This window comes from Chelonoidis abingdonii, chromosome 14 (assembly GCF_003597395.2).
Source record: "Chelonoidis abingdonii isolate Lonesome George chromosome 14, CheloAbing_2.0, whole genome shotgun sequence".
Lineage (NCBI taxonomy): Eukaryota > Metazoa > Chordata > Testudines > Testudinidae > Chelonoidis > Chelonoidis abingdonii.
In genome coordinates, this window is record NC_133782.1 from 7,992,747 (window position 1) to 8,064,835 (window position 72,089).

The 72,089-nt window shown below is 43.8% G+C and overlaps 1 protein-coding gene across 1 annotated transcript; it reads left to right on the forward strand.

The window, feature by feature from the left end:
* Positions 1-22,094: 22,094 nt before the first annotated feature.
* Positions 22,095-47,597, forward strand: GATA5 (GATA binding protein 5). Its single transcript, XM_032802276.2, has 7 exons — positions 22,095-22,179; positions 23,666-24,390; positions 28,203-28,378; positions 41,825-41,950; positions 43,644-43,731; positions 45,170-45,294; positions 46,672-47,597. The coding sequence occupies exons 2-7, from the start codon at positions 23,865-23,867 to the stop codon at positions 46,825-46,827; spliced, it is 1,197 nt and encodes a 398-aa protein (XP_032658167.1). The 5' UTR covers positions 22,095-22,179; positions 23,666-23,864; the 3' UTR covers positions 46,828-47,597.
* Positions 47,598-72,089: the final 24,492 nt, after the last annotated feature.

Here is a 72,089-nt window from a genome sequence, read left to right on the forward strand (position 1 = left end):
GAGATATATCCCAACAACTGTAACCAGGAGTGAGGAGAAAAGCCCAACTGTTGTTTCTTCGCCTGGATTTAAAGTGCTCACTTCAGACCAAATTCTGGCATCCAGTCACGCCCACAAACATCAGTGGAGTTCCATAGTTGTGACTGACAGGGGGATTTGGTCTTTATGGTGAAATTCACCCCACGCAAAGAGCTCAAACAACTGTAGGCACCACTTAAACCCTAAAGACGTGCTTTTAATGGGGCTTGAGTAGCAAATGCAAGGCCTTGTGTAGGCCGTGATCACGGGATTGAATGCCCCCTTTCCAATCCTGAGCAGCCAGTACCTGCTCAATGGGTATCTCTGGCTGTGTTGACTTCATGCAATGTTGTTTTGCATAGGCCCAGCACATAACTTTCAACTCTTTATAGATTTGTTTAATCAAAACCAGATTGTTTATTTCAAACCCAGCTGAGATGCTGCTCCTCACTGAGGACTATTGGCATATCAGCCTTCAGCTTTCAAATGTCAACTGTCTTTATTTAATCCAGGTTATATACATAAAAAAGAGAGATTAGTGGGTGGATTTTTTTTAAGGCAGATTTTTTTCTTCTTTCTCATTTTCCTATAGCTGAGAAACAGCTGAAGCAATTTTCCTCATGCTCTGCAGAAATATGGCATAGGATTTTGAAAAAGACTCAGTTTTTCCCTGGCTCTCCTCCCACTGAAATCAGTGGTAAAACTCCCTTTGACTTCAGTCAGAGCTGAGTTAAACCAATGGTGAGCACATTTGAAAATCCCACCCATTCACCTTTTGATAGAGAGACCAAGCATGGAATGTTTAATCTGAATTCTTTAGAAAGGTCTGATCAAGGCACTATGTATTTGGCAGCAAGCTGAACCCAAATTCTGCAACAAGGGCCCTAGAATCTATGGGACTCCATTAGAAATTGTAAAAATTCTGTGACAGCTGCAGATAAATGTTCAGAGTTGAAGGTTTTATTGAATTAAATTTAACAATTGTTTATTTTTATATTCTATTCTGTTTATTTCACATTCTTGTCGCATTTTCATATGTTGATTTCCATCTTTAGATTTCAGAGCTAACCAGCCAAAGATGAATGAGCCAGTTCATACCCTTTCAGGAGTATTGTATCAGACTCCTTGCAAAGTTGAGAAAATAAAGTTGTATTTATATTTCCACTCCAAGATTTTTAAAGTTATCTTCAAAACCATATTAGTTAGAAACTATTTTTTTAAATGAAAGCAGAAATTCTACAGTGATGTATGAATTCCACAACAAATTCTGAGGCTATGAATCACAGAATATATGGAGGCCTGTTTATGAGATGTGAAAACTGGGAATTATATCTAAAACTACCATTTCACCACCTTGAATTCTGTTGTTTGCATCCTTGCATATCTTACTATTAAGATGCTAGTGTTCCAAGCTCTTCCTAGCTGCTAAAATCTATGGTATCCAGATGAAATGATCATACTGGCCTCCAAAAGAAAATATTTAACCCAGAGATGTCAATGGAATATAGAAATAATGGTCAAAATCCCAGAAGCCTGCCTTGTTTTTGTCTTTCTCCTTTCATCTCGCACTTCAGGTCATGCCATCACTTACATGCTTCAGCCCAAACAGGCAATCGTTGAGTTAAGAACCTCCAGTTCAAAGTGAACTATAAACCTTAGACTATAAGATAAATCATACAAATTACTTTACAGAAATAAATAGAACGTTTGGGAAAGAGGTTATCTTATTGCCTTCGGTTTACATCTCTAATGACTGTAAGTTCACAAATGCATTCTGTCAAGAATATAAACTTTGCTTTTATTATACCAAGCACAGCTATTTATTACCAACATGTACTGTATGGCTTGTTGGTTTAGAGGAAAATATTAGACTTTGGGTGAGAATGTACATACTTTATTATTAAATTCTCTGGACACAATGTTTGTAACTATGCAGGCCAATATTTTGAAAGCTTGATCATCTTTGATAAGAACTGGTGAATTAATTTATGCAAAAGACTAAGGAAGAGAGGCTGAGCCCTGCTAACATTTACCCTTACTCCCATGAGTAGAGACATTGACTGCACATAGGAATAAGATTACTCACCTGTGTAAGCATTTTTCAAAGGCCGTGAATTCAATATCTCAGTTCCCACCCTCCCACAAATCAGCATGCTTAGATTTCTTTTATATAGCGTGCTTATGAGCTGTCTATTACTTAGGGTCGGATTCTGATATCCTTGCTGACAATGAGTAGTTCCGTTAAAATCAATGGACCGATCATTCCATTTGTCCATGTAAGTACTTATTTTTTGGTGGTACAAGCATATTGCTGGGGTACATGGGTTCTGTGATTGCAACAGTCATGAATATGTGAGAAATGGGACAACATGTTGCATTTCCTGCTCATGCATATGTTTGATAAGCTCTTTGGAGACTGTAGTTGCAGCCAGAGATTGTTTGCTTCCTTCCCATGCTAATCACAGTGACTGTGTTCTGTCAGTCTGTGTTATGTCTGGTAAAGCAATGACAAGGAAGGCACAGCATAGACAAAACCATTTAAACCTAGACATGTTTGTGAGCATATGTGTGACATGTTTACGGGCTTGTTTGTCAGAAGAAGGAATATGAACCCTCTACCCATGGCCGAGCTGGGCAAATCAAAGGGCAGAATATAGTAGAAATTCCAAAGCTCTAGTGTATCTGTAGATCTGCCAAAATGTTGCTCTTATTGAAGTCCAGAACCAGAGCAGCTATGAGGAAGTCTCTGATAGAGACCAGCCCAAGCTGCAGATTTCACCTCTTAAGATAATTTCAAACATCCCAAAGTTCAAGGGTATTCAGAGCAAGGGTTTTTTGTTTCAGGTCCATCTTTCTTTGTTTAGTAAGAGCCTGTGAGAACATGTATTCAGCTGGCCTACAATGTACCTCCATGGCTCAATTTAGGAGGGCCTATAGACTACCAATCCTGGGTTTAGGATCCAGCTCTGAGCACTGCTTGGATCTTGTTATCATCTTTCTCAAAAATGCTGCGAATGGAGAACTAACCAGCATCTGGACTATAAAAAGTATATTTAGGTTTTGTAGAATTTAATTTTTGTATATGATTTTGCTGGCTAATATCAATTTTTATTCTAAGCTTTTTTCCCCATTTCTGAATTTTCACAGTTGGGCAAAATTATGTGATTTAAATTTTTTCAGTTGCGGGAAATTATGGGAAGGTCGTAGAATAATTATTTAATGATTGTAGCTATTGAAATTCAAAAAGTTAAAGCTTTATAACCATTATAACACAAATTATCAACATCACATGTTAAAATATACAAAGGAACTATCCTTAAATCAAACTCTAAAAAGTTCTCAAGCAGCATTTTTCTTCCATTGCTGCTAAGAAATTTAGATGATCATCAATAAAAATATTTGTTTCAGTTTGTATGTGTATGGTAAAATCGACATTTACCGACATTTGCTGATAAAAATGTAATCTTTTCAAGCCTAAATATATGTATTTCTAGATTTTAGTTAATATTTTCAAAAGTGGCCTCTGACTTTGGGTGCCTCAGTTTCTGAGACCCAAGTCTGAAGGGCTCAAGTACCAAAGAGCTAAAAATGGAAACACAGGAGTTGTCTCAAACATACTGCAGTTCAAATTTCAATAACCCAGCTATTATTTGCCAGAGGTTGATGATGCAAACTATAAGAGAAGCAGGTTGTGCTGAAGCCTCCTTCACCTGACTATTCTTAATGAACTACATAATTTTCATTCTTGATAGGATAAGGTGTTCCCATATGTCTTAACTTTCAAAGCAATATTGCATTAAGGTAAAAATCTATACATTGCACTAGCAATTTTCAGAATTAAAAATTCATTATTGCCTGTGTTAAAACTGGCATATCTTAAAATACAGTTTGGGTCTATCCTAGATTAATAAAGTATGTGGATTTCTATATGGAGGATTACTCTTTATTTAAATCTACAATCTTTTGTAATGTGAAAAAGACACAAGTATGCCTGGATTATACCTGAAGAAGAGGTCTGTGTAAGATCAAAAGCTTGTCTCTTTCACCAACAGAAGTTGGTCCAGAAAAAGATATTACCTCATCCACCTAGTCTCTCTGGATTATACCAGTCATAATAAAGGGCTGGAACAATAATGCGTTAAGCACGAAATTTAACCAAGGTGAATGTTTTAATACAGTAGTTTATATAAGAACTAATACACAGACCATCTACAAAGCATGTTACCTGAATGATAAATTAAAATCAAGCATCCAGTAACAATAATAATGTAAAACAATTTGTGAAGCTGTTTCCTAAGAACACCTTGGTTAGTTTCCAAAGAAAATAGATGTCAAAAACATTCCAAAACTCACGTGGTTTCATTGACGTTGGCTGGCTCAGAGCTCAGTATACAGAGTTTTCCCCAAATCTCTCTAAGGAAAACAAGCCTAGTGAATTAGGGGCCAATCCTGCAAAGTGCTAAGTGCCTTCAATTCTTATTGACCTCTCTGGGGTTCATAGATTTCTGGTCAGATCTCCTGTGTAACTGAGGCCAAGGAATTTCATCCAACACTTTCTGCACCAATAAATGGAAGTTGGGGATACTTAGCAACCCCTCATGGGGACTCAGCAACTGGCAGAATCAGTCCCCTATTTTGAATATTGTTTTTTAAAATATAAATAATATCAAACAGAGATCCAGGTCTTGAAGTCCTTATTCAAGCAAAGCCCCTAGACTGGAGTCTATAGTGTAAGGACTGCAGAACTGGGCTGATGGTCTCAAGTTTAAGGCCAATTCCTCCTTGCTTTACTCATATGAGTATCCCCAGGGTTTGGGATGGGAAGTGCGCCTGCAAATGTTTCCTTACAGGAGTAATCATTACTTGCAAAAGAAAGACCAGTGAGAGTATGTCCGCTCAGATCATTAAGCCCACGTCCGTGAGAGGTGTTCAGGATTGGGCCCTTCGCCCTTAGTCTTCCCCGTTAGAACACTGCACACAAGATGTAGCAACAAGCCAGATTTAGTTCAAGGTTAGTCTCAGGAACCCTTATCTGATCACTGACAGTAATTTATCACCCAGAACCCATCATTAGTGTCAAGCTGTTTTATTACCCACTAACTTAACACTGTTTTACCAAGAGTCAAGTGTGATGTCACTCATGTTAAAGTAATTTACAGCTAATAGATCTGAGGACCCAGTCAATGTTAGCCTGCTGGGTTCTTTTCATACTGACTGTTAGGAGTTCTTTTAAATTTTACCCAGTAGGCAAATTAGATAACATCAAGGAAGGATTGATAACAAAGAAAAAATTAGCACAAAATCCCTAAATATTCTTGGAGTGGATCTTTTAACTTTAAATATAAAATCTCATCCACGGCATGTTTTGCAAAACTGAAGTATCTAGTAAGGCCTAGGAGATAGTAATAAATATTCTGCAATACTGTATGTGACAGGAAATTTGTTAATGCTCTGGTCATGTAGCAAGCTTCTGCACATCAGCAGAGATAAATATTGAATATTCAGAGTAAGGGTTCTTGCCATTCTGAATGTTAAGAAAAACTACAGGAGACTTTTAAGCCAGATTTTGTTACAATAAATGGAATCTGTTACATATGAACGGAGTTTTCATTTTCAGCTTTCTTTGTCTTTCCAGCCAATTCTGTGCAGTCTTAGGGTCAGCCTCAGTGCAGGCTGTGTTTATAATAGAATACATTTCCCATTTCCAAGCACTTGCTGTCTCTTCTAATGAAATCTCTTGCTGACGTCTCCAGGATCCATATTTTCAGCCTGCTAGATGTTCAGAGATAATCCTGATTAATGTGTATATATTCTAGGCAGTGCGTGATGGTGAATTATCCTTTTGGAATGAGAGTAAGGCCACTTCTGTCAATTCACCTTACAAGTTTCAGATCCATTAAAAACATTGTAAATGACTAAATCTGCTATTTTCCCCTGAAGGTTCTTAAAACTCAGGATCACTTATTTGATTATTTGCAAATGGGCCAGAAGTTGTGAACCTCAAGACATTGCAGAAAAACCCTAGTTAGGAAAGATTTTTAAAGATTAAAATGTAACTGTTCTTGGAATCTCGGGTAAATATCTTTCTCTGACAACACACACCTGGATTGTAAATCATTGCAACATCACGTTTGTCAGCCCTGTCAATAACTGTCCTGGTCTGTAAATTCTGTTTGATCAACAAGCTCTTAAAACATACTATTCATTGGTGACCTCAACTTCAACTCATAGTAATGATTGTATGCGGATTAGCGTAAGGTTCTGGCACAAGTGACCCCAACACCTTACTCTTAGAAATGATTGGCCAACCAAATGTTGAGCTGAAGATTTTTGAATACCTGGCCAAAGGTTTTGGCTGCTGAAAGCAAAGCCTGGTCCAGTTAAAGTGGGATGGAACAAAGAGGTGACTAACTTTCTTTCCCTTCATGAGAAACAGAATTAGGGTCCTACAGACACTTGTGCATGTCCATGGGTAGTTCCATTGGCCCTTAATGACACATGACTCTCTTCAGTTTGGCTCTGTGGAATTGCAGGAGTGAGTTATTGGATGTTAAAAACTCTCCATTACGTGCCAGTTCCTGGCCCTTCCTCCACAGCCACAGAATGCCCCTGGCCACTAAATTAGTGGCTCCACTACACATAGAGGAAGCAGGATTTAGGGACAGTCACCTAAGGTATGTGTCCACCTTATGCCCCATAAAACTCAGCTCCATGGTGGATCTGTGCATGTCGGCATACAGGGGTGGCGTGGGGATCTGCTGTTCAGGTTAATCTTTCCATCCTCTTCTCAACCACAGATGGCTGGATTATATCCACATGGGCTATTGCAGCTTCACAGCTGCAGTTGCAATCAGGGAGCATCTCTATGGCCTGGAAGAAGATTCTTTCCCCTGTGCACAGCCCGAGCTAGGGTCTGGATTTGGACCTATAAACAGAACTGTTTCTCTGTTGGAACCCCTGCCTCGTACATGCAAGGGTCACCGTTAAAACATTGGCATCTGCCCCAGCGAGTAGAGTTTGGCATTAGTGTGCTATTTACACCATTTGCTACTCTAAATGGGTGAGCACTGGACTAACTGGCTGTGAATGCCATAGCTCCATGGCTGTGGGGAAGCATAAGCAGTAGGAAAACATTTGTCAATGTTTTTAAAACAGAAGGCTGGGCTTCTCTTCAGGGAGGATCCTCATTCTGTCATGACAAATGTTTATTATTTAGCAGTTGTACTATGGTAGCCCCCAGCTGAGAACAGAGCCCCACTGTGCTAGGTGTTGCTGTACAAACACAATGAGAGACATCCCTTGCCTTGAAGAACTTACAACATCACAGATGAAGGGTGTGGAGAAATCGAGCCACAGAAAGGTGAGCTGACTTGCCCAAGATCGCACAGTAAATCAGTAGCAGAGCTGTGAATAGAACCCAGGCACTTTCAGTCCCAGTCCAATGCTCTATCCACTGCTTCTGGATATCAAATGTATTGGAGGATTAAAATGTCATTAGACTTAATCTCGTTCAGCTGGTTTATCTAAACAAGGTAAATTCAGCCTCCTGTCTGGCCCTGAAAGGACTCATCTGCAATAAGAGAAATTACTTTCAAAATGTATTTACCAACATGAAGGCCGTATGCATATTTACAGCCAGCCACCCAAATTCTCCTCTCACTTGCACTTATGCAGCTCCACTGAAGCCAACTGGCTGGCACCAGTGTAGCTGTGAGAAGAACGTGGATCTTCTACTTTACGCATTTGTTTTTAGGGTCTTTTGTGTCCCCAAGCCTCTCACAATTTTCCTGTCCTTTACGTTCACCTCTCCCTTGACACGCATACTAGTGCATCACCCTGTCACAGCAAGCTAGCATCCTTCTGAATGAAAAGGGTTGGGCAGGAATTCCCCTCAGAGCCAACCACCATGGCTTGTTCATTAGTTGGAGAGAGAGATGATTGCTAAGTAAGACAGGATATTCCCACTCAGTGTTCCCAGGCCTTTCAAATTGTGGAAGCAAATGGAGTAGGACTCAGAAGCAAACCAAGGTCTCCCATGTGACCATATGCAGCAGCTCGACCAGATCAGCCTTACTTGTTCCTATACACACCTAGGTCTGTATGTGGAACACACTTATGTTGAACCCAGATACTGCACTCAGGTAGTGAAACTCTACTTGTAGTGAAATAATGAAAATCCAGGATTGTGTCAATGCACAGTGTGCAAAGTGCAGTCCCATCCCCAGTGAACCTCCTGCTATGGGCTTCAGTTGCTCAAAGATATATGTTTACTTTTGTACACTCCTGACTTGTGTGCAGTCAGTGCCCAGAGCATGTGCACAAATTGGGAGAGTGTATGTGTGTGTATAACCCTCTGGCAGTGTGTTTTACAAGTCCTCCTCTCATCTGATCTGCATGGACTGTGAGTTGTTACAGGCCCCCAGTTACAGAGCCCTGGTTCTTTAGCATAAGCTGTAGCACCTCAAGCTTTTATGACTGGAGTTCCCCTTTTCAGTACCCCTGTGTGTCTCTCAACAGAGTGCCAGTCCCACAGGCATGAATCCTTGACATGCGTGAACATCGTTTAGTATGTGAACTCTTGAGAATTTGGGACAGAATGAAATTGTTTTCACTAAAACAATGGCGTGCCTAGAAGAGGATATGACAGCACATTGCATGATGAAATATTCCTCTGGTTAGCCAGAGAGACTTAGATCACTGGTATAGACAGAATAGCCATCCCAAACTGTTCTCACTCCATGGGAGTCTGTTCATACTCCTTGAAGCTAGGATTTTCTGCCAAAGGAAAAATGCTGTCAGTAAGGTTGAGATGTCAATGGTGAGGGACTGAAAAATGAGGTTAGGTCCGGTGAGAGATGCAGCCAAAGAGCTGTAGTGAGGCCATGAGAACAGTTTAGAGATGTGGTTGGAGGGTGTGCTGGACAAAGCCAGAGGAGCCAAGATGTGTTGGAGAAATAAAACCATTAGTCTGAGAATGTAGGTAAAGGACCGAAGGCAGAAAAACATGTCAGACATGGAGGTATAAAAATCATTTGTCCAAGTAATGCAAAGAATGTTCCATTTAGCTACAATGGATAGGGGTGGCTGCACTGCATATTTATTGGATCATTGTCTTCATAGAATATCAGGGTTGGAAGGGACCTCAAGAGGTCATTAGTCCAACCTGCTGCTCAAAGCAGGACCAATCCCTAAAGAGATTTTTGCTCTGATGCCTAAATGGCCCCCTTCCATAACTGAACTTACAACCCTGGATTTAGCAGGCTAATGCTCAAACCACTGAGCTATCCCCACTTCTGAGAGGTGTCATGCTGCCACTTCTCTCTCATGGAAAATTATTTCCATCTATGTAAAATAAATGAGGAGAGAGGTGCAGACTGAAAATTAGCCCACGGTAAAGTCATTGCTGAAATTCATCTCTGGGGTGTCTTCATTGACATCAGTGGCCTTGCATCATATTTGAACTCAGACCTGGATACATTTGTGTGGGGGTGTGTGTGTGTGTGCGCGCGCAATGTCAGTGCTTTAATTCAATGAGTTCTCTTAGGAATGGATTCTTAGATAATGAATTACTGTTACTATCACAGCTGACAGGTTTTATAATGTGAACATGTGTGTGTCAAGCTACACTGCAGTTAAAATGTGCTGAGGAAAGTGATGGTAAAAATGGGAGCAGACTTAATTTCCTTCTGTGTCTTCAGAGTCGTAGCTGCTTATTTGATGGCTGAATATATGTTTCTGCAACTCTCAGCAGTGCAGAGTCACCATAAATTTGGAAGAAGATTTAGCCCAAACTAGTAGCCCAGGTTTCTAGGTACTTTAAGCCCAGACTAGCTTACCCAGCTGGGCTGTTAGAACCCAGGCTCCAGCTTAATTAGGGCTGAAACCTGTCCATTTCACAGTGCACATGCAGGTTAAATCATCTGAGTGCTGACAGTCCTCCAGTGCCTTCCTATAATCCCCTTGCAGGACAGACAAGTTCTCTACAATTGACTGGGAAAGAATCCTAGAGCAGGGGTTCTCAAACTAGAGATCGGGACCCCTCAGGGGGTCATGAGGTTATTATATGGGGGTCATGAGCTGTCATCCTCCATGCCAAGCCTCGCATTGGGCCTCCAGCATTAATAATGGTGTTAAATATATTTAAAAGTGTTTTTAATTTATAAGGGAGGGTTGCACTCAAAGGCTTGCTATGTGAAAGGGGTCACCAGTACAAATGTTTTAGAATCACTGTCTTAGATTTGGCACAAAAAATTATAGGCTATGCCCTCAGACACACCTGGGGTGAATGCAGAACCAGTGAATACCCAGTAACATGGGTAGGGCTTTGCTGTGCATATATTCACACTGAGATAGGCCAAGCTGATTGTCAATCACCCATGTTAAGTGGTGAAGTCAGACCCTTCACATGGGCAACTGTGTTAAGAAGACACAAACCTTACATGGCTAGATATGATGTGAAAAGATGAGGAGTAGGGGAATGTAGCTCCATTTTCCAGACACCTGATTGAGTTTAGAATTAGAAGCGTCTTTTCACCTAAGAGGCTGGTAAACAGAAACAAGAGTAAGGGGTGAAAACACGAGGCAAATAGTCCAACACGAGACTCCCAAAATTTCCCCCATTAGCCTGGGGTCTATCCTAGCATTGCCAAGCCCAATTGTTGATAAATCATGAGTCAGGCTCCCCAGAATCATAAGACCTTTAAAAAATAATAACATATTATGCACTTCAGCAGGTCACAAAGTCCTTTACAGAGAGGTTTGTATCATTATCCCTATTTTACAGGTTGGGAAACTGAGGTACAGAGAGGTGAAGTAACTTGCCCAAGGTCACCCAGCAGGAGGGGAAGAGCTGAAAATACAACCCAGGTCTCCTGGTCCAATGATATAACCACTAGCCTTCCCTGCCTGTTGGGATCTTTAAATCTGCCTTCTAGTGTTTAAGCCTGTGTCACACCATCAAGCTGTTCTCTGTAACAATGCTGGCTAGAAACTTACCTTTTGTTTCCATGAAAGCTGGCAGTCTGGGGTAATCACATGACTCCAGTGACTGAGGCTTTAAGAAAGAAATCACAAGCCTCATGATAAAACTGGTGAGAATCGGCAACACTGAGTCCTGTCCCCAAGATGCCAGGCGAGGAGAAACTGATGACTTACAACAGAATTTTCCAAAGTGCCTAAGTGGCTTTGAAGCCTACATCCCATTTTTAGGAGCTGTGCAATGGTGACAGCTTCCCTGATGTGAGAAGGAGGAGAAAGACCCTTGGCACGTCTCCCCGGGGCCATGTAATAACCATGTTACATCATGACTTAGGTGGCTGAAGCCCTGCTCTCCCCCCCACCCCCGCCCCACTGAACAATGGCTAACTGTTCTTTTTCCATCTATAAATTTGTCTGAGTTAACAGTTCCCCAGATCTGGCAGCAAGCTGGAGCTGGGAGTGAGCTGAGAGATAGGAGAGTGACAGTCTGAAATGAAACACAGAACTGCTGGGCCTGCAGCCGTCAGACAGGAGCCTGGCTCTCTCCCTTAAAGATTACTCAGACTCCTTCACTGGAGCCCTCCGCATTCCCCAAAATCCTAGCAACAAAGTGCTGTCTCTCAGCCTCCAATGAATCATGTGAATTTAACCTTTCACCTGGCCACAAGGAGGCTAATATACCAAAATAGCCTCTTTTTTTTTCTTTTTTTTTCATTTCATTTATTGCCTTTGGGCTGGGGGAAGGGATTATGCAGGGTGGAAACCAAATGTGAGTGGGACAGCACGAAAAGTGAGCTTAGCATTCAACTGCAACTCCCTGCCTCGCTCGGCTGGCCTCGGCCGGGCAAAAGAGGCAGCTGGAGGATCCTGAGCATCAGCTGAAGGGTTCAACAGGTACAAGTCTGATATTTTCCATTTTGTTAGCAAGAAATATTCCCCTCTCCCACCACCCCACACACACATACAGGTGGAAGGTGCAGGGTGGGCAGGTGGAGAGGAGGGGGTTGAGCGCAGGACTCATGGATTCTATTTCTAGCTTTGTCAGTAACTTGCTCTGCGCTTAAGGCTCCAACCCTGCAAGCCCTTATACCTAGAGGTACCATTAGCCACCAGAGAAAGGTCCCATTGAGTTTTCACATGTCTAAGTGCTTGCACGGCCAAGGCCCAATCCTGCTCCCCTTGAAATTGTTGGCAGAACTCCTATTGACCTCAGTGGAGCAGGATCCATTCCTTTAGCTGCTGGGCCAAATTCTGCACCATGTTGTGTATCCACTGAGAAGAACTACATGCCCATGTCTCCCAATGACATTGCTCAAAATTGAAGGGCTCAACAGCTCTCAGGGTCAAATCCTCCTCCGTGTCCCTATCTGTAAAATGAGGGTGATAATTTTCACTTTTCTGTACCTCAGTTTTCCTGGCTGGAGCATGGGTACAATAGTTCTTACCTATCTCACCCGGGAGAGTGGAAAGTTACAATAATGTTTGCAAAGTTCTTTGAGATTACGAGATAAAAATCAGTAGGGACAAGCTCAGGATTATTACTATCACTTATTTTATTGTATTCCCTTAATAATGATAATAACGGACTCCCTCTCTGCTCAGACTCCAACCCATCTTCCATTAGATTTAGACATCTTGATTGCTGTAAAAGTCCCTATCTCATAGTCCTTCATGAGTGGGGCAAAAGTGCATTTGAAATCTTAAATAAATTCTCTATCAAGAAAATTGTTAAAGCAAAGGTTAGTGTGGAAAGGCTCTAATAACTTTGTGCCATGTGACCCATTTGAAATTCAAACCACAAATCCTTAGTCACTGCCAAGCAATTTGCTTCTCTACACATTAAAATAGTTGTTCCTTGGGAAAAATGCTTTACACGTTTATCTGTGACGAGGCGCCCGCTTGGTGGTGTACCATGTATCCAGGAGCTGAGGAGAAGCAGACGATATAAACTGCTGAGATCTTGAAACCCGTGGATGATCCCATTTTCCCCCTGCCATTGGAGTTCTGCTGAATTTGGAAAGAATATAGGTGAATTTATTCGAGGACAGAAAAGTCTTCTTAGAAAGGGGGAAAGGGCGTCTTTGAAGGACACTAAAATACTTGACATAAACACACACAAATACAAACTCCTTGAGACGTGGCTACATGCATTGAACATAAGATAAATATTTTTCCATTAAGCCTGATGTTTGTTTAACCCTTTCGAGCGGCTTTGCTTAAGTGTCATGCATCTCCTCCCCACCAAACCGTGATCTCCCCTTTCAGCTGATGGGGCTGCTTTAGCTCAGTCCTCACGCATACCTCGTCCATCCCACCAGGCTTCCTTCCCAGCAAGCCTTTGGTCTTGATGTTCTCTCCAGTGCTACCTGCGGAAATTAACCTCGCTTGTAGGTTGCATTACAAATCGACGCCCTGTGAAGAAGACAAAGAATTCACTCTAAACAGGTAGAAAGGTAACTATTTCTCTGGGGCTTTACCCTGTTGGAAAAATGTTGGTTTCCTTTTCTTTATCTGGCATTTGATCACTGCTGGGGGCTGGGGAAAAGGTACAATTGTTTAAATACTTTCCTGCGCAAAAGAAAGGAGAAATGAGATTATGTATGCTCCTTATCTCGTTGAAGGCCAACACAGCAAAAGAGAGGGCGCAGTTCGGAGTTTAGCAAGACTTGGCTAACGAATACTTGAAATGAAGTGTTTCCTGAAGGCATCTTTCCTGTTTGTTTCCCTTCCACTTAATGTAGACAGGAAGAGGAAAGCGAATCGAGGTACAGTGTGTCCCCTGGCTGTTGGTTTGGAAAGCCTGAGAAAGGTTTTAAAAGTGTGCAACCCTTTCCAGGAACCTGCGAAGTCTTTCAGTGTGGAGCGATAGCATACTCCATGGAGCTAGTGTAGATCTGGATTTGAATTTGGGGTGGTTTTTTTTGGTGGCATTAGGGAACCATTTGCGCTCTAGATAAGGCAGGCACAGATAGTCTTGAAATCTCGTCTCGTGGGAGACACTCCCATTAGGATTGTTGTGTGTATTTTCAGCTCGGGACTCTCTTCCTACTGCTCCATTTCTGGCTTGTTTAACAGACCAGCGGCTCGCTGTTCTGCACACAAGCCTTTCTGTTTAAAGTGAATTGTGATTCGGAGCGAATGCTGCGTTAGTCTCGCTCCGCCTTGAAGGATTTTCAGTTTCACCGGGGAGCTGCGTGGGATGAACCAGGATCGATCGGTAGGGCACATCACCTGATTTGCATAGTTTTCCGCTCTGCTCAGCAATGGCCGATGCTGGCTCTGTAACCTCACTCCCAGGGCATGTCTTAGATTCAGAAGAAAGATAGGGCTTGTATTCGTGACTTGGTCTATTGGGGGCAACTTGTCTTATGAAAGGAGAATCTCCTTTGCATTTGATCTTCTTTCGGCGCATGTTTCTCCAGCTTCACTTCCCACCCAGACTTGAAGCGAGATCAGAGAGTTTCACTCCTTAAAGTCTAAACACCAAGGGTGTTTCTACCCCCCGCTTCTCTCTCCTTTCGGTAAAAGGCTCCTGATGTCTTTCCCTTTCACCTTAATTGGAAGGTATGTCCCTTGACCCCCCATTTCCCACCAGCCTCCTCCTTCCAGTGACCTGCTCCTGTAGCGAATGCCTCACATGTCTAGGGTCAGAAAATACCCTACAAATCAAAAGGGAAGTGGGGGTGGGGGGGATTAGGACAACGGGGTCTGGGGGCGCCACTCAGTCTGTTCCAGAGCCATGAAAAAAACCTCACCTGGACAGTTTAGATCCTAAATCTCTCTTTCCGCTTCCCCAACACTAGCGGGGTTTGCCTCCAAGCTGCTGTGAATTTCACTTAATGCTGGCGGTGGTGGGTTTTTTACCGCAGCTAGACAATAATCCGCAGGAGTTACTGGATGCCCTGCTAGCAGGGCTGCACTTTAAGGCGCTTAGGTTTGGGCACCCCTCCCCCCTTTGGTGGCTATGATCGCTCTGCAAAAAGACCAGAGTCGATCCTCAGCTGGTGTGAATTGACATTGACTTCAGCTCTGACCCGTTCCCCACATCTCAGGAGCTGCCCCCAAAGGTATTTCTCAGCTACACCTAGCAAGTGTGACAGGGGTCCGGGACTATCTCCGCCACCCGAGGCCCCGATCCTGTTCTCAGGAGAGAGAAGTCAGCCCAGATCCTTGTCGATCCCTGCATGACACTATCGGACACTGGCTGGCCGGGGGAGTCCCCACAGGTATAAACAGCAGCCTGCCCCAGACTGAGACTGAGTTTTCTCTCCTTTAACATCCAATGAGCTTCCACACGGTGACATCCCCGCTGGATAAGCTGCGGTTGTCTCGCACACTGCTTCCATAGAGGTGAACAGGGAGATTGTTTGCAGGACCAAGTGACTCGCTTTTAACCCCGCTATAGACCACATCCAGCCACGCAACCTGCCTTCCCTAGACTCTGCCCTGCCGGATGGACAGGGGAGGACAAAGCCCTGCATTAGCGGGGTCGTTTCCCTCTCTCTCCCCTGATCCAGCACGGCAATGAAGACGCGGCTGCGAAGTGCAACAGCTCAGGGGACGCTGATGCGCTGAGCCGAACTACGGGCCCATTCCTCAGCTTTGATCCCCTCCATGAGCGGGAAGGTGCCAGATCTGCGGGGACATTGTCAGCAAGGACCCTGCCCTGGTACTGATCTGAACCTGAGCCGGATCCCCCCCAATCCGCTGTCGATCCCTTCCCCAAGAGCTAATAAGAATGTCTGGACAGGATCTATACATCTGTTGTGCCCCTACCCCCCACTGTCAGCTACACCCTGGCACGGGGGTGGGGGCTCTCCCAGGCCTTGTGTTGTGCGGGGTCCACCGTGAGCTCGGGGAAAGAGCAAGGCTGGAAATAGGATGGTGGAGTCCTCCCTCTCCAGCCCTTACTGGGGCAAAACTCCCATTGACTGCGGGGAGGGAAGGGGGGTAGGCTCCAGCCCTGCGCCTTTCCACGCAGCCCTGCAAAGCACGTGCCCCTGGCAGATCTTGTATCCGTGTGGATGTGCCCGCACAGGAGAGGGAGAGAAGCCAATTGTTAGTCGCAACCCCGCGCCTCGCGTCTTGCCTGTACAAGGGCAGCACCTGCCCGGATCTCCGGGCTGCTGCTTGGCTGAGGGGCTGTGTTCAGGGGGGAGCACGTGTGGGTCCCTGTACCCTGGGTGCAAGCCAGCGCCAAGGGCAGCAGCTCGGGAAAGCGCGTGGGTCTCAGACAAGCAAAGAACACGCGTGGAGGGGTTGGTAGCCTGGCCTTGACTGCCTCCTCCTGTCCAGAGTAGCGCGGGATAAACCCGGGATGGCGCCCTGGGGCCCCCTTTGTTAGGAGTGTGTTTGAGTCTGATAGTTGCGTTCATGTGAGTCGTTGCTTCTCCCAAAGCCTGGGTGGAAGCAGCGGGGTGCTGCAGAAGTACAGAGGCACAGAGAGAGGAGATTGGTTCTCCATATGCCCTGTCCCTCTGACCAAGTCATTGTTTCTTTAGAGTCACGTCTTCTTTTGGCACCGCTCTGTCAGATCTAGGGCAGCCTGCTGCAGCCATACAGAGCGATTGGGGGAATTGGGCTGCAGAGGAGAGGATGGGACGGAAATGGGGCTGGCTGCATCAGCCTGACCCCCTGTGTATGCTGCCTATTTGTAGGGACAGGTCCCCCTAAATTTCCCTAGGAGCGCCCGGTCTGGGATCTCTCTCTCCAGCCAGGCACAGGAGTGTGAAACATCCTGAACTCTGTGTTAGCCTTGCCAAGTTCCGATCTCTATTCGCTTAGAGGACAGGGTCGATGCAGGTGGGATCCAGCTGTCACGCTGAACTTCACTCTGGAGATCCACCAACCAGCTGTTTGATCTCTCCCCTCAGGTGCCTTTCTGCGTTCTTACATTATTAACCATTGTGGTTACAAGACATCCCAGCGAAGGGACCCTGCATTGGCTGACACGTCCGTGCTAGCCCCATGTGCTCCCCTCTGTCCAGATGTGCTTGCCCCTTGGGCACCCCGAAATTCAGGATTGAGGACTTCTGAGTTTGGTGCAAACGGGTTAGCTTGGAAACGGTACCGATTTCCGTTTAAACCCTCCACGGATTCGAGCCCAGACAGGCAAACCTGATTGGAAACAGCGAGGTCTGCGCTCGGAGAGGTTCTTGATTTTAGTTCCACTGGGATTTTGAGAGTGGCCCTGCAAACCCTCCCTAGCCTGAGTAACTCTTATTCCCGCAGATTGTTCCACGAGAGCCAGTGAGGTCATCCCATTAGTGAGGATGGCAAGATCTTAGACCCTGCAGAAGTGTGTCTGGTCCAGCCCCGGGCTCTGTACCCAGCACCTGAGCTCCTTCTAGCTTTCCATGCGCCCAGTTTCTCTTTTCTAGAGGGCCATTGTACAGTAAACCCCGTGAATCTCGAGTAAGCACAGGGGCCGGTGCTCTTTTCCTTGCAACACCCGAAAGCCTCAGCTCCTGGGAAGAGACAGGGACTCTGCGCCACATCCATAGCTTGGGCTATGGACTGGGGGTCGCAGACGAATTCTGACAGGGCTCCAGAATCCTCCCGCTACAGCAATATTTAGAGACTTTTTAAAAAGCCCCCCGGTAACCTCGGACAGATCCTGCAGATCCTTGGCTGACTCTGTCTCCCAGGTCTGTCCTATCCCAGCGATTATGGACCAACTAGCAGAACACGATCTTTATGTGGTCAATATGAGCGCCACACGTCCTATAGCTCCTTTTGGGAGGGAGTTTGTTTAAGTTTGATGAGTCTGAGACGTTTGCACTTTTCAGCAATCAGATGGTCCAGAAACATTTGCAAAGACCGGTTTCTAAAAGTACAATAACGCTTTAGACTTTAAAATCACAGCTGGCTTTTAAAGAGACACATAGACAGCACAGTCTCAAAAACAGACTCGCTGTATACCCACGAAGGCGCACATATAAATACATATCGATCACGTGTATATATGTAATATTTAAACACATACATACACAAACTTAAATCACGCTAACTATACTGACAGAGATATCATATATGCGTTGCACACACACATACACAAACTAAAAACTCTCTACAAATATACACACATCTGCATATACACATAGGAATATTATAAATATAATGTATGTATGTGTAACATGCATGTGTAACGTGCATATGCTCATTCATGTGAGTACCCCGTATGCATAGATGCGGTGATGTGTACATACATAATGCACCGCTGACAAATGACACACTTTTGTAGCTTAAACTGTGTGAATGAATCTCTTTTCCTTTAGGATCGTATTAAACCACTGAAATTGCCAGCTTTTAGGAAAGGCTGATGGAAACAATTTTGGGTTTGCTAAGCAATTATTTCCCATAGCCATATTTTCTGCCTAGAAAGACATCGAGAGAGAGCTTTTAACCTGTGGGTTCCTATCTGGGGCTTTTTATAATTATTTGGTGCTTAAAGTGACCACAGTTTTAAGGGCACTGTGTTGCATTTGATACTAATTATGGGGAACCACCGTAGACCTGCTTCTGTCCATTGTAATGGCTACCAGTATGTCTACAACATAGAGAGCCCTTAAACACACGCACACGAGCATTAGACCACTTTGGTTTATGGAAATATAACCTTCTTCTGCAACAATTCGAATTGTGGAAGCAAGGGTACATAGAGCCATCTACAAGGAATCTAATTAAAAGTACAGCAAGATTTAAGTTTAGGCATAAGATTAATATCTATAATGTATGTATGTGTATCTACATACATAATATATGTCCACATGTGCGAATCTATGTGTGTGGGGGGGGGCGTTATATGCGTGTGTTTGAGTTTAGAAAACTTTATGTAAGTTTCCTTTACCGTAAAGATTGTATATATATATACATACACATATATATACACACACATAACGTTTGTATTGCACATATTGACATCTCTCTCTAGATATTGATATAGAGAGATGCCAGTATGCACATACAAACTTTTATATATATTATATATATATATATATATAACGATTAAATATATATATGATATATTGTGTTTTATTTTACAATCATGCTTACCCTAAAAGAAATCTTTCAAAAAGATTTTAAATTAAAATATTATTAAATAATGTTTTTAATTTTAATAGTAAAATCAGAAAATTGAAATATTTTCGGTTATCTTCAAATTCCGCAGTTTCCCCCGGTTTTGCCGTTAAGGCTAATGGGAGGGTGTTTGCAAAGGGTTTCAAAGGACGCTGCTGTGAGCATGAGAAACACAGACTAAAGCTCTGAATCTTCTATCCGTTGTTTTCTTATTGTTATTATTTCTTTTCTGTGCACAGAGAATATATTATAAGTGGTAAATTGCAAAACCTTATCGGAATCAGCTAGACTGTGACAGGTAAATAAATACACAGGTTTCGCCAGTCACATCGTATTATTCCGCGGTAAATATCTCGCATTCTTATACAAATTCATTCTGAATCGGAGATTTTTTATGCCTCCAACATATTTTTTTGTTACTGTAAAATATCCAAGCTTAAAATACACAATAAACCAAACTGGAGAAGTAACATCCAGATCTTATTACTTCCCTGCTGTATATTTGCGTCTCTTTTCTAATTATTAACACTAGCATGTTTTTTTTAAATAACCCGCCTACTATTTATTTTTTATTATAGGATGTTAGCAATAAATTCCAATCCAGGAACGCGACCGATTGGAATAGGGGGCCCGATCCTGCACGCAATCGGGCTTCCCACTGTAGTCAGTGGGCGTTTAGCCTGGGCAGAGATCGGGTCCCTAGTTTGTTAGGAAGCAGTAAACAACGGGGTGTAGTGGGGGATAAGGAATTAAACCCCGATTTTTGTTTCCATCTGTGCAAAGGGGGTTGGGCGGGAGAGTCTCAGACAGATTCTAATAGCGCTGGTAGGACTCGCTGCGCAGCATGAGCTGGGGGCGTGGGGGGTGTCACGCCTTCTGCATTGCTGCGTTGAGCTGATGGCTAACTAAGATGTAATTCCTTGTCCATGGAGGGGAAAGAATTTCACAGGTATTTCAAGGCAGTCGAAAATAATCAGAGACTCCTTGACTCCCGAGATTAATTTTGCCCGCTCGCTCAGGTAAAGCGGGCTGAGAATCTGCCCAGCGATGGAAACAGAAAAGAGACTTTTGATTGGTTCTGTTGAACCGATCTCTGCCAAAGGGCTTAAAATGTTGAATATAAAATCAAGTTTCATTTCCTGTCACCCTTTGCTTACTACATACGATCCGAATCAACTCCGCATTGTCTGTCTTCGGGACAAAATCCAGGTGGTAGCTTTGAGCTGCTTTAATATACACTGTAATAATAAATAACTATAATAATTAAAATAGTTGTTAAGCAGGTACAAGCTATAACTTGGATTTATATTTACTTAAGAGCCTTGTTCCTTGAGAGAGAGAAATTTAAAATACTTTATAATTCGGCGTATTAAATAAAAGGTGGCTGCGAATCCTACTTGATAATACACTCCCAATAAACAGTTTTCTGATTTTGTTGGGTTTTTCCCTTACAATAATAGCTCCTTGCTCTTTTAACCTCATTCAAACAGTGACACCTTGAACCACAACTCCCTAAGAAGAAGAGGGATGTTTCCAAGTATTGAGTAAATTCACGTTAAAATTCTGGTGTTCGAAATTTTTTCATGCTAATAACGATAATAATTAACAACCAGAGGCTTGTTACTTAGAGCTCAATTCTCTCCTTGGTTACTCCTGGTCTTCGGCGAAGAGTTTACTGAACAGTTTGTTCTGTAGTTTATTGAAATTGTCAAGTTTTAGAAATACATTTAGGAACGACCCAGGGCCCTATCGGTTCTGTCAGCTTCACCCCAGAGGCGCTGCGAATAAAATATTGCTACATCTTCATCCGGATCTGGGATTTGTGAAGGTTTAGTTCAATCATTGTTTTGAGTGATTCTGTAAACTAGTGGTCGGGTTCTCTCCCCCACCGCTTTTTTTATTATGTTGTTTTTTTAAAAAAAAAATAGAAGTTGCTGTTAAGGCAGAAATCACAGCTTCCTATATTTCAGTGGAGAATTCTTAGCCCGGTAGGAAAGTTTTAGATTGTTTTAATACTTGATAAGATACAAAGTGACTTTAAAAAAGTGCTTTGATTTGGGGTGAGGGAGGGGAAAATAATCTCTCCTCTGACACTTTAAAATGAGGGCACCAAGACAGGAAACCTTGTGCATTTGATGATCGTATTTCTGCGGGAAGGAGAAACTTCAAAATAGAGATACACCGTTTCAAAATAATTCCCAGACCCTGCGATCTTTACTGGCGGTAAAATCCACGCGTATTTTAACTCTAATGTCTGGGAGCGGATACATGTTAGCAAAACAGCTCCCTCATTTTCAGATCTGAAAAGTGTGAGGGGGTGGCGGGGTTGGGAGGAAGAAGGTGGCTTGTCCTTATATTCAGCGCCAGATCAAACAAACAAACTGCCCTCTAAGCTCATGGCTTTGAGAGAGACCCAGGTGTAGTCAGCACCGCGGAGAACTAGGCAAAGGCAGGATCTAACTTTCTAAAACTTTCTGGTTCTTAATAAATACTAATAAAATCATACGAATAAAATAAAAATGATAATTAATTAATAGTACCATCGACTCCGACAGGGGATCGACACCCCCCCCCCCATTCCACTGACGGTGCAGCAAAATCCCTGCCCACAACAGGGGCTCCAGTAAGAAATAAAAACCTCAGACAAATGCCCCTTGTGCAGCCCTGCGCGTTAAAGGGGCGATTCACTCCCCGGGAGTCTCTCGCTTCCCCCTCCCATGGAAAGTTTGGCGCTGGAGGTTGGTTTTGGGAGACACCCAATCCTTAGAGAACGCCACGGCCTACCTAGCCGGGGGGGTCACGTGATCCGGGCCATACAATTGCCCTGCTGTAAAGCGAAGGGAACCACTTTAACTCCGAGATTAGCAGCGAAAGGAGCCAGTTAACGCAGATAGGGGAGCCGAGTCAAACCCTATCAGAGCGATACCACTCCCTTCAAAGGGGCAGGCGGCAGGGGGGTGCGGAGGGATAAGTCACCGATTCTTTACTGGGGAAGGGGGGGCAAATCAGTCCCTCTTTTTGCTGGAATTTCCCCGAGGATTTGGATTCAGCTGCTGCTTAATTCTCACCCAGCCATGCACGGTTTTGCTCCTTCCCCGCTGCACTGTAAGTACTTCTCGGCGAATTTATCTGCCGGCTGCCCTTATCTCGGAGATAATGCCTCGGGAGTCGGGAGGTTTCCCAATGGGATTCTGTTAGCTTTCCGAGGCAGCTAGTGACATTGCTCCGTGATTTACGTGGTCTCTGATTTAAAAAAAAAAATCCCATTTTCAGAGGGTCCTTTTATAGAGGAGCCAGATTAGGAATTTTTTTGCTTCTTATCAAGGAAGCAGCACAATCCTGATGTGGAGAGGAGCCGTTCCTCCCACCCCTGCGCGACGGGCCGGGGGAATTAGCAACACGTTAAATTATTCGCTTTGCTTTCTCATTCCGAAAGATCTTTCTGTTGCTCCTGTGTGCAAGAGCTGATCTGGTTATCTTCCCACCGAGGCCCATTATTTACAGCACAGCCACGATTGCTGAGTTGTTTTTAAAAAGACACCGAATTTCCTGACTTCTTAAAATCGCCGAGGAAGTTGTAGGGTTGTGTTGCGACTTGAGCAGACTGATGGTTGAAAGCGAACAGTAATTTCTCTTCCTGGCAGGGTTAAACACAAATGACGTTATTTATATGGCAGGAAAGTCTTCTAGAAAAGTGTTGATTTTATGTGTTGTGTTTGTGTTCATTATAGAATTGAAAAATTATCTTAAAAAAAAAAAGAAACCAAGAATTAGCTACAGGACAATATTAAATGGTTAGAACGACTTCAGGGTTTTTATTTGTCCAAGTCGCTGTTGTAAAGAAAAAGCAAATCGCATTAGAACTTGGCGAAATGTACATGGGAAGCAGAATATTTGTGAAGAAATCCTTTAAAAAAACCCTCTTACTAACAAAAGTTAAGCGCATTTGTTTAAAACACAGAAGTAACCCGTTTGAAATACTATTTTATTTTATGTAGCCTAGATGTAACTTTGGGACTCTGAGTGGCGTCTCTATAGACAGACACCGTAAAGCAAAATCCACAATATATATTATCTACTGCAAAGCCAATATTTATATAAGTAACGCTATATATTTCAATACATATGATGCGAAATATACACAATAAATATAAACGATATATGTTGTATATGATCGTGCCTATGTATATCATTGTATGCGTTGTACAATAAGATATGTTGGATACGTGTGTTGTATTATGCAATATAATACCCAATATGGTGAATTTTCTCTGTAGAGTGAATTGTTATGGATAATACTGGCAAACTGAATAACTAAAAGGGGAATCGGAGCTGAAATAAACATCTGCAGCTGGCAATAATCCAAACCTTTAATTCTCACCCTGCTCTTTTTCCCATCCTAATTCTTTTCGTCGTATTGAGCTGCGATCGCCTTCACCGAAGACGTGTTAAAACATCCCTCCTCTTGCAGCTGTGTCCGTGTGGAAGGACAGGTGCAAGAGGCTGCTGCGAACCAACCTGGGTTTTTTTTTTATGATATAATAGTTGTGCCATAAAAAAAAGTTCATATCTCGCTGCTTTCATGTTTCAGGTGCCTGTAACTGTTACTGACCTGAGCCCGAACATCTGGAGCCAGCTGCAGGGCAGCCCCGCTTCTCATGTCAAACTCCCAGCCTTCGACATAGGAATCTTTAAGCTTCACCCCACAGAAAACTTCTGCGCCACCTGAGCTGCTGCTTTTCCCGACCCACGGCTGCCCCGGCCCTTGGCCCCGCTTTGGAGGATATAAAATGTATCAGAGTTTAGCCCTAGCTCCCAACCATGGGCAATCGGCTTATTCCCACGACTCCAGCAATTTTCTGCACTCGTCCGCCAGCTCCCCGGTGTACGTGCCCACCACCCGGGTGCCCTCCATGCTGCAGACCCTGCCTTATCTGCAAGGCTGCGAGACAGCCCACCAGAGCCACCCCCTGGGCAACCACCCGGGCTGGGCGCAGACTGGCGCCGAGGCCTCCGCCTTCAACCCGAGCAGCCCTCACCCATCTTCGGGCTTCCCCTACTCGCACAGCCCGCCGGTCAGCAACAACGCCGGCCGGGAGGGAGCCTACCAGAGCCCGCTGCTCCTGGGCAGCGGGGCCCGGGAGCAGTACAGCAATGCCTTGGTGCGCTCGGTCAATGGATCCTACTCCAGCCCCTACCCTGCCTACGTGAGCCCGGAGATGCCCCCCTCCTGGACCGCGGGACACTTTGAAAGCAGCGTTCTGCACAGTCTCCAGACCAGGCAGGCTGCCTTGCCGGGCAGGAGATCCACTTTCGGTAGGTGACCGCCCCTGGGAGCTGCCCTCGGGCACCGCAGAGCCCAGCCCGGCTGAGCCCCCTTCCCAGCCCCCAGGAGCTCTCCATTCTGGCGGCCCTGGGGTGGGTTTAGCTATTTTTTAAGATGCAAATAATGTGTAAGGCACCCACCTCTCCAGCTTCGGTGGACAGCAGGATCCGCTCCCTAAAGGGCTGCTAGGAGCCTCGTGGGAACTGAAAACTTACCCAAAAGAGCCCAGCGTGTTAATGCAGGGCTTGGTCCTTGTGGCCAAAGCAGCGCCTGACTCTGCCCCTCTGGAATTAATGGGGCTATCTGAGGAGTCAGGTAATGGGAGCAATGAGGCAGGAGAATCTGGCCCCTGAGTTTTAAGTGAACCTTACGGAAAAGATGGTTCTTTAGAAAGACCTCCTTTCTCTTTAGCCCTAGGAAGGGTCCAGTGGTGGAAACAGCTGTCCCCTCCCCTCCCCTCCGCTCCCCAGGCAGGAGCTGGGTTGTTGCCACGTGGATGCCAGGATATAGATATATATGAAGGGGAAAGAAGACGCTTAAAAAGGAGAGTAATTTTGCTGGAGAACAGAAACATGGAGGTTGTTTAAACGCCTTGCCCTTACCCAAAATGATCTCTCCTTTCTACCATATTGACTTCGTGCCTTCGCCTCAATACTTGCCCTTGTGTTTGAATTAGGAGGGCAGATTTATGGCTCCTTCCCTTTTAAGTAATTTATTGTGGTAAATTAGTTTATATTTGAACAGACTCTTGGTCTCCTAATTCGCCTTCACCCAAACAATTCCTCAGTTGCATCAATCTGCTGCCTTTGGAGAGACAGTGAAATCTAGTCAGGCGTTGAACAATAAAACCCGCTTCAATTCGTTTTTATCCACACGGAGAGCCCTTTTAAATCAAGCTCCTAGCCAACTTTCCAGCTTCTCCCCCTCTTCCCCGTGACCCTGCCCGGTCTGCCCAATAAATAGGACCAGCTCTGGTTTATAACTCATGGGTCTAGTCTTCTCCTAAGATTATGTTTTGAAAAGTACTTTAAAATCCACTTCAGGATCTCATCCTTCTTATCATCTTTACTGCTGTGAATCGAATTATCTTATCTCTCTAGTGAGAACAAAGTAAACTAGGAAAACTCCAGTCCATGTTTCTTACGAACTTTTCCAAATTGCGGATCCTACTTTCTTCTACTGCACTTTAAACAGATGCTTCCTTATGATTTCTGGGAATCGTTTTGATTTGCCTTTGGAAGTCATGTATAATCTTTTTTCCCACTGCATTAGTAGGATCCCCTGATGACTTGGACTGTAACTCTTCACTGCACCTAAAGCAAACGTTAATTCCATAGAAATCACCCCAGTTTATAAACTATCTCCTTTTCTACTGAGAGATGTGGGTTCCTCGCAAAGTCATTCGCTGTGCCCTGCATTTTGTATGTTATTGGCCTTCCAAAATGCAGTGTTCAAGAATTTCTTCTAGTTATTTATTTTTGCTCTTAGATCATGTAAGCGAAGGTGAAGTTCCCTAACACAACTAAAAGTCCAAACTTTGATTTTTTAAGGATCGTTTCTTTAAGTAGTTCAAAGAAGGTGAAACCAGGAGTGCATTTTTATTTGGAAAGAAAACAGGCAATTTTCAAACCACGAATAACAGCTTCTTCCAGACTGGGAGGGAGGGAGTTATTTCAGAAAAAAAATGAGGCTTTAAATCAACTTTCACTAAGACTGAAATAATAGGGGTTGTTCTGTATCGCCGGCTTGTAAAATAACTGAGGCAAAACTGTACAGCTGGGAGATACCCGAAGCTAGTCAGACAAACAAACCCTTTCACTTTCCCTTCTGATTTCTGGAAGAAGGGGGTCAGATCTCACTCTGAAATGTCTAGTTCAGTGCCTCATGAATATGTCATACTTGGGAGTTAGTTGGGGAAGTATACGCTTGTACCTATGTGCAAAATCTGTGTGTGTTTGAAACCCATGGCATTCTTGAGTGTGTGTATTTATAGGTGGGTGTAACAGATGTGCATGGATGTGGGTATATAGACGTGTACACACACACCCCTTTTATTTTACAGCCAACGTTTCTTGTACATATATGTTCTATGGCTATAGAATTCAAACAGAAGTGTATGTCTACAGCCACCTACCACTTCAAACTCCGCCAGCGCTGGTCCGGGGAGCTGGAAGATTGACTCGAGAAAGCTGACCCCCCCCCCCCTTTCCCCTGCGAGTCTGTCATTTGTCAGCTCGAAGCTCTAGGTGTGATTGATACCCACAGGCCAGCATCCCCCGAAGTTGTACATCAGCCATAGACATTCCAGCAGGCCTTCCCCAGCCTGCTTGTCGCCACCAGTCAGCAACCAACCCCATTTGATTGAAATCAGGAAAGTCTTCCAGTTCCCTCTCCCCCCCGCCACCCTCCTCCTTTTATCATCTTACAATAACATCATAGCGATCATTTATTTTTACAACCGATCGGGGCTGCACCCGCCCGCTTCCAGCCACATGAGAAGCGGTTTCTGGGCAGCCCGCAGGGAAATGAAATCAGCTCAATCTTCATTATCGCCCCTTGCCGGGGATATTTATTTATTTATTTTAGAAATCATTAAATGACACATTAAAAGGTTAAATGAAAAGGAAAACAGGGGGCAGGGCGGAGGCGTCTTTCTCTTTCTTGTCCAGACTATGGAAACACGTGAAAGGGCTGCTAAAAGCAGGGATGGGGGTTAACTGAAATGGGCCCTTGCTCGCAGGTCCCCTCTGGTGCTTTGCAATGGGTCCTCAGCCCAGTGAAGCCATAGGGGAGAGTCCTGCTTCAAAACCCAGGCTCCCACGAGGGTCGGCAGAAAAGAGCTTGGGCTGATGCATTCGCCTGGATTTCTTTCTCGCGCTCCAGTTCTCCTCTTGACCCCGCTGCGGCGGGAGTCAATGAGAGTTTTGCAGCTGACATCCCTGGGTCCGACACTTCCCCAGGGCATGAAAAGTGGGAGACGGGATGAGCAACCCGACCTGGCTATCGGCTGCCATCTCTGCTTAAGCAGAACTCCCCTATTCATAGCCCTGGGACAGGGCCCTCAGCTGTTTCCGCCTCGGATTTATTTCATACGGGACAAATCCAGGACAGGTGAGATGAGGAGAAATCTTTGAAGCCAGTGGCAAAACTCCCTTTGACTTCCAGGGGGCCAGGATTTCACGCATGGGATTTTCACCTACGATCTGGAGGTGAGCAAAACGGTCAGGGACTCCAGTGGGAGTCCTGTTAGGGAGGGATCTTCCCATAGCATCTTATTTCTGATCCTTCTTTACCATGGCTCTCAGTCACTTCCCAGGTTCTGTTTCCCTTCTTCCAGCTGAGCTTTTTTCCTGAGTCGTGGTTTCCGTGACGCACTGGTGTGTTATTTTCAGTTGTGATGTTACAACTATTTGCCATGTAGGGATCCTGGTAGGCCAGAGAACAGCTAGGGACACACGGCACAACCCTTTACGGGAGCCGGGATGGAGAACAGTTCGGCGGGACGCCCCGGCGTGTCTGACCCTTGGTGTCCCGGGGCTGTTTGCTCTTGCAGAGAATCGTAGGAATTATTCAGGAAAGTAGCCGCGTGGTACCTGAATGCGCAGCAGCCCAGTGCTCTCCCATAGCGTCCCCCAAAGCAATCGGTGCTTAATGGGCCAGTGAATGGCCTTTTATTCCTCCGAAGACAAAGCTGGGTTCCTTTGAGGACAGGCATGCTGGCTCTGGGGCGCCTGGGATCCCCGGGGGGAGGGATCCTGTGCGGGGAAGGGGGCGAGCACCTAACAAGCTGCCTTTGGGTCAGTTTCAGAGTACTTGGAAGAATTCCCCGGGGATGGCAGAGAATGTGTGAACTGCGGGGCGATGTCCACCCCGCTGTGGAGAAAGGATGGCACCGGGCACTATCTGTGCAACGCCTGCGGGCTCTATCACAAAATGAACGGCATCAACCGACCGCTCATCAAGCCACAGAAGAGGCTGGTAAGGCTGGCAACCCCCAACCACCCATATCTTTCCCCTGACCCCCGCACCGCGCTAGGGAAGCGGGGATCTGTGCCAGCACCAGGTTCTGGCTAGAGGGGGTGGTTTGTGCGCTCCGAGGGGGGGAGAGGCAAGTGAGGTGCCTTGGAACTTTCTTCTGGGGCTTGGAGAATTAAAGGTCTGGCCCCGGAGATGTTGCAGCTCGGAGGAATCCAGCTGAGAAGTGAACTCGTCAGCGTTGCGCAACAATCTCAGCCCCATTTGTGCCGCTGGTCCGTGGCGATCGATCACACCTGATGAGGATGATATTGTTCAAGAGTCGTTAACTATTATTGGCCCACGTGAATACAGCGAGCACACCCCACCCGCCCAGTCTGAGCTGGTCAGTAGGTAAGGGTGGAAGGATGAAATGACATCAGCTAGTTACCAATGGAGACATTTTAGAACCTACTACTTCTGTGCAAGTTTGCAAGAAAAGGAACTAGCTATTTACACAGCTCCTGCACCACTCGTGGGAGTCCGACAGGACTGATTTGAAAGGACAGAAAGCCCTAGGCTAAGAAACCAAAGGTTGTATGTTTCCTCTGGCATATGATTTATCTAATCAGAATAGAGTGACATGACCTCCCCTCACTCGTTCCCACAAAGAGAAATCCAGTTGCTTGCTTTAAAAATAATAATAATAATAATTAATAATAAATAGTATTTGACACGGGAATACAGAAGTACAACCCCTTAACCGACATCTTGATCTGAGAGCAGTTGGTTGCTTTCCTTTTGCAAGGTAGAGTGAAATTGACGTTGGTAAGCGCGGGTTCTCTTGTCCGCTTTCCTCTCTGTCCACTTACTTCGTATTTCAAACAAAGGACAGGGTTTCTTGCTAGCCTGGGGAAAACCTTTAATGTCTGGGGCTGTATAAAAGCAGAAACTAAAGAGAGAAGCAAACTATGTCATGTCCCTTTTCGTTTTGTTTTTAATATGACCACCTTTTCATTACCCCGGAGACTGGCCTTTCTCTAAATATTCTTTTATCCCCTCTATCAACAAAAAGTCTGTGTTTAAATTCAGGGGAAGTTATTCAATGTTCATTTGACATATTTTGACACTGTTCTTTAAAAAGAAAAGAAAAAGCCCAGAGCTTAATTGGGATTCTAGGATACAGTGGCCAGTTAAAACAATATTGAGTGCGAGAGAACATTGTGCGTTTATCGTGTAGAAGAAGTGAATTTGCTGTCCATGTCAACAATAAAGTTATCCATCCAAAGTTTTGCCTCTTGAGGCCCCTGAAATTTCCCCTTATAATGCCTAACAAAAAAACTCAACATATTTTGGAAGGCTACCAAAGACAGATTAAAATGATCTATAGAGTGTCTGACTGCGATCCTCTGTTTCCTTCTTGATCACTTTGAGTGTATTTTATTGGGATAAATACATGCGTGCACATGTATGCATTGCTCTCTCAGAAGTAAGGAGTAGACAACTAAGAATCTACCAAAGGAAAATACAGCCAGGTTAGCTAGAGAATGAAAAATAGATATTAATGGGAATAAAGATCTAAAAAATGAAGATCAATGCTATGGGACTGTATTTACATTTAAATGCTAACATGACTAGCTCTGGTTTTCTGCTTTCAAAGTATAAGGAGCTCTTCAAGTGACAGGCAGAGATCTATTAGGACCCTCTAGTTATTTAATGTGCTTATTACTGAATGCAGGAATTCACAGCTCCAAACACATTGGTGGATACAGGCTGATCAATAAAACACATGTATGAAGGCTGAGGATATTTTTAATATTGCTCTCAAATAGGAAAGGCCTGGTTCTGTGCATAGAGCTCTAACTAAGTATGCCTATCACCTTTCCAGAGCGCCTTGTGCATTTCTGGGTTTGCAGAAAAGTTTTCCCATGTAGGCTGCCCAAGACCAAGAGAGAGGTTTGAGTTCTCCCCTACACGCAAGTCCCCAGCTCCCACCCTGTTGTCCTGCTTCCACAATCACAGTTAGTGCTAAAGTCAGTGGGTGTGTGCTGCCTGAGTGTGGCTCTTCAAGTCAGCTGATCAGACATCATGGCTCAGTGCTATCTGAGAGGAGCCATTTTTCAAGCGAACACCTAAAAAAAATGGTTGGTAGAATGCATGGGCCTCACACAAAGTCAGGAACCACTTTGATAGATTGTGGCTGAGGGTTGTTTAAATTAACTGAAAAATGGAACCAGGGAGTTACTAGTGGTGTGACATGGGCCTGTCCTTGTGAAAACCTTGACCAAAACAAAGGCATTGCCTGTCGGGCACTAGCTAGTTGTGTGTTCAGTGAAGAGGTTGATCTTGCAATTCTGATTCAGGGGAATAGCCCCTTTGGAAGGTACAGGCTGGGCTCAAGGATAAAATGCCTACGGTCTCAATTTAAGGCCAGACCCAGCTCCCATTAAAGTCCATCAGGCCTTTAAAAGATTGAAATAATGAATATATTTTAACAATTACTCTCCATAGTGTAAATGCCCTCAGGATAATAGGAAATTAAATGTCATGCAACTAAGCAGTATTTTCAGATTAAATATGCCTCACAATTTCCAACCATTTTGATAATCACAGACACATAGAACAGGCATAGTATCCGGTAAATAAATAGTAGTGCATGCATCTCGATAGACAAACTGATTATCTATCCACTAGAATGCATGTTAAGCCCCTCCTTCTAATTTACCTTTTAGACTGGGCTGAATATGGAACAACAAGTGAACACTGATCTAGCCTTACTTCCATTGAAGTCCATGAGAGCTTTGCCACTGATTTAAATTGGAGCAGAGTTGTCCCTGGTTAAATAAATACTGTAGGCTGGAATCGCATACAGTCACTGGTGCATCTCTGGCGGTCAGCATTGGCTGAAGGATAGGTTATGGTTACTGTGTTCATTAGTTGCTGTATCTTTTCAGATTACAACATTAATCTTACAGATATTATACATTGGATTCCATCACAGTTGGGTCTCCTTGCAAGGGGGAGAAGGCATGTCTTTTTCATGTAAATTCACCTTTGATATTTTAATTTAGTTGTAAAAAGTTTCATCTTTTCACACCGCAGTGATTGGTAACAGAGCTCAGGACTTGATTCCTCAAACTCTAAATCAGTCAAGCTAAATGCTAGTAAACCTTTAGGATGAGTCCTTAGTGAAATGAAGTTTCAGTTGGAAATAGATTTCTTTGCTAGAGTTTAGGGCATGAATGCTAATGTAAAATCCCTCATTATTACATGCATGTCTCCAAAGCTGCAAAGACATTTGCACGTGTTAACTTTACATGTGTATGTAATCTGTGCATGTGTGTGAAGTAAAGCATGTGTGCAGAATTAGGGCTTATAGATAATTTGGTAAAGACCTTAGTGTTTTCATATTAAAGATACTTTTATAGATATAATGTAACAATATGAATAGGATACTACACTCATTACTCAGGTAAAACTCTCTTTGGATGTCAATGGACAGCTTTGACCAAGAATTTACAGGATCAGATCCATATAGCTCAGGGATCCCTAAGAAGCCCATTTTCCTTTGCATGATAATAAATCTTACCAAGGTCACTATGCAGGGATTTTGGTTTTTAACAAAATATTTTGATGAACAATTACAATCTCTGCGCAACATTTGTGCTTACTGAGCCTCAGTGTAAATTGTCTGTTTTCTATCATATTGCCATTGAAGCTTTGTTTCCAAGTTATCCAGGCAGATGTGATTTTTTTAAAATTAAAACTAACATGTATCAGTTAAACTGTTTTAGAAGTCTAGTGCCAATTTTTAATAACATTTTTAATGGATTCCAGCTTCTTATTATAACCAATTTCTTAAGAAAAACAATTGTTTTTAAAATTGTAATTCTGCTGTATTTTGCTTTTTGGTATTAATTGATATCTTCAAAGTAGTCACTGGAGATAGTCAAGATGCTTGCATCTGAATTAGAGCAGGGCAGGAACTGGATTTTTTGTTTCACAGAAAATTCCATGATTTCAATTCTTCCCATTCCAAAATGGAACAAACCCCCCAAAATGTGAAATTTCCTCTTAAATCAAAATTAAAAAAAATTTCAGGTGAATGGAAATGTTTTGTTTTGATAAAAATGAAACATTTCCTTCTGATTTTGCTTTTTTCTTACATTATACATAATATAATATCAAAACAAAATGTTTTTCCAAACCAGAAAATTAAAATGTTGCCTTCTCAAAATGAAACATTTTGACGTCAGCAGAATGCTCCAACCCATTATTTTAAAACATAATTTAACTGAAATCCATGTTTCCATGGAACATTTTGCTTTCAATGAATCAGCATTTTCTGATGGAAAAACATTCTGTCATTACTGCTGCTCAGAAGTTTTCTGTGTATAGTGTCTATCTACTGGGGCAGATTCTGATCTCAGGTATAGTGATGTAAATCCAGAGCAACTCCACTGATTTTGAATACCTTTTTTGTTGCGAGAACAGTTTAACAAAAAATACCCAGGGCCATATTCTGATCTGAATGTTGCGGGCATTGTAACTATTTTCAGAACAGACGTTTCTCAGAGTTCTTTCAATCCATATAGCAGATGAAATGGAGACAAATAGGTTGCACCATTATTAAGGGTGCATAGGGTTAGGGGAGGCTAACTCTCACACCTTCCCACTTGTGTACTAGTCCAGGCTACCTAAGAACGCTGGGGCTATTTCCTGTGCTGCAGGGGGTTAGGCCTGATCACTGCTCACCCATCCTTTATGCAACAGCCCCATCAGTAGAGCTGGTCAAAAATTTTCTGATGCAATGGTTTTCTGTTGGAAAATGATGATTCAACAAAATCTAACCATTCCACTAGAATCTATCAATTTCACCAAAAAATCCAGTAGGAAATTATCAAAATGCTTCATTTTGACAATAATATACTAGAATATAGTTGAAATGATCAAGTCAAAAAAAAGTTTTGATCTTATCAAAACTAAAGGGTTCAATAAGGTTGAAATGAAATATCTCAGAATATTTTGTGATGTGAACATTCAGAGATTTAGACTTTTTGTCCTGATTTGAGACACAACCGAATTCAAAATCCCAGAATTTCCCATGGGATGGAAATTCAATTTTTCAACCAGCTCTCCCCATAAGAGGAAAAGGGATCAAGTTAGAGATGGTTTCAGAGCTTAGTCCCACTTAGTGCATGTTCTGAGCTCAAAACACAGATGTGTAACAGCCATTTGAAATGTCCAACATTACTTACCTACCATACTCCTCTGTGCCAGATCCAGAGGAACTGTTAGTCTGTTATTTCTGATGGTACTTCCAAGCTGGGGGATGTAATGTATTTGCATATGTATATATTCAAAGCTCCAGGCTTTGCCGCATTGGGATATGATGCTAATGTGTTTTGTTAAAGTATTCATTGTTGGGGCTTTCCTGGTACAGGTCATCTGCCTAGTGCTGGGCAATCATTACTGACTGAATACTTTTAATTCCCAGTTTTTAGAGACATAACAGCTAGGACTGTCAAATGGAACTAATCTAACATGTAGATAAACCCCAGTGTGTACAAGCCATCCTTCTCACCAGCCCCAAATCTCAAGCTGTAGAGGTCTGGGGCCATGTGCAAAGTGTACTGCACGCAGGCCAGGTGTGTGTCTTAGGGTTTGTCTACACTACAGAGGAAATTTGATCTAAGCTGCGTAATTTGAGTTACATGAATAGCATGACTCAAATGGACGTAGCTTAGATCTACTTCCCGCAGAGTCCACACCCTGCAATGTTGATGGGAGACGCTGTCCCATCAACTCCCCTTACTCTTCTCAATCTGGTGGAGTACAGGAGTCGACGGATGAGCAATCTGTGGTTGATTTAGCGGGTCTTCACTAAATCGACCACTGATGCATCAATCGCCGCTCGTCGATCCCCTGGTAAGTGTAGACAAGCCCTTAGTCTGTCTGGCAAGCGTTCACACAGCTCCTGTCCCTCACTCCCACCTCCCAAAGACTCCCTTTATCAGACACATGCATGCCTGTCCTCTCATTTTTACAGTCCATCCAGTATCCTATTCAGGTCAGGATTCATGACCATGTGAAGGATTTTCTCTGGCCATGACAGGCCCTGGTAAGGACAGGGTTTTTACACCTATAGGGTCTGATATGGCATCCATTGAAGTCAATGGCAAAGTTCTTATTGACTTAAGAACTGCGGGATCGAGCTCCTAGTGAAGCGAACCTCATGCACCTCTGCAGTTTCGGATAGTTGAAAACACAAGATGGTCATGACAGCTACTCTTTTTGCTGCAGCGATTCCTAGCGTGTTACTCCAGTTGAAGTCAACAGGACCCTTGGCTGAGCAAGGAGGCTAGTACAGACTAATATCCTTTGACTTTGTCAGGAAAATAAATGGTCAGGTCTGATATATTTACATTTTAACAAGCCACTGAGCATGTAACACCCATTCCCCAGAGGGCTATACATGCACAGGAAATATTTTTCATCATTTTAAAGCAATTATGCACACACAATTCAATGCTGTGAACTGGAAAGGGAAAATATTGGGACCAGCTCCTGTAATCAACTCCACGTAGGCAGACACTTGTACCCACCTGGAGGCCTGTGAACCAAAGGGTCTGACTGCAGCAGGGCTGGCTCCAGGCACCAGCTTAGCAAGCAGGTGCTTGGGGCAGCCCCTCTAGAGAGGGGCGGCATGTCCAGCTATTCGGCGGAGGGTCCCTCACTCCCTGTCGGAGCGAAGGACCTCCTGCTGAATTGCCGCAGATCGCAATCGCTGTTTTGTTTTGGGTTTTTTTGCTGCTTGGGGTGGCCCTGGCTTGCAGGATCAAGGGTTAGTCTATGGAAACCCACAGCTGACATGTACAATTCCCACTGACTTCGGTGGGAATCCCCTGCACAGTGCTTTGGCCTTAAGGGGGAAGATTTTCAATAGGACTTAGCTCTCATTTAGGCTCTGGAAGGGGCCAGATTTTCAGGCTAATTCAGGCACACAGCGCCTTTTTGAAAATCAAGCCATTAGTGTCACAATGGGAGCTGATCGGTGCTGAGCCCTGGACAATCTAGCCCTTAATGTCAGAGTCACACTGGCACTTTTCTACTGGTATTTGAACACTGTGATCCTTTTCTGTTATTCATCATATACAAAAATTGGTTCTTCTGGTGATTTAAAAACAAAGTGACTGGTCCATCAGCAACCTAACAGCTGGAATACCAACCACTTCCTGCTGCAGTTACAAAATCCAGTCTCCAAATGGCTCAGCCAGCATAGAACAAGCCAGTCTCTAGTCTCCATAAGCAAGATCATTTGAAAAAAGAATACAGTTCGGCTCCCATTCATTCAGTGGCAAAACTCTCATTGTCTTCACTAGAGTCAGGATCAGAACCACCTGGGAAACAGGTTTAAACCCCAAGGCATAAGGCAGAAGGGAAGGCAAAAAGGGGTGAAACTTAGAATGGCTGTGCTCTGGTTCTAAGGGCACGTCTATACTACAGCCACTTAAATGGCACAGTTACGGCGCTGCAGCCGTGCCACTGTAGCATGGACACTTCCTACATAGATGGAAGGGTTTTTCCCCCATCCATGTAGTTAATCTACCCCTCAAAAGGAGGTAGCTAGGTTAACTAAAGAATTATTCCATCAAACTAACCGGGTCTACACAGGGGATTAAGTCAACCTAACCGTATTACACAGCTGGAGACAACATTTTTCACAGCCCTGAGCGACATCGCTTGGTTGATGTAATCTCTAAGAGTAAACCAGGCCTAAGGGGCCCCATACTGCCATCCTTATGTAACAAACCTTCCGCTGATAGAAGCTCTGCAGAAATGCATCCTAAGCAATTGTTAACATCACTGAGTCTATATTAGTTACCAACAGTTGAGTAAAGGAAGCTGGAGTAAGCTCTCAGTACACTCCAGGAAACGGACCCACGTCTCCTTGTCCAGTTTATTCCTATCGTTTTGCCTTTGTTCCTATTTAAAGTCTTACAACAGACTTGGTGCTTGTGGTTTGTTATTTAATTAACTTTGAAATGTCTGAGCTGAACAAATTCCGCAAAGATTAATTTTTAAGATATGTGTTGTCATCCTAAGTCTGATTTCTCCCTGCCTTCCATAAAACCATTGTTTACATTCCCAAAACTGAAAAAAAAAAAAAAAAAAGTCGAGTTTCAGGGTTTCACATTTGCTTTGATTTTGCTAAGTCCTAGACCTTTTTTATAAGATGTTTTCTGCGCAGAATTTTTCTGTGCAATATCCCTGCATAGAGTCTTCGCTAGCTTGGTTGGCAGTAAAAAGGTGCTGCACTTTAACCAGTGAATTCAATGAAATGCTAAAGTCTTGTTAAGATGAGGAACCATTGAATTACACTCCCTTACAGTGCATAGCAATATATACTTTGTAGTAAAATAATGCTCTGTTGTTTGTATCTTACGAGCTTCATTCTGGAACCAGCCAAGACAGATATTCCACTGTGTATTATTTTGCCTGCTGGATATGCTGCTTTTACTATGCAAAGTTGCATTAAAATAAAAGGCATATTTTGCACTGGAGATTTCAATATGACTGCACAGTACAGCAGGAATGGTATTTAGCAGTTCTGTGTACAGTAGTGTAGTCATGTATATGAAGGATATGGTTAGTAAGAATAATACAGTTGCTAGCCCATTTTAGATGATACGGCAATGTTCTGTAGGTAGCATAGGCAGCAGTTTTGCGACATATCATTTTTTATCTTTGACATGAGCAGAATGCAACCCTACTGATTTCCATAGAAAGCGATATTCCTTAGTGATGGGCTGGGATGGAATTTTGTTTTAGAGAGCATCTTTCATGGTCAAGGTATCTTGAAACACTTTACCACATAATACACTAGGCCCTGATCCTGAAAGCCCATGTAACTGTGCATACGTACGTAGTCCTATGAGTATAAAGTTAAGCTAATGCACAAGTGACCCTATCCCACAGGTAACAAGCAGCTCGGAGCCCTTGCTCAAGCTGAAGCCCCGGAATGCCTGAAGCACGATTCTCAGCCTAGGTGGAGGAATCTCTTTCTCTCCAGCAGGGCACAATCCTGCAGCATGCTCAGAACACGCCTAATACCTGATACCTATCAGACCCCACAGCAGAAAGGCTCGATGCAGGTCTCTAATAGTGCAGTTTCGGGTTGACCAAAACTATATGTAAATCCAAGTCAAATTTGGCAAACAGTTTCACCCAAAAAAGAAACAGAGAATTTTTTCCCCGAAAAAGTCAAACTGTTTTGTTTTGACATTTTCAAAATAAAACGTGATGTTTTGTTTAGAAATGTAGGTAGATTTTTTTTAAGGCTAAAAGCACCCAAAATGAAACAAAACAAAATGGAAAAAATGGGAGGGAAATTGGTTTGGGTCAAATGAAACATAGTATTTTTCAGATTCTTTTGATTTGGCTGCCAAACCAAAAATATCAATTATCTGCTGGCTCTATTCTTAACTTGGTTCTTATTCAGTGAAAATGTCCACTAATTGTAAGATTGGGCCTTTTCTGAGGAATCAGCTATTGTCCAAGTTACTGAGGTTGTAATCTTTTTTTAAGGCGAACATAGAACTCTCCACTGCAAATGTGGCACAGAAAAATACCACATGGTTACTGCCGCACCTCGTGAAATAATTTCAGTAGAGCATGAATATGCACATAAATTTGTTCCATGCAAGTTATTGCACTATTAGCCCCAAAAAAACAACAAAGAACAAAAAAGGAATTAAAATTATTAAAAAGTTCTTATAAGAACAATATTCTCATGAAAATCATTAACACCAATCACATTCTGAGCTGAGGAATCAGGTTCATTTGATAGAGAGGTTTCAGAAAAGAGTTAAAATAGCCATAATTTAACTCTCCGTACGTAGGTAATTCCACTTATAACATCCTTCGGGGACCTTGACTTGGGGTTTGAGCTTAAATACCATGTTAACTGGTGGGTATCCAGATCTATGCAAAATGTATGATGTGTTTTCATTAACTGTCTCATCAGTTTCAGTTCATGTGTTTTCCCACCCCTTGAGTTTTAGGCTCATTCAAAGCTAGAATGGCAAAGGAACTCAAATTAATAATCCCCAGTTCTTATATAGTGTTTTTTTTATCAGCGGATTTCAAACTTTTGTGTTTTGCAACACTCTGCCTTGTGTCTGGGTTTGTATGGTTTCATGAGACATCTCAGTGATCCAGATTTCAGAGGTTTCACAAAGGTTCATTTGACCAAGAAGACGTACCATTTGCCCACCTGTAGCAAGCTGTCTAACGACCCGTTTCCCAACAGTCATGCCTGTCTAAATTGGCAACAAGTTTTGCTGAGTTTTGATTTGATGGTTTTGGGGTCCAAAGGTATTTTCTGTGAAACTCCCCTGTTTTCATTTCCATGTTCCAAGTCTCTGATGGCTTTGTGGTTTTCTGTAAACACTCAGACAGCTCCACAGAGGGACCATCCTCTGTTAATTCTGAGTTTCTTGGCCCAGTAGCTCAGTCAGATCTTCATGTAGCTAACTTTAGCGTACGTTTTATTAAATATGCTCAGACAAATGATTCCAAGAGCTTTATCAGCAGCAGTTGGCTGTCAAGTGCAGCCCATGAAGGGCTTTTTGTTTAAGTGTATGCTACATTTATATAAATAAACACTGGAGTACAATGTTGAAGTCAACAACTTCCTAGACAAGGTCAGAATGCTACAATGGTGGACTTGAATTGGGGGTGGGGAAGGGCAAGAAAGCTCTTTCTTTTAAGTAAACTGCTGGGAAATTAGCAATAACATTTTGTACCTTTGTCCTTCAGTAACCAAAAGTAGCCTTGACTGTGTCTTTCTTGCTGCAGTGGAAAGTTAAATCACAATGGGCAACTTCAGAGAATGTTTAAAGTTTTTTAGACCCGGTATTTTGCTAACCCTGGGCCTGATCACACTCCCAGTGACTTCGCTAGGAGAAGGAGATGGCCCCATGGTCTGTAAACTTATTTGAAACAGCAATTTATTAAAACTATCTTATAGTTGGTTCTGAAATGCGTCAATTACATATTATCCACTCTTCCATCACAGAACTGCTAGGTGACTGACTATGCAAAGATTACAGAGTAGGAAGGATTTTCTGCTGAGTTAGGCATTGAGCTGAAACTGAGGAGATGCGGTTTCTATTCCCAGCTCAGCCATTGACTTCAGACTTGCTTTAGTCCACACAAGAAGGTGTAACTTTTAGTCTGCGCTAGGGTATCACACACTAAATGGTCCAGGTGGACCCTGCTGGTGCACACTAATGTAGTACTGTTTGAAATGGGACCACATTAACGTGCCCCAGGGAAATTTTAGTGCACACCAGCAGGGTCTACATGGGCCATTTAGTGCACAATACCCTAGCAAAGACTAAAACTGACACCTGTATGGTGTGGACTAGAACGCCGTGTTGACAAATTCTTTGTGTCTGACCTTGGAGAAGTCCTTTCATCTACCCAGTGCCCCAGTTCCCCATTTGTTTAGTGAAAATAGCACTTTCCTGTCTCGCAGTGGTGGGGAGAGAATAAAATCCATTACTGATTTGAGGCCCTCAAATACGAGGGTGTTGAAGGCTATAGAAGTATCTAGATAGGAAGACCACTTTGGTGCCATGCCTAGTATTGGAATTCAGTGGTTAGGACCCCAATTTTCACTCTGACCTCATGTCAAGAGACTTACTTGATCATCCTGGGCAGTGGATCCAGCCCCTCAGGTATTACTAGTCCTGCTAACACTTAAGGGTGGGACTTTTCAAAGCTCTCAGCACTGGCCTTACTCTACATTCAGTCAGTGGCAGAAGTCCCCCACTCTTCAGCAAGGACAGCTAGGCCAGAACCAAGCACTTTGTAAACCCTCCCCTTAATACCAGATGTGGTCCTTACTATTGTGGGTCAGCCCATTGGCTTGCTGTATGTGCTGCTTCCATGGGACTATTGATGATAGGAGAGACTATGGGACGGTTTGCAGGCTGGGTTGTGCCAATTCTGCAAGGTGCTGATCTCCTCCTTCTCTGGCTGAGTTAGCTGAGGATGCTCAGCTCCATTCAAGATGTGAGCTAGGCAAATGGGGCCCAATAGGAGTTAAGGAGGCATATCTGAGGGCAGGTTTTTGCCCAGCCTAGGTATACCAGGTATAACATGACCCCGTCCCTCTTGCTCAGGACAGAAATTGCTAGGGAAAGATTTTGAACATCATCAGCTTCTTTTCTGTGCAAAAGTAATCCGCTTGCATCTCAGGGTTATGTTTTGACAGGTTATTTTTTGAAAAATAAATAATGTATAAAGGAATATAATGATCTGCAACAAGTTGCTGAAGCTGCTTCGCTTAGCAACCAATGACTCAAAAAGCGTTCTGTCCCTTTGCCCTCCCTGTCTTCTGAAACTCAAATCTGATCTGCACTTAACAACTAACCTTGTAAAATGTTTCATTTTTATTCTGTCTCCCTTTATCCAGTTTATCACAATGCTTAGTAATGATCTGAGGCAATAATGGAAAAACAAAACAGATTTGGAATTCTTTGTTACTTGCATCACCCAACATCCATCTCCGCGATGAATTGACGTTTTTGTCATCAGGCTGAAGAATATCACTCAAACACCTGAATGTGGCAATAGTCCATGATATTAAATATGGCACCAATATCTTAAACACTTACTGAAGTCCCCTGTTCAAATAGCTGGAATGCCTAGAGCTAAGAGACATTAAAATGAAACGCTCATAAGCTGACAAGCTAAAACCCTGTGTTGAGATATCTGAATTTCCCACTAGCTGAGAACACGATTGACAGAGACAGGCCTGCTGCTTCTGCCAAGTGTTTCTGCTTCCAGCTAAAGAAACATTAGCTTTGGGACCTGTCGTGCAGTCAAGCCACCCACAAAAATTGGAATTAATTAGTGTTTGGAAAGTGCTTTGGGCTCTTTAGATGAGAGGCAAGAGATGCAGGAAGTTAAAAGGATCATTCTTTTTTTATGAACCCCTCCCAAGCCCAAACACCACTGATGATTTACATCAGAGATGAGTCTGGCCCCCATTAACTTTTAACAGTTAATTTAAATTGACAGCATTTTTCTATGGCATTTGCAACATTTCTGCTTTCAAAACATGGATAATAATTCTTTTAAGACCCGTCTCCCTCCGAGTGGATCACTTGGAAATTATTGCACCATATTATGAAATATGAGTTCTCGGAACATATTTGTTCAACTTTAGTGGAAGGGATTAAAAGGATGTTTGCCAGGTTTATCAAGCTCCATATAAGAACGTTTGCAAATCAAAGTGAGCTCACTGGACTGCTATTTCTTTGATGTGAATTTTGTTGTCTTGTGCATTTAATCAACGTTTTTCATTGTCCAGGAAATCAGTGTAATTTGAGATTTTCCTTTTCTCCCTCCATGCAAACTCTTACTTTTCTTTCTTTCACGTGTGTGGGGTTTTTTTAGTCTTCATCGCGACGTGCTGGTCTTTGCTGCACTAACTGTCACACAACCAATACTACCCTCTGGAGACGGAATGCAGAAGGAGAGCCAGTCTGCAATGCCTGTGGATTATACATGAAACTCCATGGGGTAAGACGTTCATTTATCCTCTATAGGAAACCATTTTGTCTTTAATCATTTCCCACCAGGTTTAAAGTATCCTGCCTTCACTTCCTATTGGAAAGGGCAGCTTTATCCAGTCCAGGAATTGCAAAGAATTCAGAAAAGAGCTAAAGGAATGATCTAAGGTCTGGAAAATATGGCTTATAGTGACAGACTTAAGAAACTTCGTCTGTTTTGTTTATCAAAGAGAAAGTTAAGAAGTGATTTTTATTGTGATCTACAAGAACATACATGGGGAAGACATTTCTGATAGTAGCTGGCTCTTTAATCTAGCACAGTGGTTCCCAAATAGTGGCACGGCTTGTTCAGGGTAAGCCCCTGGCGGGCCGGGCTGGTTTGTTTACCTGCCACGTCTGCAGGTTCGGCCGATCGTGGCTTCCACTGGTCGCTGGTTGCTGCTTCAGGCCAATGGGGGCTGCAGGAAGGGCGGCCAGCACGTTCCTCAGCCCGCACCACTTCCTGCAACTCCCGTTGGCTGAGAACGGTGAACCGCGGCCACTGGGAGCTGCGATCAGCCGAACCTGCAAATGTACCAGGTAAACAAACCAGCCTGGCCCACCAGAGGCTTACCCTGAACAAGCCGTGCCCTTAATTTGGGAACCACTGATCTAGCAGAAAAAGGCATAATGAAATTCAGTGGTTAGGGGCTGTTGCTAGACAAATTCAGACTAGAAATAATGTGCACATGTTTAACAGTGATGATCATTAACTATTGGAACAATTTACCTCAGGAGGTGGCAGATTCTCCATCACTTCAAGTCTTTAATTCAAGGTTTGCTGTCTTTCTAAAAGATCTGTTGTAAATCAAACAGAACTTATAAGGAAATTACTGGGTGAGGTTCTCTAGCCTGTGTGATGCAGGAGGTCAGAGTAGATGGTTATAACAGACCCTTCTGGCCTTAAAATCTATTAATTTTAAAGACAGTAAATGCTTCTTTCCTTTCCATTATCTCAGGGACACCAATGGTGTAATTGTGTTTCTGCTAACATCTGAATATGAATTTAGTGGATAAGGAAGATGTATGATTGCTAGCTTGGAGTCCCCTGTTTCCATAGAACAGGTACCTCCAGGTAGCAGCAGGGCAAACTTTCCCAGACCAGGACTATGCACCTGCCCAGACCTGGCAGGGGCATTTCTAGAGGAGACGGAATAGTTTGGTCTCCACACCCATTCCATTCTTGGTTTCTAGCAAGAAGGATAGTTAGCGCCAAGTTGTGGAGCTGGTTTGATGACATTTATCCACTCAGGGCAGGAACCACTAGTGAATTGTCCATAGGCCACAAAGCGGACTTTGTGCTTCAGCCTGGGCCGATTTGAGCCAATGCCCTAGAGGTTAACATCTCCCTATCCCATAACCATTCCCCGTGAGACATCCAGTGCCTCACACCCTGGTGTAACTTAATAAGACACAGTTGCAAAGGTCACGAATAAATCAGAAGAAGGAAAATAGGAAATAATGGAAAAAAAACAAAATTTGTGTGAAAGCCTCAACTGTTCAGCCTTATACATCTTCCAGCCAAGGCCTGTTGTGGAGAAAAATAGCACTTAGTGAAGGACAAGGTCTTTGGACATGCTACAATGTGTAAATATAAAAGCAACACGCGAGGTAGAGCTCAGTACAATACAATATTAATTATTCCAAACTTTGTGGGTGTCAAGGTGCCACGACCTCTGGCAATGAAAAAGGAAAGCATCCAGACAAGGAAAAGGAAGCCTAAAAACATTACCAAAGGCAAAACCTCAACAGGTATGGTTCTTTTATTATATCTCCCTATCGCTTAAACCATAAGCGGGGCCCAATGTTGTCAGTGGTTCTACAGCTGTGGAATTGGCTAAAAAAATAATTCCTGCTACAGAATATGCCTGCAGAATCTAATCTTTCCTACAAAGAAAAAGTGTCTTTTAGTCTTTATGACAGGAAAGAAAATCCTCCAGATGTGAGCTGATGCATTGTTGTTTACCTGAGCCTCAAACAAGAGTACCATTCTTCTCACTGGGGTGTCCACTTATGTTGGTGATGTAAATGGCAGTGCTGTTAGCTATTTCACTGCTGGGCATTTTAGAAGAAACATGCAGACACTGTATCCCTTGCTATTGGATGGATGGAGCCTATAGAGGTGGGAGCAGTAGGGCAGCTGGGTATTGTCAAGAGTTGCTGAGGCAGAGGGATCTAGGAAAGGTTAAGAGATGGTTTAAAAAATTCCCCTCAGAAACACTTGAGAGAGATCTTGTCGATTTCACTTTGCTGCTATATCCTCCATGCTGCACACTGGAGTAGGCAAACCGTTCCTGGACAGCAACTTCAGCAGCAAGGGTGTAAGTGGTGTAAAGGGGAAAGGCAGGGGGCTGGGAATGTCTCAGATGGCCTCTGAGCCAGTGAGGGGAGTGCCTCATGTTGCCCCCAGCAGCAACCCTCTTGCTGGTTTAAGAGCGTGGCTGATGGATTCTGAAACCGTTCCAGCCTTCTTTAGTCAAATAGGAGCCATGATGTGGGGCCTTTAGTTTGGTGGGTGTTAAGGTGGGGAGCAAATGAGTGGACTCTTCTCAGGGCTCTGACAGGAAGGACCACCCAGGAAGAATAACATTCATGTCTATCACATGCCTTCCTCTCCCCCGAGTACCTCTGGCGCAGTGTTGCTCAAACTGGGGTCACCGCTTGTGTGAGGAAAGCCCCTGGCAGGCTGGTCCGGTTTGTTTACCTGCCTTGTTCGCAGGTCCAGCCTATTGTGGCTCCCACTGGCCGTGGTTCGCTGCTCTGGGCCAATGGGAGCTGCTGGAAGCGACGGCCAGTATGTCCCTCGGCCCACGCTGCTTCCAGCAACCCCCATTGGCCTGGAGCAGTGAACCGCAGCCAGTGGGATCTGCAATCGGCTGGACCTGAGGATGGGGCAGGTAAACAAACTGGCCCGGCCCACCAGGGGCTTTCCCCACACAAACGGTAACCCCAGTTTGAGAAACACTGCTCTAACGTGTCACTTACCAATCAGTTTTGGTTTTGCTGTATTTTACCTGAGAAACAAACAAACAAACTACCACACAAAAAGTACTCTCATGCTACAATAATGCCATGAGATAGGAGATTCTCCCCTAAAAAGTCCAGGCAGCTATTAAAATATAAATGACTGTTTCTCTGAGAACTGACTATGTGTATGTTACTTTATCAACTTGTAACGGTTATCTTTCAGGGTCTACAACTTCAGCCACTAACTCTCCTTCTTCCATTACAAACTCAGACAGCACCATCACTTTAAAAACCGAACCCAATGTGGCATCACAGTACCCCGGACAAACCATAGTGTCAGTCTCCCAGGTAAAGCTTGAGAACAGAGAGCTATTTGTATTTGTTCACATTGATTTTTTTGACTAGCTGGTACAGGATTAAGTAGTTCAATTGTCTGTTGCTGTAACAAGCCAGTTTCTGAATTAGACTCTCCCATCCACGCCTCAAACTGTCTTCTAACCCGTAAACGCACCTTTTGCTCTGGAAACCATTAGGCACAGATATAAAGGGTCGCCCCAAGTTTTACAGTTTGCACAGAGTCTCGTTCTACCCTTCTAAAGAGTACACAGCTCCAACTCTCATTGATCGTAGTGGGAGTTACGTCTAGGTAGCTAGGCTTGATTCTGATCTTGCTCTGTTGTAAATCAGGAGTAACACAGTGGAGTCAATGGAAAACCAGTATAAGTGAGATTAGGAACTTGCAGAGTTCTTGACAGCTTTCTAGTCAGACAGGTATATACTTACCTGTGTGGAGTTTTCTTTATTGTTCTGCTGGCAATTAGAGGCGTATTTAACATTCTTGAAAGTGCAGTGCAGAGTGTTCCCTAGAGAACCTAATTCCTATCTCACAAGTTTGTCTGAATGGGTTGCATTGGGTGACGGATTGGTGCTTTGTTTCTCTGGTGGAAGAGATGGCTTTAAATCAAAATGTTCTGACTGTGCGTCATCTTTATATTGAGTCTAACCAAGCCCCTGAATCCGAACATGTCTTAATTTAAGGGAAGTTCCGACTGAGATTCCCAACTGTGAGACTTGGTGCCCTCTCTAGTTTATAGTAGAGGTTCTTGGTTGACATTGATAAGTTTGATTGGTGTTATGATTATAAAGAACATACATGTGCCCAAAGACAATTCATCAATCAGTTGAGCCAGGTATATCACAGGCTTCTTCCAGAGAGATCTGCTAAGGCTTTTTAGTCTTAGAATGAAAGCAATCCTCTTGTCTAGTTCCAGGGTTCTCTTGCGCATACAGTTCTGGTAGGGTCTAATCTATCATATTCATGATCTGTCATATTCATATTATTAAATTATGACAAATCTGACTATTCTTTTGCTAATGACATGGTGCAAGTAATGGGTTTATCTTACATCCCCTTAATTCCAAATTGGAACAGTGTCAGCTAAATTGCTGGGATTTTCAATTTAGCCTAAAGAAGATAGGCACCGAATTCCCATGACGTTTCGATGGAAGTCAGGCACCCAATTCCCTTCAGTTTCTTTGAAAATCCCATCCTAAGTGATTAGCAAGATGATTTTAGAGCTAGATTATTGCATCACTGATCGAAGACAAATATAAATAAATAAAAGTAACTGTAACTCAACGTTCTCATTGAAACTGCTGCTTTCAATATATATTAAAATACATCTGTGGCTTTATAGTTATTTCTTCTTCTTATAATCTTCATAGGCTCAAAGCCAATCGGATGACACACTGGCCAGCGGCCATTCCGAGTTCAAATTTGAACCTGAGGATTACGCCTTCACTTCTGCTACCATGACTCAACAGTCAGGACTAAGCATTCCCCTCCGTCAGGACTCTTGGTGTGCACTGGCATTGGCCTAGAAATGAGGCTTCCAATAAACACTTTGGACCAACCTTTCTACCTTCCCCGCTAATGGATAACAGGCAAAAGGAATGGCTGCCTTAGAGTTTTGGGACTGAAAGGTTTCAAGTAGTCAATATATGATTCTGTGTGCAAAGACAGATTTCTCTCGGAAGCTGTGAGTGAAAGCTTAGAAAATGTTGGCTGTCCTTGGCCAAATTCATTCTTCCTGACTGACGGGTTCGGTGGTACTCATTCCTCTAAAAGCTTTCACTCTGCAGAAGTGAACTGGAGACGCCTCCCCAAAGCAAAAGAGATGGGGATGTCTCTCTTTTCATGAGGAATCCTTTATCTTCCCGAGACGAAACAAATAAATACATCCCAGAATCTATGTTTATTCACGATTATTTCTCCCTTCTGTGACTCCTCTGTGTGCAATTTCTTCCACTTTCCTATAAAGACTGTGATAATATGGCACCAAGTAACTTAATTCTATTAACACGTAAACCGTGTTGCCTTCCTTATGTTTACTGGCCGTGGCAGGAAAGGAAAAAAAAGACCCTGTTGTTTTAAACATATACTGTTTTATATTAAAAATAATCATCTCTATAGAGCATTAGCTTCTGAAGCATTTACTCTCTCAACACAGATCCCATGAGTCATCCATGAGGTAAACACGCTGCTCTTCCAGTTCTATCTCCAAAGAATTTTTTTTTCTTTTTAGGCAAACCATGTGACAAAAATGGTCAAAATAGATTCCAATAATAATAATAAAAGATCTTGAAATGTCCTTTTTCTTTTGGGTTATTTTGTTTTTGTTTCCAGTATTGCCAACTCCAAGCCTTCAAAAATCACAAGCGAAGCCCCTAAAATCACGAGATCAGCTTAAATTCATGAGATTTTTTTTTAAAACCTAATAAATGTGTGGTTCTTTTTGTTTGCCTTCTGGTGTTGGTCTGTTTAGAGTTCATGTTTTCAAGCTTTTCTCTGAGGTACGGGCATTACTTACAGACTCCTATGTTGGAGAACTCAGAGCTGGGATTATGGTCTGGGAATTGGCTCTGTAAAAATGGCAGCCTGGTCTACACTAGGTCTATTTTCAGTGTGCATCCTGAGTCATGACTTCTTACTTTAGGGATAAAATAAATTGTTCCTACTCTTTACTCCTAACAGCAATGGAGAAGCCATGCAGTTACAGGTGCATTGACGTCAACGAAAGGCTGCCCTTGACTTCAGTGGGAGCCCTTGTCATTGGCTTGCATGTGTTTTTGGATCAGCTCCTTAGATCAGGTGGTGTTATCACATAGGGTTCTCTATTTCCCTTGATTGTGCAACAGCAAGACAAGTCAAATTGCCATGAACCCATGGAAATGACATTGGTGGGGCCTCATGGAGGCAGTAGGGAACTACATAGTGACATTCACCCCAGTACATCACCTCCCTTTGGCCCCTACAGCTGCCTTGCCAGAGCAGCCTCCACAAGCCCTGGGGGAAGGAGCGAGGGAAGAACCCTTTGAGCTCTCTGGTCCAGGGCTGGCCAACCTGTAGCACCGAAGCCACATGCAGCTCTTCAGAAGTTAATATGCGGCTCCTTGTACAGGCACCGACTCTGGGGCTGGAGCTATAGGCGCCAACTTTCCAATGTGCCAGGAGGGTGCTCACTGCTCAACCCCTGGCTCTGCCACAGGCCCTGCCTGAACTCCGCCCCTTTCCGCCCCCTCCCCTGAGCCTGCAGTGCCCTCACTCCTCCCCACTTCCATCCCCCCCACCTCCTGCACTTCACAAAACAGCTGATCCAGAGGTGCGGGGAGGGAGGGGGAGATGCTGACGACGGGGCTGCCGGTGGGCGGGAGGCACTGGTAGCGGGGGGGGAGGGGTGAGCTGATGGGGGGCTGCTGACGTATTACTGTGGCTCTTTGGCAATGTACATAGTAAATTCTGGCTCCTCAGGCTCAGACTGGCCTCCCCTGTGACACTTGTAACGCGCTTAGCACCTGGGACCTGCCTAACTTCTCCTTTGCAGCTTTTGTGAACATAAGGAACGTGCTTGGTTGGGGGTGAGCTCAGATGGAGTAGAGTCAATGCTGGGGGGTGATCAGAGACACCCCAATTTTAAAAAGCAAAAAAAGAGGGGGAGGGCAGAAGTTGAGTAACATCATAAAATTACTTTTCCAGACTCTCTTATTTCTCACATCTAAATTAAAACTCTGCCTAGCTGGATAGCTATTTATGGTCAGGAAGCTGTCAAGCAATTGTCCCTTAATATAGACACAGACTGGTACAAGGCTTCCTGAAGCCGCTCTTCCTCCTGTCAGAAGAAATGGATCACTCGATTTTTATTATAAACAACAAGATAAATACAATCTGGGAAGAGTGAGATCTGGCATCAAATCATGTCTCATCTGAAATGGAGCATGGAACTTTTCCTCCATTTAATCCTTGTTAGAGAGAAAGCAGATGCTCCAAGCAACTTGGGGAACGTTAGTCCCCTTTCAACTTTGCTTAACTTCAAAAGTGACATAAAAACCCATTCCTTCTAGGAAGCTAAATAGCTACAGGCTTACATTGGCTTTGCCCTTAGCTGTCATTTAAAGAGACCATGGTTTTCAATCCTGCCTTTTATCTAAAACTCAAATGAAAAATATTTTGCAGTTTGTTTTAGTTTAACTCAAAAATCTTATTAGCTTCTCAGATCAGGTGAAACTTCAGTGCTGCAGAGTGGCTGGAAGAGCCACTTTCTCCCTTTGTAACACTCTTTTGTTAAAGTAAGTTAAGCATATGCTCCAAACAGACAGTCTGGGTGACATCCTCAGCTGGTGTAAATCTGTGCAGCTCCCTTGACAGCTGTGCATCTGCTCTGATTTACACTTGATGATGTGGCCCTCAATCTCTTAGCACTTTGCTGGGCTTGGCATTAAACACAATGGACTCTATTGAGATAAATGCCTGACAGGCCCCCCCAAATTTTCCCTGCTCATTGGTCCCCACCTGTCAATGCTGCTTTCACCTGTCTGGGGAGCTGGTGTCTTTCTAAGCCCTGATCCCTGCTGGGGATCTGATTCTCCAGTCTATCTTTCCATGGTTTCGCTGTATCTGCAGAGGAGCAAGTAGTGGTGGTGAGCTATCCCTCGGTCTCTGCTTTCAAGTGCAATAGGCCCAAAGCATCATTCATTTTGTGTTGGAGTCGGAGGTGATGGGGGAGAGGGATATGCTGGGTTACGTGCCCGCTCCTGATTTGCTGGTTGGTTGGTACTGAGCATACTCAGTAACACAGCTGAAGCCAGCTGCCCTCACTCTGCTTCCCCCTCCTGCCCCCTCCATCAGCAGGCATGGGTCGTCTCTGGTTTCTAATGCTTGGGCTTTGGTCCAATTTAAGAATCAAGAGGTTTTTTCTGTTGCCTCTCAGGCTGACCCTGACTGATCCTGGAGGCTCAGTAAAAGTAGGGTGAGGCTCACAAGAAGCTTTAGTCTTTTTTCACTCAGCTCGCAGGCTGGGCCCTTGACCTCAGCCCTGGCTGATCATATTCAGAAAAATATCTTCTGCTCCGCAACACTTTTTTTGTACTTCACCATTCATGACATTGCCCACTGACTCTATGGCATGAGCTTCCATCGATTCCATCTTCCCCCGCGCAATGGAGGAAGAGTTCATCTGATGAGTAGTACCAATCCTGCAAGTTTACCCTCTCCTTCACGTGCCAGAAGATGAGACGGTCTTCACTGCAGCTTGGATAAACTGCAAACAAAGGGATGGCCAAAGTTTGGTGGATAGGATTCTACCATTAGATCAATGACCCACTGACACTATGATTTCCAACACGCAACACTCTATCTTAGATATTAGGAAACATTATTTCATTAGGAGGGTGGTGAAGCACTGAAATGGGTTACCTAGGGAGGTGGTGGAATCTCCGTCCTTAGAGGTTTTTAAAAGCCTAGCTTGACAAAGCCCTGGCTTGGATGATTTAATTGGGATTGGTCCTGCTTAGAGCAGGGGGTTGGACTGGATGACTTCCTGAGGTCTCTTCCAGCCCTAATCTTCTATGATTCTATGATCTTGACCCAAGTGCTCCTATGAAAATGGAGACCTGGTGTTCTGGGCCGTGATCTGCAAGAGTCCTACCTCCCTATTAAAGAGGAGGACAGAATGCAACACTCCGGTCAGTTTCACACAGCAATGGAACATCGCCATAGCTGCTGTAAATCAGTATAATTGAAGACAATAGTGTTATGTTAATTTACACCAGCTAAGGATCCAGTCCTAAAAGTTTCCTTCAGACTCCTGGCAGACTGCCCCTCTAGCCCTGCCTCGGGCAAAATGGAGGCACTTTCTGATCCCAAACTAATGCATTTGGCTGGGTAGTGGTTGAAAGCAGCAAGTGGAAAAAACACCTTATGCGAAATTAGTAACATGATCAAACCACCAATTAAATCCTGAGCTGTCTACAAAAGAGGGGCATCTGAAGAGACAGTGTGAGACGATGCCTTCTACAGACAATAGCAAGGGGTTCTTGCTTTTGCTTGTGTGCGTGTGAGACTCTGAGTGGGTGTCACTTGAAAGGCAGACAAAAGGACGCAAACAGTTCCAAAATGTTGACACTGATGGCTCCAGCAAGGTTATTTATTGCCTGATTGTCAGTGAATGTTGACTGTAAGCCTGGATAGTCTCTGGCCTGATGACTGACAAAATGAGACGATATGACAAGAATGAGGTAATTGCGATGTGTGAAGTAACTTTCCTTTCCTGCTGGTCTCCTGCACTTAATGATGCGCATCTTCCACAAGGCTCCTTGGTCACATTTCAAGCTGAGCTTAACATATTTCCCCCCATTGACCCCAGTTCTTTTGATCAGGGAATTGCTCCTGCACTTGGCCTGGGGGCCAAGACCTGAAATGCAGCACAGCCAGCTCTGTGCCACTGCACTGAGGGCACTAGGTCATGGAAACGCTCCAGAGAGACCCGTGCTCTATGAAGACCATGGGGCAGTGTGTCATGGTAGGTATCTCCATCAGACCACGGAAGAAGGTGGAGGATTGTGGGCAGTACAGGGCCAGGCTGGAAGAGGATTATGGGGCTCAGATCCTCAAAGGTAAGTAATTTCCTTTGATTTCTTTGAGGATCTGGGCCTGGGTGTTGCCAGTGGATGATGTCAGAAGCAGCCGTCTCCACCAGTGGAAAAGCAGGACTCTCACCAAGAGCTCACCTTTGAAAAATTGCTGCTTCAGTGTCTGCAGAGGGCGGGGTTTGCAGCCGCCCAAAGGGAGCAGGAGCAAAGCGTTGGTATTAGATGCAGCCAAAGATCCATGGGGCATGTTGCTTCTATCCCATGGATCTGGGGCTGGCCTTAGCAGGGTGACCGGAGTTCCAGTCCAGTTCTGATGCTGTGTGCCCTTGAACAAGCCTCATCCCCCTTCTCTCCTGCTGTTTCCCCTCCAACGCTCCCATCTGTCTTTTCAGTTTGGATGTTATCTGTTCAGGGCAGGGACATTTTCTTACTAAGTATGTACAGCGCCTAACTCAAATCCTGGCTGAGGACTCCAGACCATTGTGCCACCAATAATAACCATTGCAAATCTATTCTTTATCCCATGGCACTCACGTCCTATGCTCTAATTTTATCCAGCCTGTGATGGTGCAGTGAGTCACCTGCGAGGCAGGTTTTTCCTTTCCTAAACAAGCATCGCTGGTTCCCCTGGATGGCTTTGGCTGTAGCAGAGAGCTTGGTAGCGAGAGCCTCTGCACGACTGTGTGCCTGCCATCCTGTGTGTCACCATCTGTTTGAGTGGTGTTGCACAGCTGCTTTTGAGCTATCACTTGCCGTTGTCCAAAGATCATCCAGCCAGATGAGTTTACAACATGACTACAATGATCCGTTTCATTTTGCACTTGATGCAGATGCCATGGTGTTTTCACCAAGTCAGCAAGTAACGAATGAAGCACTCGAGCAGCTAAAAACATATTGTTCTTGTTTAGGGTTGTATGAATAGCACAATAAAATCATTGCTAGCCAGCGCAGTTGCTTTCTTTTAATAGTTTCCTTTATTCTTCTGCGTGGAAAATGGAAAGTTGGCGCTAAATTTCTGGTTCCACTTTCTAATTGGGTGTGAGTTTTACGCTGGGCCTAGAGGGTCATGATCTCACTAGTTTGCATTAGGAAGCTCTTTCCTGCAAGTTGTACGGCTGTTCAAATGTCAGTGAGCGCCTGTCTGAGGGCTATGGCATATGGAATATGAGTCATCCAACAAACAAGCATGTTTAAACTTACTCCTTGTTAGAAAGCCATTATTTAATCAATAGGGCCAGAGCCTCAGTAGCTGTAAATAGGTGTAGCTCCATGGAAGACAATAGCATTATGCTAATTTATACTAGCTGAGAATCTGGCCCATAATGTTTCAAAGTGGGTTAGTTTAGTGGCTTCTGCAGCTACAGAGGCGTCCCTAGCAGTGGGATGAGAGGAGCCGGGCTGGGCAAGAGGTGCAGGCTTTGGAAGAGTTAAACAGCCAGGTTCACCCCCATGTATGAGCTGGAGTCATCTCCAGGGGCCTTTCCCAGCCACGAACATGGGAGGGGAAGGGGTAGGACCATTGGCTCCATAGCTACTCCCTCCTTGCAGCATGGATGAGCTTGCTAGTGCTGGAGTTCTTTCAAGGTTACAGTAGCAGCTGCCGAATGGCTCCAGAGCTGATCTGTGGCGCAGAGAAATGAATTCCTTCTGTCATGGCTCATTCACCTCTCCCCAGCTATTCGGCCTAGGACCTGGGTGCCAAATCAGGGGCTAATGCAGCCTTGTCTAACCCTAAACAACCATTCCCTGGGCCAGGCTTTTTGGTTTTGGACAGGTGAGAATGGAATATCCTCTGCTTGGTGTGTTATTTATTCCCATCCTATGAACTGCAAAGAGCCGGCGGAGGAGCTGGACTTTTCTATCTGCGCTGATACATTTTCATGCCAGTTTTGAAAGGCAGAACTAACTGGCCTGACCCAGGGCCACAACAGGTCAGCCAAGCCCAGGAGAGTCTGCCCCACCCAGCTCTCCCAATGCCCAGCAGCACCTAGCCTGTGCTTCCCCTAACGTTATTCTGCTGTGGGGCTGTAATGGAACAAATGTCCGTAGAAATTCAGAGGGGACCAGGCATCGGGTGATGGGGGCATCGAGGCCAGGCATCAAGGAGGGGGCCAGAAATTTTAAATTGCACAAACCTGGCAAACTGTCTTTCACAATACAGCAGGTTTGAGAAAGACAGACAATAGCAGCCCTGGGAGAAATCCTGACTCCACTGAAGTCAACGGTAAAAGTCCCAGCAACTTCAGTGGGGCCAGGATTCTATTCCAAACCCTGGCACCCAACTTCCTTTTGCACCACAGGCCTGATCCAAAGCCCAGTGAAGTCAGTTGGGAGGCTTTGTGTTGGTTTCAATGGGCTATGGATGAGGCCTGATGAATCGAAGGCTTCCAGGGGCCTACTAGGATCTCAGTGCTCAAAGGTTAGTATTGCTTTCTGTCACCCATTTGTCTATACTGAACCTACATGGCATATCCACTTCTCTGATGGGGCCCTCTACCCCACGTGGAGTTCTATGGCCCTGCCCAATTCCCTCCCTTCCCGCCCCGCAACACACTCACACTTTAATCCCACTTTCACATGAAGCCCTCATTACACGTGATGAACCTGCCTTCTACATCCTAATGCCCTTCCTTAATTACTTGTTGATCGTCTCCTACGGGACTGTACATCATCACCTCGGCCTCTGTCAGCTCCGGGAAAGAGACTAGAAATTAAATCAAACCCTGTATGATGGGTGCGGGAGTAGATCTTTCGTGTCAGGCCACCACCGCTGGACTGAGCTTCTGCTCTTTTAAACGCATGTCTGAGCTGGGGTTTTAACATACGTGGTCCCTGGTTTTGCTAAATGAATGGTTTGCAAATCCACACACAGCCTTCACATTTGGATTTTTCATTCCCTGCAAGTCCAAAAGAAAGGACAGTTCCAGAACTTCTGTGCTCCCGTGTCATGTGTCCTGCTTTCCAAACCCCTCAATGGACTTGTTCTTCCCTGATGCTTTTACTATTAAACTGGATATTATGCGAAACAAAAAACCTAAAAAGAACACATACAAAAAGAGAGGAAGAAAGCAAAATAGGCAGCATTACATTCCAAACTAATGTGTTGGCTCCATTAAGAGTCAGAGCTATTTACTTCTGCTGTTGATAAACCTGAAGTGAATATTTACTCCTGCCATTGTATGCGCTGTTGAGGAAGATAAACAGCATTGTCCTTTTACTGCATGGGGGGATTCTTCTTACAAACTGTTTTTTTTTCTGGGGGTGTTTCTCCAAGAACCTCTTGTTTGCCATGAATTTACATTGAATTGCCCAGAAAGCGCTTAGTGGAGGTGTGCTCAGGCACAGCACCTTAAGAAATGTGCTTTAATTTCAATGCTGAGCTTTCTCCAGTGGAAATTTGCTAGAGGTCATACCCACTAAAGGGCCCTGCTCTGCCTTCCTACTGTATTCAGGATCCTGGGTTTTAGTTTATTTTCAGCCAAAAGAGCGGTGTAGGAGATAGGTACTATGCCCCTAAGGTAATATATGTCTAAAGCAGATAACGAAAAGGGAGAAAGTACCAAATTACCTATATACTGATATCTCAGCCATAGGACATTCTGGTCTCACTGAACCTGACAGTGTTACAGGGCCATATTTTTGCATGAGTGACCTGTTCTTGTAGGATTTTTTTCAGTGTAATAAGGACAAATTAGTGTTGGAATCTCAATCAAGGCCAGGGAGGTACAGGCGTTAGACTGATTTCCATATACACAGTGAGATTTTCAAAGATGCTCTGTATTTCCCTTTCAGTTGGGAGCAGAGCTAGACCAACCCTTCAGGCTTTGGAAAATCTCACTTTCTGATAAGAATCCTAGAGGGCCAGGTCTCCAGCCAGTGTAAATGGATGTTGCTCTGAAGCGAATATCTAATCTTGTCCTTGTGTATGTGTTGTTCAAGATTGTGGGAGATGCGAGAGGGAGAAAGAGAACAGAGGATGAATGGGAAAGGGATAAAGAATTAAACAATTACAAAAGAGAGTCCCAATTGTCTCAGGGGAAGTAGAGAGAAATATTAAACCACTGACCTTTTCTGGGTTTTGAAAGCTTTAGGGAGGCATTCAAATATTATGTGATGAGTGCAATATATAGAAGCACATATAGATAGATAGGAAGAAAGAAAAAGACAAGTGGATAGATCTTTTGGAATGATTTTTCCCCCCACCAGCATATGTAATGCAGGCAGAGCAAGAAAAATCTTTCTATATCCGCCTCCATGTTCTTGTAATGTTCCAAGAATGACGCTCAGGGTTATTCCACGCTCCCCATCGTTGGATAAGGCAGAGATGGTATAGCACTGGGAAGCAACCTGCTGCCAGATCAGGAACAGACACTGCTGACAACTGGACATGGGAGATCAGGCTCCAAAGTAAGGGCCTAATCCTGCAAAGACTTGGGCACACGTTGAACTGTCTGAACTATGAGGACTCCCATTTACTTAATGGGATTACTCATGTGAATAATGTTACACATGTGCTTAAGCATTTGCTGCACCAGCGACACAGTGTGCAGCCCTACGCTGGGCAGTTCTGGCTACCTCTGACAGGTAGTTGAGGGTCTGTCTCTTTTACACTTTCGTGACACTTGAATAGCTTGACATGCTGCTAAAGTCTCCTTGAAATGAAATTTCTGGGTCTAGATTTATCCTCACTGGTGAAGGGAAGTGCCAGGAGGAGAAAATTATTGCTTGAAATGTGCTGATGAATGGTTTATGCAAATGTATTTCAGCCTATGGATGGTGCATGGACTATTCACCCTGACTATGGCTTCAAATATATTGACTTCAGCACTCAGCAGTGCTTATTTACTGTTGTTTCAGTGGTCACCTAAATCACATGCTCATATTTCTGGGTAAGAACTTGTCTCCACTACACAGGTTTGTCGACAGAAGTCAGGTTGTACACACAATGCTCCCCATGTGGATTTAACTCTCCTGCTACCATCTCAACAAGCGCCACAGAGCTTTTTGCAATGAAGTCAGAGTGACATAGCATCAGTGTAGATGCTGTGCTGGTTCATGTCGCCCTAAGTGGCCTCCAGGAGGTGTCCCAAAATGTCCATCATGACTGCTCTGGTAAGCAGTTTCTACTCCGCTGCCCTGCAGCCTGGTACACAGGCATACACCCCTCCTCCTGTAAAGCCGTGGAATTTTTTTTGCTCAGCGTGGACAGCTCACATCACACCACCCCAGCTGACCATGCCAGCTTTCCGCAGTAAACAGGCTCCTTCATGGAGTACACTGGAGTTGCTGGAACTGTAGGGAGGGGAGGCTGTGTAGTCCCAGCTCCAATCCAACTGTAGGAACTTTGATATGTACGAGCAGATTGCTCGTGGCATAGATGAGAAGGGGCACGAAAGTGACATGCAGCAGTGCGTGCTAAGATAAAGGAGCTGAGGCAAGCGTACCAGAAGGCAAGAGATGCCGACCGTTGCTCAGGTGTGGTGCCTGAAAACATGCCACTTCTACAAGAAGCTGCATGCTATCCTCAGCAGTGACCCCATCTCCAATGTCAAGAGCCTGTGGATCCTCTGGGAGGACTGGACAAAGTGATGGATGAGTGACTCCAGTTGGAGCAGGATGTGGGACAGGCAACAGGCTCATCTGGTGGCTTGGCAAGCCAGGACCTCTTTTTGACTCTGGAGGGGTCTAGCCAGTGCCAGTAGTATGTTTCTGGCATGCCTGAAACAGGAGACAGGAGCTCCAGTAAGTAACCGTTTTAATTTGATAGTGCACATTTACATGAGGTAGAGGTGTCCCTTATTTTGTTACATGGTGCACATGGGAGAAGGGATCGAAATTAACAACACTAGGTATTTTTTGCATCTGCTTCACACTCCCCTGTGCAGCTACGCACTGGGAACCCTGCGGAAAAGTTTGTTAATGCACATTGAAATCGCCCGGGAATCCTCCATAGAGATCTTTCGGAACCTTTCCTGCAGATATTCTGCAATTCTCCGCCAAAGATTCCTTGGCCGAGCTGCTTTGTTTCTTCCCCCATTGTAGGAAACTTTGCTGCACCAATCAGCAAGTACTTCTGCGGGAATGAAAGCAGCACCTAGGCAAGCAGCATATGGACCCAGTCTGAAGCTACACGTATCCAGGAGATACACCCTTGCATCTTGAATTACCCTCAGTAGCGTGATTTCAGTTTCAATCATCCCCACCTGTGGAAAACGGTGCCAGTATTCAGCATAGTGTTCCTAGGTGCTTGTTCTGCTCCCCTTCTGAAACCACCCAGACCCTTTGTCCCATCTTGCGCATGTGCGTACTCACACACACGCACACTTGGGCTAAACTCACCAGGTTTAGTGCTTTCACCGTGTTGTGTGTTTGCAAAGGGAAAATGAGAAAGAAGTGCATCTAACTTTTATGATTCAAGACCATGAGTGCCCACACAATACTGACCCTGTGTATTGTTTCTTTTGCTTATGCAGATGTGCCCTTGAGGGCCAGCTCCTACCCGCTAGCAGAGTGCCTCTGTCAGATGAGGAGGTGAATGAGGAGGAGTAAGCAGGACATTTTTCTGGAATTGCTGCAATCATTGGATCAGGTGGATAGTGAGCACCAAGCATGGAAAGAGACAACGAATGAGAAACTACAAATGGGTAGCTGGGATAGCAGACAGGATCAGCAGTGGATAGTAAATCTTATGGAGGACCAAACAGAAATGCTGAGGTCCCTGATTGCACTGCAGGCAGAACACATGCATGCTCAACTCCCCCTGCAGCTCATACAGAACAACCTTCCTTGTCCTCCCCAAACATTCCTCTCATGTTCCTGCTCATTGCAGTACTCCTTGCACTCCACCCCTAAGGACATTTTCAGTAATGACAGCTGGACTTACACACAGCTGTGAGAGCCTCACTTCAGAGAGTGCTGCTCACTGTCATGTTCCTTCGAAGAAATCTTCATCTGTGTGTTTCGGTTTAATAAAAATTGAGTCTTACAAAGACAGTGATTCTTTATTTGTGACCTACATGAGGTTGTTGCAATATAAATTCTGGTTGCAAAACAGAGGAAATTTCCACATTTGCAGACTACAGTTAACTCTCAGACAGGAATCATTACAGAGGTCATTCAAGGTGGCAAGTAAGCAATGCCTGGCTCAAATCATTACAGAAAGACACATTACTGGGACTCATTATCAAAATGCTGTTTCAAAGCCTCCCTAATTCAAATAGCTCCCCACAACATATCCCCATTGAGCCCCTCTAATAGCCCTGGTGCCTGGTTGCTCAAAATCAGATGCCAGGTCATCCACCTCAACGCTCGCCTCTGGGGCAAACTTTCCCCCCCTTGGCTTCACAAATGTTATGCAGAGCACAACAGGCTGCTATGCCCATGGGAATATATTCCTCACTGAGGTCTAACATGCCAAAAAGGCAGCACCAGTGACCATTTAATCTGCCAAACGCACATTCTATGGTCATTCTGCACCTGTTGTTGAAACGCTTCTTGCTGTTGTCAAGGTTTCTGGTGTAAAGCTTCATGAGCCATGGGAGTAAGGAGTAGGCTGCGTCTCCCAGGATCACTACAGGCATTTCTACATCCCCTATTGGAATCTTCTGGTTTGGAAAGAAAGTCCTTTCATGCAGCTTTCTATACAGGCCAGTATTCCTGAAGATGCTTCTGTCGTGCACCTTCCCTGAGCACCTCGCATTGATGTCAGTGAAATGACCCCGGTGAACCATCAGCATCTGCAATACAATGGAGTAGCGCTTTCTGTTGATGTACTCCATCGCAAGATGGCCTAGGGACAAAATTGGGATATGCAGGCTATCTATCGCCCCACCGCAGTTAGAGAATCCCATTGCTGCAAAGCCATCCACTATTTCCCACACATTGTCCAGAGTCACAGTTCTTCATAGCAGAAGGTGATCAATGGCTCTGCACACTTGCTTTAACACAGCTCCAGTGGTGGACTTCCCAACTCCAAACTGATTTGTGACTGATGGATAGCAGTCTGGAGTTCCCAGCTACCACACAGTGATCTCCACTCACTTTTCCATCATTAGGGCAGCTCTCATTTTGGTGTCCTTGTGGTGCAGGGCAGAGGCGAGTTCCCCGCACAGTTCAAGGAAGATGGCTTTGCGCATATGGAAGTCTGCAGTCACTACTCATCACACCATAACTGCATTACAACCCAATTCTACCACTCGGTGTCTGTTTCCTGAGCCCAATAGTGACAGTCCACCATGTGCAGCTGCTCTATGAATGCCAACATCAGTCTTGAATTGTTTCTTTCCATGACACACAGCAGGGCAGGCAGCATGGATTCCTGTCCAGATTTGTAGTTCATGACATACTGCAGGATCGACTGTGTTGTGGTCATAATGCTTATCACAAGACTGGTGAGCAGCGCAGGATCCATGCTTTCAGGTGGAGTTAGTGGGTGCAAAGCTGTGGCCGCGCTCTGCCGACACAAGGACATTGTGTGAACACGAACAAGCAATGTAACTATAGTGGTTTATGATCATCAACATAATTTAAGTCAATTTAATGAGTGTAGCCATGGCCTTAACCCCAATCCCATAAAGCCTTGGCAGGATGGCTGTACACTTATGTAAATCCCTATTCACTCAAGCATTTATGTGCCAAAACATATTTGCATGAGTGTTCATAGCACTTTTCCTTTCTTGTTGAACACCTTGCGGGGGGAAAAATTTTTCTCAGCCAACTGTCTGTGAAAAGCAAACAAAAGAGGCCCAAACTATCTCTGGAAGAAATTAAGATTTTATTTTTATTTGTTATAGTAGCGTCCCTGCTCTGATTTGGACTTGTGCTTAGAAATGGGCCCCAATCAAATTCCACCACCACCCAAAAGAAATCTCCCTAGATTTTTGAGTTTAGCATCCAGTTCTGAATCTTGCAGCTCAAAACTTAACCTTTTTATAATCTAAAAGCAAGACCATGGAGGAAATTTACAGCCTGTGTCTCTATCCTATGCTTAAGTTAGTATTCCACCCTGCTGCAGAGCAAGATAGCACGCAGAGAACATCCCTGCAGAGCTGCCTGAAAGATCAATTAAGGAAAGAAAGGGGGCGGGGAAAACAGCCCTAAAGCTGTTGTTATTTCAGGTGTAAATATCCCTTTCCATCTGTTCTCTCTTCTTAAGTAATAAAAACGATTGATTCCTGGTTGTGACATTAATGTAAATGGTAAGCTTTGAACTACAGGAATTAAGTGTAACATCTGACTTGAGATCAGTGTTTTCCTTACAGAGTATTGATATTAAAATAACTGATAGGGAAAAGCACACCCCTCTTTATTTGAACAGAAAGACGAGGTTGAAACAGACAGGTCGAATCTAGAATGGGGAGTCGGGGGTGGAAAGGGGTTAATCATTTGCCCTGTATGGGACAGTGGCTGCAATAGAAGCAGTGTATGAATAAGGATCTACAAGCATATAGCCTTAAATGTGGAAAACCAATGCTTATATGGCACCATAAATTGGCCTTTTCAGGGGAGCAGCACATTCAGACCCACCTTTGTTTGTTTAGTAGGAGAGTATGGGCCTGTGAGTGCTAGTGACACTGGGAATACCCTGTATGCTGCTGGTGACACTCTGCTGCATGCCAGCCTGCACGGCTGTGTCTATATACATTTTGATTATTTATAGGTAGAGATCACAGTGTGACTGTGATCACAGAGCCTGACCTTGTCATCTTTCGTCTCTGATTAATAACCCTCCAGCAACAAACAAGGTGGAAGGTTTCCACAGCAGACAATTGTTAACATTGTGCATTTAAAAATAAATGGTAGTGCTCCTCTTAGCCTCACAGCTTGCATGGGAATTTACTGAGAAGAGCGTGTTTGTTTTTCTGCTGTCTGAAAGCATTTAAAATCTATTATATCATCATCGATTAAGGGCCATTAAGCAACCCATCACTAGTCAGTTGGCCTTGGCGCCTGCCAGCTGATGGGACACCACTGGATTTGTCCTTCAATTGGTGCATGTGATAGATAATGTGGATTAGGCCCAGTTCCTGAAAGGTATTTCGGCACCTAACTCCTAGTAAAATCAATGGGAGTTAAGTGCTGAAATACCTTTCCGGATCTAGACCTTAGCGTATGTCTACACTACCTGCCGGATGGGTGGGTAGTGATTGATCTATCAGGGATCAATTTATCTCGTCTAGTGTAGACGTGATAAAATTGATCCCCGATCGCTCTCCCATCGACTGCTGAACTCCAGCAGTGTGAGAGGCGGAAGCAAAGTCGAGGGGGGAGCCACGGCCGTCGATCCAGCGCCACGAGGATGCGAAGTAAGTAATTTTAATTAGGTCTAAGATACATCAACTTCAGCTACGCTATTCTAGTAGCTGAAGTTGTGTATCTTAGATTAATCCTTCTCCCCTCCCAGTGTAGACCAGGCCTAAGTCTTTTCAGAATTCCAGCCCTTAGCTTTCGTTTGCAGCCACTCCAACACCAAGGAGTGTGATTGTCAGCCATTTTAAACCAGGACACTTTGCCTAATATTAAAATACAGCTAGAAAGGATTTAGCCATTTAAAGTCTTAAATATTAATAACTCACTTCTGAGCATCAGGTTTTAATCACAATGCTCCCACCATCAAGAGCTCTGGCTGGAGGTAATTGATTTTGACACTGCTATGTGCCTTTGGCTTTGGGTAAAGATGTCTAACTCACATCATGGTCAAGTACTTTCCCACAGAACCCTGTGTTCTGCACAACCCTGGACACTGTAATTTCAGAGTGGTGTTTGCAAGGGAATTTTGAATTTTGGCAAGAAATTAAGCATCTGGCAAGAAAAAAAGTGAAATGTCACTAGAATTCTGTTCTACCTGCCTGTCTACCCAGGTTCTGCTATTGCTGCCCATCACCACAGTATCTAACAAGATAGTCCTGAACCAACCCCCATCTCTAAACACACCCCCAAAGTTGGGGGGATATTCAAAATTCAAACCAAGCTCCAAAATTTCATAAGTGGCCAGTGCGTTTCACACAAGGGATGAAATCCTGACCCTATTGTAATCAATCAGAGTTTTGCCATTGACTGCAACGAAGCCCCACAACACCCTTCTGACACAGACAGTTATTGATCATATCTTCATTTTACTGGGAAGTAAACTAAGGCACAGAGAGGTTAAGTGACTTGTCCAATGTCAAATGGTAAGTCAGTGGCAGGAATTGGAGCAGAGCTTGGTTTTCCTGTCTCCTGTTGCTGTGTTCCAGGCACTGAATCAAAGACTCAGGCCACAGTTGCTCTGAAAAGCACACAGCCTACAGTAGGAGGTGGTGCATAGCTCCAGGGGTGCACTATGACAGGCATGATACTTTGCAGTTCGTAATTGTGCGCATGGATGTTCAGCAGCCAAGTGAAGAGACTGGAATAATCCTACTGCTTTAAGCCTTGTACCCCGCTCCTTAAAAAATACTGCCCTAGAATGCAAGATGTGAGTGGTTGCTCAGTACAGTCAGTGGCCTATAGCATATGTATCTCCGGAGCCTATCCTAGTACCAACAGCTTTGGAGTAGAACTCCCTTTGGACTGCAGTGGGGAGATCTGCTTAAAACCAGGTGTTCTATATGGCCTTTACTTATTATCATTTGAAGTGTCGTGGGTTATTTCGAAAACACAAAGGTGATGTTTAGGTCAAGTTCTATTCTGTTCTTATTAAAACACCCCCCAACATAGGGGCAGTAAAGAAATCCCTGTCAAAAATTAAGCTGTTCCCTTTAGATTTCCTGATGCTCAGTCGGGCACTCTTTCTTTCTAAAAATATTTTTTTGGGTTAAAAGGCAACAAAGATCCTCCATCATTTTGTAGCAAAAAAGGGGATTAAAAAATAGACTAAATTTGGAAAATGTTTAATAACAAAAGTTGCCTTAATTTAACAACAGCTTTTATTAGAGTGCACTTGTCCAGTGTGATTAATGGACATTTTCCTTTGAAACTATGGGAGTCTTTCCTTGACTCTGAGAATGAGTAGGTTCCTTCAACTGCCTACAGGATTTATTGGTGAAAGACTTAATACAATTCCGCACAAACATTTTAACCTTTCCATCTAAAATGCTGAATTCAACCGTTTCCTGAATGTGTATAATTGAAAAACCTATGCTTTCCTGGGTCAAGTTCTCTGAATCATTTTATGTCTTTTTGCTCCTATTGACTCTTTTAAGAAAACACTGCAGGAGGGGACAGCCACTTTCAGATAAATCAGAGATGTTTACTTTATGAACTGGGGAGGAAGTGAAATACTCAAATAAAGTTATGCAGCTACGTGCCAGAAGCTAACTGCCCTCTTAAATTTTCTTGTCATCTTAAAAGAGCCTTTAAATAAAATTTATGACCTAAAAGAACCTTTATGTAGTGCTAAGATCCCCACGGTCCCTCTGCCTTAACTTGGTGTTCTCTGCAACATCTTAACATGAGGCTCCTGTTAAGAGTTCTGTGAAGAATGGTGGTGTTACCTGCAGGGGTTGAGGGCATAGCAATTACACCTTCCAGGTGTAGCCACTAGAGGGGGACAAGGAGCCACAACATAGCTGTTACCTGTTTTCTTCCAGTCTGTCCCACATGAGATTCACACTCCTTGATGTCATTTTGCAGTTGGGGTGCAAATGCACTCAAATCTACATAGAATCAAGACTACTGAGTTTTACCTGGTTTTATAATGCAGTCACAGGAGAGCAGGAATTTTATATGATTTTTATGTTAAGCCAAACATTGCTAACTTTGTTATTACATATTTATCATTTCTATAGGGGCATATATATATTGACTAATAGAAACAGAGCCTGGGTCCCTTTTCCCAATATACTTATCATGCGCTCACCCAATCCTGCAAACCCTTAATACTAGATGTAGTTGTTACCTCTGTGAGAAGACTTTAATTGGTAGTCAGCTCAATAGCCAGTAGTAAGCACACCTGCTAGTAAGCACTACAGCTGGTACCTAGCACTTGGGCTCCAGCTGACCCTTACCAGCAGGCCTCTCAGAGAACAAGTCTGATTTTCAAGTCTATGCTGACACATGAAAATAGGTGAGTTTCATTGCAAACATTTTGCACATCTCTAGTGCTTGCTCAAAGATGTTGCTGTATTTCAGGAGTGTTTCTCTGTTCCACAGGCAGACAAAAGCTAATGCTCAGAAGCCCCCAAAATGCATTTATGGTGCCATTTACCCGGGTGTAGCCTGAGGACTATGCACTTCTTACCTCCCCTTAAGTCTTCACAATAGGGCTCAAGTGGTGCATAGGTTCACTAAGGGGTCATAAACTATTGAAAGGGACACCAGCCGGTTCCTAAACATTTAGTTCCCCTCACCCAACCTTTGGAAAACTTCAGATCCAGTTTGGTTCTCCTTACGCAGTTCCGATCCATCTTTAGTCCCCTGCCATCCACCCCTGCAGTCTATGAGCACCTGACATATTTCACTTTCTGGTTAGAAATGCTGGGCAAATTTGATTAAATTTTACTTGAATTAAAAGTAAAAAAAAAGGCAGCAGAGTGAATTAGCCTTGTGCAACCCACACTGCTTTCCCCACCCGGTCAGGAGTTTCTTCAGTATTCATTCCACTGTAATAATGAATAGCTACAGTAATGTGACTGACATGTTAAATATCCTGACTTGAGCCAGAGAGCTTAGAGGATGATAAATATTAAAAGGCACATGTAAATGGTTTGGATTTCCTTCCCCAGCCCTGCTGCTCAGCTAACGATGCACAAGGTCAGCAGTGCTGCTGCTCTCTGCTCCGGCTGCCAATTCTAAAGCAGAGCTCTCTGGGTAAACGAAGCTGGGGCTGGAATGCAGCAATGGAGTTGGCTGCAGCATCCCTCACCAAGGCATATGGCTTTAATGTTTATAAGCTTATCATGTGGTGCGGGATATTTCAAATTCATGTCCAAATACAACACTTTGACAGATGCTTTATATATTAAAAAAAAAAAAATCTCAGCATCCTTCCACCGCATCTCCTTGGCAGGGAGGCTGGATGCTGGACTAGGGCTGCTGTTCTTTCTGGCACGTCATACACTAGTGTGAAAGTAGAGCGTGGCCCAAAGTTTCACACTCAGCCTGATCACCAGACACATAGGAATAACTTTGGGGGAACGTCATTATGCGCCTGGAGCCTTCCACAGGGGTGGCAGGAATCCTTGGTGCAGCCGGATCTCCCTTCCTAACAGCAAGCCTCTTGGCGCTGAAGAGATGAAGCCAGTGGTCTATTAAGCTGGAGACTTCCCCTGTCTCTAATTAGTGAGGATTGGACTGAGTGGGGAAAGGTTCCTCCAACACCAACATTTTCTTTTTTCTCTTGCTTTTAATTTAAAGAGGCAGTGGTGGCACAGGGAGAGAGAGAGATCACTGTAGGGAAGGCCTTCTTGATGCTAGGCAGGGGTCCTACCATGGTAATGGGAAGGACCATCCACTAGTTAAGGCACTAGGCTAAGAGCTGGGGAGATCTGGGTCTCTGGGATCAAGTCTCTGCTTCCCCCACAGAGTCCCTGTGTGACTGTGGGTAAGTCATTTAGCCTCGCTGAGCCTCAGTTCCCCAACTATTAAAAAAGAAAAAAAAACAGGGATAAAACCACTTCCAATCTCACATGAGAGCTGTGAGGATAAATCCAGTAAAAGATTTGAGTGGTGCTCAGGTACTCTGGTAATGGGGGCCTTATAAGTACCAAAGACAGATAGTTGGGATTGCATTGCCACCCAGCAAGGGAAAAGGAAGAGTAGGAGAGATGTAGAAGAGGGCGTGGTGATGTATGGGAGAATTCATTTCCACACATCTCCTCCCACTAGGCAGCTCTGCAATTCCCCAGCAAGGCGCTTTCACCCTCTCTTTGGCCTTCTTGGTCATTCTTCTATGAAGCCAACATCTGGCTAGTTCTTGCTGAACTGCTCCTTTCTCTGGTTAGGGAAAACATATCTGCCATTTATACATGTGCAGTACTCAGAGGGGGAATTACTGGGGTACAAACTCTTCTCCTTGCCCCCCCAAAATAGCCCAATCAGAAAGTGTAAAACAGAGCTGGAAAGTGTTAAGAATTATTATAGTAGGTGAAAGGAAACATGGGGGCAGAGAAGAGGTCACTCCCAAGGTGCAGCCTCGCCTCCAGCACATTCTGTACAAACTCCAGGATCGCTATCATATGCTAACATTGGATTATGGTCATTACACTGTATAATGTGTCACTGATAAGGGGAGACTTTATTTCTGTACCAGTCTGTTTCATTTTAACACATAGGGTATGTCAAGTGAAGGGAATATTTTCCCTTCTGCATCAGTCTCTCGCTCTGCAGAGGTCAGTTATAGGAGCTCATGTGCAAATGATACAGCCAGAGCACAGAAATGAAATTCTTTTTGTGTAACAGGAGCCTCTAGGACACCATGAAACATGTAGGGGAACTTGATAGATGCACCTGGGATGTGAACAGCTCACAAGCAATCCATAAACCGAGGCTTATTTGCAGAAATTATATGGGGCATACTTTTGAATAGCAAAAGACATTTCAGAATATTGGCAAAAGAGGCAAAATCCACTGGATAAATTATTCCTTATGTATTCTTTGCCCAACTCTACTTACAATAAAATGATTTTTTGCTGCATCATTAGTGGAACTGATACATTAATTCTGCTTTGTAATTCCATTAAAACCAAAGGGACTTCAAAGAAGGAGATAAAGTGATGCTTACTAGTATGTAATAGCTCTTTTTGAATTGAGTTCTAATTAACTTATGAAATAAAATGCAAAAATATATCACGGCTAACATTCCACATTTATTTCCTACTGAAAATCATTCATTCTAAAAGCTTTGCTAAACCTTTTCATGTCTCGTCAATACTATCCACCAAAATGACAGAGGAGACAATAGCAACTAAAAATATCCCAAAGACAGGAATTTGCCAGTAATATTTTTAAGCTCGGTAGATGGCTAAGTTATATATAGTACATAGAGGCAAGTGGGGTTAGTTATATGAATGAAACTTGTATTTTTAGCAACATTTAGCCGGATAACTAGTTTAACCTATTTAAAATTTTAACACAAATATTTATTGCTGTGCACTCCACCTTTGTGCTTTTGGGAAATATCTCCTGTGGGATTTCTAAAGATTCTCATGGAAGCTCCATGGTGTCGTATGTGTTATGTACATTGTACATGATTTCTATAGGATTTTTCTGTAGACATCCACAAGGATAAATACAGGAAAACACTGTAATATAATTCCAAGGGGAACTGACCTGTTAATTGGGAGTATTTTCCCTCCCTCAGCCCCGTGTATTTCCCATTTAATTGTGTGGGAGAAAGGAGTTTGATTCTGAAAGCAAGTCAGGAAACTTCGACAAGGATGTGTTGTCACCCAATTCTGATTTCTAAGCTGTTCCACTTCCTTTCCTTTCTGCCCCACAGCATGTACAGCAAGGCTTGCAGACTGGACTCACCTTTCAGCCTTCAGCTAGTGTTGGATGCTTAGCTGGAAACACAGGAGAATCCCTCGGACAAAAAGTGAACCAACAAAGTAGGGTCTGCGGCTCCCTCTGCTGATTCTGTCTGAGACAGTGAAAAACATTGCAAGGGGCAAATTCCCCATGAATAAGACCTAAATCGCAGGTGCAACATATGCCCATGCCAGTCGGGCCACCCGTGTGTGCAAATGGCTTCGCATGCACATACTAGATTTGCTCACACATGCCCAATGAGCAGTCTGTGTTTACCGCAGCTTGCAAATGAGGCACCAGTCTTTCACGACTTGGCCCTGCAGGTCTTACGTGCTCTAGGATCTTCTGCTGGTACCCTCCCTGCACCCACTGAATTGGGCTCCTTCGGAAAGATTGCTGGAGTATCCTACAGAAGTAGTTCAAAGTGCTGCAGCTGTTACTGTTGGGTTGGAGGCTATTACTGTTGAACACTGTGTTACGTTCTCATAAGAGGCATTTTTGCCTGTATGGGGAAGAGATGATTAAACTGCTTACAGATTTTTTTTTTAAAGTCTCTTAGTGACAAAGTGATAGATATTTACCTGCGAGTGTCTCAGTACCAATCAATAATGATCAACTCTGGTCCAGAACTGTACCATTGAAATCAATGGGAGTTTTATTAGGAGTAAGTTCAAGCTCATAATGTCTAGCTCGGGTCTTTGTATTTTTTCTATAGATCCCTTTAATCCTTTAGCAACAATCTGTGTTTTCTAAAAAGCTTTTGTCTAAATCCACTCAGCGTGAGAACACGATGGAAAAGAAATACTGCTTATAAACTGTAGCCATCTGCAATCTCATTGCCACTCAATCAGCAACACCCTGTGGATATTCGGCTCTCAAAGATTAGAGGAACAAAGCAAGAAGAGAGCAGGTTTCCATGATGGTGGAGCATACAATATTGTTGCTATTACTCACGCTCCTCCATATAATTAATCATACAATGCATTATTCGAAGGCAAACAGAGTTTTGATTCATTATCGCTTATACATACACAAAGCTGGAGACACATCAGCTCTGTCAGACATGGTTAATCTTTGCTTCAGTTATGTACATGTCTGGGTATCTGAATCATGCAGATGGCAAATGTTCTTCTGAAATGTTTGCACCACCAATTTGTTCATATGGGCTGGATTTGCAAAGGGATTTAGGCACCTAAAGAGACAAACAAGCACCCTGTGGGATTCACAAAAGCACCTACAGATTACCTTGCTTAGGCACTTTTATAAGCTCTACTAGACCCTTATCTGCATCTTTAGGTGCCTAAATCCCTTTGTAAATCTGGCCCCCTGAACCCAAACAAAACATGCAAGCTGATTTGCTTTCCCTTGTCTTGCTTTTATAATTAAAGTCAATGCAGTGCTCATGAAACATATCCCATACTCAGCACTGGTAACTGGAGGGCTCTGTTTATCTACCAACTAGTTTTGTGTTAACAACAGCGCAAGGCATCTTACCTGCATTCTAAGAGGGCAAAAAGATAGTTTAACTGTAATGGCTCATTTATTCCTTGGACTCTTTAAATGGAGCTGGGTAGGGAATGACTTTTCCCCCTGAAAAAAAAACCGATGAAAACAAATTATTTTTACCCTCATTGAAAATTTTCTAGAAAATTATTTGGGTCTTCACCGAAAAATCCAAAAAAAGTGCAGATTTCATTTTCTTTTTTCAATAAATTTTTCATTTTTGGTGAATACAGAATTTTTTGGGCAAAAATTTCCATTTAATCTAAGAGCGGTTTTCAGTAGCAGTGAAATCTATTAATCAGCTCTTCTAAAAAGGGTATCATTTAATACCAGCTGCGGAGGTGGGTTTTGTGATAAACTAGGAACTGAACTAGTAATTACAGTTTGGTCAACTACCATAATTAGTGTGATTATGCAATTGCAGCAGAAACATGTGTGAATGCCCAGTTAGTATCTAGCTACAAAACTGCATGTGAAATCACCGTGACTGTATGCCTAGTCTTGGTGACTATGCTCACAGTGTAGCCTCATGAAAATATGGCTGAAGATCTGGGCCATGATTTTTGAATTAAAATCTCCTAATTCCTTTTCTGCTGTGCCTATCAAAAAAGGAGAGTCCAATTTCAGGCTCAGCACTTGGAAGGCTTTGTGTTCAGACTGTAACATTTTAATTATGAGTGATATAAAATGGAGCTTGCTTTATTTCCTAATTAATGGCAGTACATATGGCAATACTAAACCCAGTCGCTTCAAACAGACTTTTATATTTGCTTGGAGGCAATTTCAGAAATATGAATAGTGCAGCCAACGGGATTTGATGGCTAAGGACCAAATGTATAAGGATTTTTATTGACTCCAAGATCATATCACTAACTGAAAAGAAAGAAAGAAAGAATCCAAAAACTCACTGAACTGAAAGATATAGAAACCAATATAAAGTGGCTAATAAGGCCTCTTACTGATAGTGGGTGTCTTGTGTAAATAATGGAGACACACTAAAGTCAGTCCCTCTGCAGCAGAACTCATTAGAAACATGTACATCAGCCCAGAGCAATTACTTTGATTGTTCCCCTGCTGTTTTTTCACAATAAATATCCACAGAGCCACTAGAGCTGCAGCCATTCCACTCACTTGCAGACATATGGGAGTACTGAAAACAGCAATGTGCAATGTATTTACCACTTAGGATCCCACTCTTGTCATTTTATATACCACCTTTCAGGCAACGCAATCACCTACGTTAGTGGACTAAATAAGCCCATTCAAACAGGTCAAGGTTTAAACACCCGCCTCAATATGGAATGAGAAAGTTAGTTGGATGTACTGACCCCCCCGATCATTTGGTGCACATTGTATTTCACCTAGGGTTTGGAAAAGGGCTGTGAGCCTATTGAATAATAATAATGATAATACAATAATACCTAGCTCTTCCAGACCCCCTTTATCCATAGATCTTCAAGCACTTGACAAAGGAGATAAGTTTAATTAAGCTGATATTAATGGGAGATAAAGGCACCTAACTTCTCTCAGGATCAGAACCCCAGAAGTGTAAATCTGTGAGTGTCTGACTGGTGAGCGTGTGAGGGGTCACGAGCAGTCAAGGGACAGAAGGAAGTCATGTCTCCTTTGGTCCAGCCAAGCCCCTTCCGCCATCAGCAGGCAGGTGGGTGATGTAGGAGCCCCTATAACTATTCTTCACCACTGAAGAATCAAGAATGCTTCTGTCATGCTGTCTGGAGCAGCTCACAACCGTGAGTATCAACCTCAGGGCAAACTGTCTAAGCGGGGCAGACACCCCAAACTGGCGGTGTGCTCTATACTTAGATTTCACCAAGTCAGTAACAAATGTGCACTTCTATAGCTCCTTCCACCCCAGGATTTCAAAGTGTTTCATAAACAAGAATTAATTATGCCTGATGACATGCTAGTAGGAGAAGCATGAATTTCTGCTTAGAGAGCCACCTGGATAGCTGCAGACTAGAAGAGCTGCTTCCCTGGTCCTAGCTTCCCCTCACCCCTACATGCCTCCCCACACCCACAGATACTTGGCCATGTAGTGGCCATATGAAGGGTCTTCTGCAGGCTCCTATGGAAGTGGGGAAGCTTTCAGTGTTAATTCTGCTCCTCTCTGCTGAAGCTTCAGGGACCGTTTTGCTTCTGTTTACTTGTTTTTCTCCCCTCCTTTCATACAGTGGAGAGTGAGGACCCAGGGCAATTATCCAATATTAGCCTAGTCTTGTACAGAAGGGAGCACTGGATAAAGTATG

Coding starts and splice junctions, on each gene's coding strand:
- GATA5 (XM_032802276.2), top strand. CDS start 23,865: ATGTATCAGAGTTTAGCCCTAGCTCCCAACCATGGGCAATCGGCTTAT. Junction 41,951..43,643: donor TATACATGAAACTCCATGGG/GTAAGACGTTCA, acceptor GTGGGTGTCAAG/GTGCCACGACCTCTGGCAAT. Junction 43,732..45,169: donor CAAAGGCAAAACCTCAACAG/GTATGGTTCTTT, acceptor GTTATCTTTCAG/GGTCTACAACTTCAGCCACT.